The 72,089-nt window shown below is 36.5% G+C and overlaps 1 protein-coding gene across 1 annotated transcript; it reads left to right on the top strand.

Moving 5' to 3' along the window:
• Positions 1-19,250: 19,250 nt before the first annotated feature.
• On the top strand, positions 19,251-22,813 carry TRM5 (zinc finger CCCH domain protein). The gene is made up of 4 exons (XM_079050487.1): positions 19,251-19,736; positions 19,831-21,288; positions 21,375-21,591; positions 22,083-22,813. Exons 1-4 carry the CDS (start codon positions 19,584-19,586, stop codon positions 22,655-22,657), a joined length of 2,403 nt encoding a protein of 800 aa, XP_078906613.1. The 5' UTR covers positions 19,251-19,583; the 3' UTR covers positions 22,658-22,813.
• The last annotated feature ends 49,276 nt before the right edge of the window (positions 22,814-72,089 follow it).

The raw sequence follows: 72,089 nt of genomic DNA, 5'->3' as shown, positions 1-72,089 counted from the left end.
TTGCATGTCGCTTGGCTCTTCTACACTGACCCATACTCACCTTTATGCCAAATTTAATTTTCACTTATTCTATTAGCATCCTAACATTTAATTTGTCTTTCTCAAGAACTTCTCTAAAGAAATGACTACCAATCCATCTATATTTAACATGTGAACCAAGTTTGAAATTTCAAGCACAATTACGATCAATAATAAGAGACCTGATTTGGAATGATTTTTGCTTACTCATTCGTGAGGCCCATAACCTAAATGTGCAATCACTGGCATAACACTTAACCAAGAGTTTTTTACTGTCATTTTTTTTATAACACAATGATAGCCATTTGCTACAACATAATTGCATATAATGTGTTTTAATTGTTTAGGATTGGTAAATCTCATACCCAATACAGACACCATTTTCTTCCAGGGTACATCTTCATTGAACCTTGTTTTAACATTAACATCTAGGATATTATCATCTTCATCATCTTTTGGGACATTATCATGTGCATCAACATTTGTGTCAACCTCATATTGATTTTCCTAAGTTACTCATTCCATGTTGGTCTTCATTTTTTGATTTATGAAGTCAATTAGGTCAATACCATCATCCATTTCCATTGGCATATCCGATACACTAGAATGTTTGTCCTCCTTATCACTACTAATTTCATCAGACAATACATGTAGGCTAGTACCAAGATGGTTGATGTACATCGACAATTGGAGTCCATACTGATAAGCAATGTCAATGAACTCAACATATTTAAGCTCATTAGAAATCAATCTCAAACCATTAGAGAATTCAATATCTGGCATACAATAAATAATGTACCTATTGTTTTAATGGAAGGACGTGATAAGAAAGAGGAAAAAATAATGTACCTATTTCTTTAATGGAAGGAAGTGGAAAAATAAGAAATGAAGATCGTAACGTCCCATAAATTACAACAGAGATTTTTCATTTAAAAATATTAACCAAGTAAAACCCTTTACTTAAAATCATTGAGTGACATTCATTTATTTGAAACCATAAGATTAACAGAGTTAATTTGCAAAACAACGGAAACCAATATCTTTGATGCGAGTGTACAGTCAGGCCGAGCTCTTCACACGGATAACCTGCAAAACATTTCATACACAACTGTAAGCGTAAAGCTTAGTGAATTCCCCAATATACCACATATTCCACCATACATACAATGCATCCACACAAAGTCCTCAGATATAGCATCGATCCGCCAACTCTCCTATCCATAAGAAAACAACATACATACAAACATACGTATCATCTACCGGTATACTGATACTGGCTCTCAGCTGTTGGGTTTTAGTTCAAAAATAGTTTACTAAACTACAAAATATGGCAAACGGAAGACTTCAAATTTTTGAAATAACATAAACATTTTATATCCACCAAGCATCTTCTTGCAAGTTATAGAAAGATTAAAATACCAACCATAGAAAGGATGAAGAAATAACAACCTTTGTTGTTCTTTGGATCCTCTTGGGAGGCTTGGAAGTTCATGAAGAAGATGAAACATTTGAGACACTAACAATGACTCAACTTGATGTAGATGCTAGTCCATAAACTCTTAAACCCTTAAGCTCTAAGTTCATAACCAATATGAACTTAAAGAGGGCATGTAAAAGCAAGTAATCTTCAAAGCTCTTAACTAATTAAGAGAGAATGAGAGGGAGAAGACTATTTTCGGCCATTTTCATCAAGAGACAAAAGTAAGTGCAAGCCTCATCTTTTATATGCATAAAGTGATTTTATGGACCATAATGTTGGATTAATGTCTAAGTCCATAACTATATTTGGTATGTACTTGACCCGACCCGGCATGGTCCATTTGGGTTGCACTTCACCGGCACAATTTATATGGATAGTCTTTTGAGAATAGTATATTTATGATTTATATTAATATATTATAAGTTCTAATATATTAATATGGAATCAAATTATTTAATTAGTATTGATCAAGAATTAATTTAGAATTAATTAAGTGATCAAAAGGATCTAATTAAATATGGACTCTTAGATATATATGTGTAGTGGACCAAGTTCATTTAGGTTGGGCTAAGTCTTCATGGATAGTCCATGGAGCTTTAACCCATGGATCCTAGGAAATGAAAGGTCATGGGTATTAGGGTTTAACCCTAATCCTCCACACTATATAAAGGGTCTTATGGTTCATGAAATTAGGCTAGTGGCTAGTGTGGATACACTAAAGAGGGCAATAACCGATTTCATAGTGTGAGCCAAGTAGCCATATTCTCTAAAGGTTTTCCAAGGTGTTTTGGTGATTTGTGATTCCAATTGAGGCTTCCACACTATTGGGGCTAAGCTCTTAAAGCTTGAATACATCAAGCTACATCAAAAGGTATGTCATCTAACTAGAACTTTGTAGTATAGGTGCTTCATAATATGCTAGTTAGGATGAAACCTTGGAATATTTAATATTTGCATGTATAATAGAGAAAACATAGATCCAAGGTTTATAGGGTTACAGGTACACCATAGGAGTGTTAGAATGCTCAAAACCCAACAGTCGTATCAGAGCCATGGGTTGTTTTCTGTTATATTCATGCAAATGTTTGATTTTCAAAGTTGAAAAAAAAAAGAAAAAAAAACATGAAGTTTGTCAAATTTTAAGATAATTACTTGTTTTTGTGAAAAACTAATTATTTGTAAAATTTGAATCATTTGCTATATGAGTTGAATTAGGTCAAATTTAGTAAAAGATAAAATGATATGATTATTTTATTAGTTTTAAAAGTTTGATCTAAATGTTTTAAGGAGTTACAAATTTTGTCATAAAATTTTGGAGCTCAAAAGTTTTTTTTAAAGTTGTGATCTTAAGTGTTTTGAAACCTCCATAAGTTATGGATATGAAAGTTTTTTTAAAAAAAAATTGATTTAAAGTTTTTATGGAGTTACAAAATTTGGTGTTAATGTTTTAAAGAATTCCATAACTTGTTCTTAAGTTATGGAACATGAAAAGTTTCATCATAAAACAAGTATTTAACTCCATAAGTTATGGAATCCAAAGGTTTTCAAGAGTTACAAAACTTGCCCTCAAGTTTTGGAATTTGGAAAAAACTTTTTATGAAAAAAAAATTGAATTCTAAAACTCTTGGGTTCATAACTTAAACAATTAATTAAATGGTTTTAATTTTGAATTTAATAATTGGAATTATGATGTTTTATTGAATAATTCAAATTAACTCTTATGGACTTTATTAATAGTTAATTAAAACGTTTAATTAAAAGAGTATTATTAAATCCATAAATAAAGATATGGTTTGAGTTTAATTAAATTAAAAGTTTAGTTTAATTAATAGATTAAACCACCAAGTATTTTAAATGTCTAAAATACACCCTTATACTATTATAATATTAAAAGTTTAATATATTATATGTATAAGAGCAAGTCGTCTTACCATTAGTAGGCCTCATTCACGAAGTCGGTCTATAAGGGGGGTATAAGGTTGTTGCCTATAAAATGGCAGCTTAATGGGTGTCTACTCTCACCCACCGCTTCCTTGACTGGTGGAGGGTCGTTAGCCGAACAGGTAGGACAAGGACTATAATTCTCCCTTCATTAAAAGTATTAATGATAAATACTAAGTAACTAAACCTTTTATTAATTCCCAATCTTAGTTACTTAAGAAAATGTGAATAAGGTGCTAATCCATAAAATTACACTTTGCACTTTGTTTAAACCGTTAGTGGAGCGTGTGTGGTTAACCGGCACACTAACCTGGATTTAACAAAGTAGGTAAAGGGTAACTTAATATTTATCATAGTATCGGTGGAGCTCGTGTGGTTAACCGGCACATCGATTGAGGGGTAAATATTAAGGGTACCAAGTATATTTGCATGGTTACTTCACACCTTGTTTTGTGATCCTCGGCATCCCAGTCACAAAACCTGAAGGGCACACTCGAGATTGAAACATGCCATTGAAAAGTTCAATGAATCTCAAAAGAATCTAGGAGTTTCAAAACCAATTAAAACCTAATAATACATTTCGTTTATCTTGGTGGAAATTGGTGAATCGTCATTCACCTACCTTCAAATATTTTATAGCTTGGATTACGGCATCCCTCTTCCAAGTTATAAAATAGTTTGTTGGGTCCTAGCCTTAATATATCATATTGGGTGTTATATTAAGGACTTAAATCAACTTTACGTGAATTTCTCCCATTGTTGATGTCTGGTTTAGACAACAATGATCTTCCCAAACCAAGCTTTCCTAATGAATATGACTTCCCGAGTTTGGCTCATGGAAGTCATACTTCTCTTCCTCCACCTCCTCCAATTATTCTCCCTAACCCACAAGTTCAAGGTCACTCAAGCCCTAATGGCAATCCAGGTCTATGTGTGATCACATCTTAGAGATGAAGTCACATATTGACAAGCCGGGAGAGTTGGGTGTCAAAGTCTTGAGAAAGTTGGATGTTCAATCACTTTCTAAGTCACATAGTGAGTTCCTTTGGGACTACTATGAAACAGACTATGACATGAACCTTAATGATCATATCTATTTGCTTGGTGTTGCTGAATCAACAATGATTTGGAACGATAGTAAAGCAAATTTGATTAGAAGATCAACTTCCCAAAAACTTTATGGACAGTGACAATGGTGACACTGGAAATCCAGAAAAAGCATTCTCTTCCCAATGGAAAGGGATTGGCCATAGTCAACCCGGTTGACCAAATGGTAAAGAGAAAGACTAAGTCTGAGATAGTCCCATTACCAAAGGGTCCATATGTTTATTTTGCCAAAGGAAGGGGCGTTGATTGCAAAGCTGCCAAATTTACCTAAGGATGTTAAAGTCAATAAGTTTGACTCTACATCAGGTAGAGCCCATTATCTAACTCTGTTAAGTTCTATTCTGAGATCCTCATTACATGATGTGACTGGGTCACATGTTGATGTTTTAAGAATCAAAGAATAGAGAGAAATCTTAAAGGAAGTATATGTTGATTCTGATCGCGAAGGTGGATTTCGATCGCATTAGAATTTTGAGCAGTTGCTTAAGAAGTTATGATATATTGCTAAGGAATAGATAACAACAATTTTCCATGTGGATTGTAAGGATAAGTTTTTCCGCAAAGTTTTAAAATAAAAGAAAATTGTTTAATTTTATTTATTTGAAGTATCCTTACAATGACATTTATGGAAAATTGTTGCTTATATGATTCCACTGACAGCAATATTGGAAAATGGATTTGATTCTTTCATTTGTGGTAGTGTCTAAATTTACCAAATCAGGAAAGTTCCTCATCACCCAAGTTTCAATTGGACCGAAACTTGGAATCATGCAAGTTGAATAGTATGATGAATGAGAACTTTCAAGCATTGGAAAATCAAGACTAATTACTTGTTCACATGGATGTGTGAGTCAAGTGAAGGAGTAAAGGGATCGAGTACACATTCTTGTGCACTGGTCATGTCCACCACAAAGCTCGTTAAAACTATTTGATTTACTAAAGTTTAGTAAATATGGTTATACTTACAAGTTTAAGTATAATTCTGAAACATTGGAAAAGTCTCAATGTATGGCAGAACGAATGGGAAGAATCAAATTAGGCAGAAAGATAAAAGTTTCTCAAATATGAAAAGATGAGAGAGTACTTTAGTATCATGTTTGTGATCATCTTAATGATTTAGAAATCATATCACAATTAGTCCTCTAAAGGTCATCTTAGTGCATTCTTATGACTAAGAAGATGAGTCATGAATTGTTGAAATGGTTAGATCAGGAAGATGAGTCATACTTAGTGTATTATTATTTCCATGAAATAAATAATTTCCAATTTAATTATAAGAGTTTATTTAATATTTATTAAAATCAATTTCTAATAAATAATCAATTATATCAAGTTGTTGGTAGTGTGACCCATTAGTATCATATGTTAATTAGCAATATCACTTTAATATGACTCTTGAGCATACTAGACCTTTCATCATCCACCACTACTACGGCTCCCAGCCGCCACTACTATCAGCTCTCAGCCGCCCTACAATCATCGACCTCTCGTTGGAACCACATCCATACCGAGCCAATGCTAATACTAACAATCGCCTCATGAACACGTAGTCATATGTAGTTAGGAGTCATATAGACAGTCGAACAGATAATCATACTCTAAAGCCACAACCAGACAAGGAGCACACAAAAGATCCTATACCAAGAGTTCTCAAGCTATCCGACTTAAACTACATACAACCGCTACGGTATCCACTAAAAAATCAACCAATACTATCATTACCCTAGCCATATATGACACCTAACAATATCATACAATCAACGGACAAGACCCTACCAATCTAGCATACCATGACACCAAGTTTCCCATATTGCACATACATAACAAGAAGATATCTTAGTCAACTATCATACATATAATCTATTAATACCATTATCCTAACATCCAAAGGATATAAAATGTCATACGTGGCATAGTGAGAAGACTCACATAAATAGCAAAATCGAAGAAGCACAACGACACTCTCACTCCTTGCAATGATCAATACCGCAAACCGACTATCACCAAAGATCAATCCTCTATCAACAACCCAAATCCTTCAAGTTTAACCCAAGGTTAAACTAGTCAATAGTCAACAGCCAACGGAAGTCAACAGTCAACCAGGTCAACAACCACCATGTCGTGGCTAAGTGAAGACAAAACAGCCATGATGCAGAGCACCACCACGTCGTGGTCCTTCCTTAGTCACATCGTGGTTTCTGGCAAAATGCTCTTTTCTTTATTAAGAGCTTAAACCTTACAGATCAAAGCCCAAAAGTTCAGACCTGGTCCTTTTTCATTTACTTAATTGATAATGTTTCCAACTTTACCCATTAAGACATCACCACAAGGCAAGATCTACAATCCTAAGTCCATTAAGCCCTCATAATGACCAAAACTTATGCATGGTTCAAAGGGAACAATGACCTAACACCTTTTCCATCAGATTAAGCCTAGAAATGGGCACTAAGCAAGTCTAAGGTCCTGGAGTTACTCAAAACTCCAAGAACATCCCTTCAAAGGATTAAAAGGACCTCAAGGCATGAAAATGTGAAACAAGAATGATAAAGGTGGAAGCTTTATACCTTCCAAAGCTCCACAAGATGCATGAGAATCAAGATCTGGAGTTGATACCACCTGTCAATCAACAAGCACACCACTTTCTTCTCTCAAGATGAATTCCAAGGCTTAAAACTTTAAAAACATCACACAAACATTAAGAACACTCAAGTGGGGGCTAGGGTTTCAGTTTAGAAGGGTGAAGGTTGAAGTGGATGCCCTAAACCATGAGACAATGCTTTTAAATATGAAAGAAATCCTAAAAATCTTGGGCGTGGGCTGCAACAGTTGCCACACCGTGGTCCGTGGCCACGACCTTGCCACGTCGTGGCAACCTGCCATCCGTGCTATTCAATGACACTCTTCGTTTAAATGATCTAGCCACGAAGTGTCATCAATCCACCACGTCGTGACATAATGATTTTCCCCAAAACTTTATTTTTGACATCCTTAAGTCTTTAAATGATCGAAACGGGAAAACGAGTGTTACAAAAATTCTTTGATAATTTTCCTCCAAAAAGATTTAAAAAGAAAGTAATCCAATAATAATATATGGTTTTGTCATTTACTCACAAACTTTTTCAATCAAATATCAAAAAGATTACATAGTCTATAATCACAAGTTTAAACAACGTCTTTCATATATGTTGTGTTATGCACCATCAAATAACTCCAATTTCATCCCTTCGAACTCGATATCACGAAAATAGAATATCTTTTTTCATTCACATCCCTTTCTTTTTCTCGCCTTATTCTCTTCCCTTTTTTTCATTGCTTTATTAAACTCGGGAAAATAAAGTAAACAAAATTCTTTGAAATGAAGATGTAATAGAAATGTAAGATGTAATTTCTCAATGAAATTAAAACTTATTACATAGACAAATGTTTGGCGTTGCAAAATTATGGAATCTTGCTACTTATTCGTGAAGGCGTATGTTATCCTATTCTGTTTAATTTCTGTAAATTTGTTTAAGAAATTTTAAGAATTCTACTAATTAATCACTAAAATAATTTTCATTAGATAATGTCGATTTATGAAGCACTTTCATGAAATACTTGATTATATTGTTATAAGTTTAAAAAGGAAACCGTTATTTTATAACACATCTTGTCTCTTTGGGTCAAATTTTTAATACTCCTACTTAATAAAAAAATTTATAGTGTAAGTTATATATCATATTAAATAAATTTTAACTATATAAAGATAGACAAGTGATGGAAAATAGAATTTGATAGAGGGTTATTTGGGAAAGTCTTTGCTTTTGTTTCTATCAACTCCATCGTTATCCTTGTCGATTCCAACACTCTTTTTCTTTCTTTGGAACTCACATATCCTCTTCGTACCAATTTTATGTAAACTTTGTTTTCGTTGTTCACATAAAGGAACAAATTGAATTTATGAAAAAATAAAAAATGAAGGCAGGCCAAATAATTCAACTCTATTCCACTCTAAACTCCAACCATTCATTTTTTTTTGGGTCCTTGATTACTTATTGTAATTATTTATAAAAAGCGAATGATATTAAAGAAAAAAAATTATATATGTAATTATTTTTACTCACACTTTATAACAAGAACAAGCTTGTTAGTTGTTACATTCATCGCCTTAAATTTAACTGAACACATCATTTAACCTAGAGTTTAAATGTGTGGTGTATTTAATAATAACACTAACAAAACATATAAAATTATACAACGAAACAAAAGACTAATGTTAAAAATGCACTCTTATATAACATACTAGGCGAATCCCCGCGCGTTGCGCGAGAATATAATTATATAGTTAAAATAATAAAATTTACCAAATTATTATTTAATATTTCTACTTTGAAACAAAATGTTAGTAGTAAAGCAAACATATAGTTAACATATTAGTTTTATTAAACATTATACTTTAATTTTTAAGTCATTGTGATATATACAACTATTTGATAATTTTATAAACCATTTAAAATTTTTTAAATTATATATCAAATGAATGATAATATAACGGGTAACAAAACGTATGAACAAAAATATAAACTGCAACTTTTAGTAATATAAAAATAGAAAAACATCTATTATAACATTTGTATTAAAAAAGATATATATACAACGAATAATAAAAAATATGAAAAATAAACACTATAACTTTTAATAACATAAAAACACTAAAACATCTATTATAACATTTATATTAACTATTCATATTTAAATCACAAATCTCTTCAAATACATTAATGTTTTTAATGAGCAAAACTTTACAACCTTATAAAAGAAAAAAAATAAAAAGTTATTAGTGATTACTAATTAATAATCATAAGTTAAAAACTCTTGAGTTGTAACTAATAAATATACATAAATTAGAAAACTCTTGAGTTGTAGTGTGAGTTTCAAATGAATGCGGTACTTGGAAATGTGTATTTATTATTATTATTATTAATATTATTATTATTATTATTATTATTATTATTATTATATTCGTCTAAATAATTGGTTTTGATGCATCATTTTAATCCCTTCAATTATTAAACATAAAGATATTTAATTATAAATTTATAACATACATAGATGCATATACATGTTAAACAAATCACATATAATATATATATATATATATATATATATATATATATATATATATTCGTAAATGTCATATATAATTTTTGTCGTAGTAATATGGATAAATTACTTTCATATGAAGAACATATCATGATAAGTCTATCATAATTACATATCAAATGTTAAAAATTATGTTATCTTTTAAATATTGTCTTTTAAATATGTTGTGTAGGATAACCAACAAAAAAATAATAGAAAATAAACATAATCAAAATAGAAAAACTACAATCAAATAAATAAGAGCATTGGGTGGTTGAATATATAAATAAGGATGTTACATAAACATACATTTAAATCAAAAGAAAAAAACTAACATTCGTCAACTTTGCTGAAACAAAAAAAACATATATACGTTTTCTGAATCTTCTTTCTTCATTTAACATCATTCAACCATAGAAACTTGATGACAATTCTTCACTAACCTGCAATCAAAATATTTTTCTTGAAAAAGAAGAATCAGAAAGATATTCCAAGCAAAACATTGATGTTTGGAGAGTCACATTCAAGATTGAGTAATACACACAAATCACATATAACGATTAAATGAGAAATTGAATATAAAGAAAGAATAGAAAAACTTTATTTGTTTTAGTTGAAAGATATTCCAAGCAAAACATTGATGTTATGACATCCTTCTTACATGTAAGATTTTATATAACACAAAAGACACAAAAAATTGGCCTTTTTATAGTAAACTTTTCACTAAATGCTAATTAAACATAATATAAGTTATAAAACTTTTGAGTGTTAAATCATAATTAAGAAAACTTTTGAGTTGTATTAGTTAAAAAATGGGAGTTTCAAATGAATGTGGTTTGAGGAAGTTAAAAAATGGGGGTTTCGAATAAATGAGATTCAAGAAAAAATGTTAGCTTTATAAGTATGTATGATAAATTTGGATAGTGTATTTAATAATAACATTATGAGAACATATAAAATTATATGAAGAAACAAAAAGACTAATTTAAAAATGTATTCTCTCTCTCTCTCTCTCTCTCTCTCTCTCTCTCTATATATATATATATATATATATATATATATATATATATATATATATATATGGATTAAAAATAAAGTATTATATTTATATGACAAAATTGCAAAAATGGTCCCTGTGTTTTTTCTAGGTTTTTGTCAAGACCTCGACATTTTTGGTTTCATGGTCTTTTTGACCATGTTTCTATGTGGAAATGGTCCCTCCAAAAATTAAAATAACTATTATACCCTTTTATTTTTATTTTTACAGTTTTCAATATCTATTTTAATAATTAAAAGAATAGAAGGGGGGCACACACATCCCTCCTCCTCCTCATCCTCTCTCTCTCTCTCTCTCACTCCCTCTCTCTCTCTCTCTCTCATTTCATCTTCTCCGATTTAGTCCCACACCTCTAGTTGTTTACTGTCCCAAAAAATCAAGAACAAACCTAAAAAAACTATATATTGTTTCATATATAATTACAATACAGAAAATCAATATCAATAATGAGCTGATAGAAATCAACAAAGCCTACATTTACACACAAAAAATATATACATGTTCATCTTCAAATCACATTCATCCTCATACCAACATTCAAGCAAACCTTCATCCCCACCCTCATCCCCTTAACTGGACTCCATCACTACAATTCAGAATCAACATCTCCCCAAATTACTCATCACCATCTTTACCGGAAATTCGAGAAAAAACAAAGAGAAGCCCCTGCTTTACGCCTTGCACGTAGAATATGTTGTTCTTCATAATTTTGTTATACCCAGTAACACATGTGATCGAATCAGAGTGAGAAGAGGGGAAACTGACCTAATTCTTCGAACATAAAGATCTTCACACACACCTGGAGGATCGATTTGGTGAGTAACAGTTTTACTGAAGTGGAAACCGGATATCGTGATCGTTTCAAAACAAGGAGGAAGGTTACAATCTTCTGTTTATAAGCACAAAGACACACATGATTTCATAGTGAAGAGGATATCCGATTCCGTCAATTTTTGTAAACTAAAACACACCCCAATTGATTTTAGAAATGAAAACACACAAAGACACACACGGTTTCATATTCTATTTCAGGTAATCCACTTGATGAAACCCAAAGCCTGAATTCAGATTAGAAGATGAAAGATGGAGGGGTGGCGATCTGTAATTAGGGTTCATAAATTGAACAATAGTGTAGAGGTTCCTAATGGATAATGTGGTGACGATCCAATGGTTCCCGATAGTTGAAAAAACGACCAACAACACTCATCTCTTTCTTTTACGTCTGTGTGCTCTCACTCCCACCCCCTCACTTTTCCAGTGTGTATCAGAAAAACAAACAAAGAGCAGTGGCTTCCTTTTGACCTCGACTTTCTGCATGTTTAATGGGGGTGGATGTAACAACCGGTTATTTCGGGTCAATAAAAGTCAAAGGAAGTCAAATAAAAGTAATTTGTTATAACATAAATCAAATAGTTGAAATAAAATAAGGTAATATATCCCATTTTATGAGTTTTCGGTTTTGGGAATCAAATTCCATGGCAAGACCGAAATCCCATTTGGACGAAATCCCTCCCCACCGAAAACCCTTCTTGGCCGAAATCATGCGAGGCCGAGAACCTTTATCCGAGGACCCACCTATGGACCGAGGACCTTATTTAGACCGAAATCAAAGAGGTCTCGGTTAGAGCTTTTGAACGAAATCATGAAGATAAGCCGAAATCTCTCACTTTTAAACGGTGGCACACCTCCCAATGTGATAGAATACACCTCCTAATGCATATGTCAAATCAATTTATCCTCATATATATATATATATATATATATATGCATAGGCCTAAATCATCTTATCATTTCTCTCATTTTCACATGAAAAGTTACGTATTTTCTCTCTAAGTTCATAATAACTCATTATGATCTTCAAACCATCTTCATAAAAATCTTCAAATCTTCAACATATAAACCCAGAACACCTTCAAACAAATCCCAGGAAACCAAATACTTCAAGTGGATTCTTAGGAATATTGTAAGTATTTCTTACATAAGTTAGTGTTATTTAACACTTTAAATATTAGTTTATCTAATTTACACACAATATCGTATGTTAATATTATTAGGATACGACTATATTTACATGTTCTAACGTGAAGAACATCGCCACTCACACCGTTATCCAGCCAAGAATAGGAGTGTTCAAAAATAACCGTATCCAAAAACCCGATCCGAAAAATCCGATCCGGAAATATCCGAAAATTCGGATATCCGAAATTCGGATATCCGGTTATTCGGATTCGGATACGGATAACGATTTCATAAAAGTTCGGATAGTTTGAAGGGTCCACTTTAAAAAGCCCAAACCCAAAAGGAACGATGTTGGTACTTGGTAGGATTAGGTCACAAAACTAGAAATCTCAGTTCTTTCCAAACCAAAGCGATCAATTCTCCTCTCGATTCTACTCGACCTCAATGCCTTCACTCATCGAATAGACAAATCTTCAATTTTTTCGAGAGTTGTTGATACTAGACACAGAGCTTCACAATTAGTAAGTTCTCCTCTTCCTCAAGAGCAAGGATCGAATAGAAGAATCTTCCCCTTTTCTGAGTTCGACTCATCCCCTTTTTAACCGGTTAGCTACTAGTATAGGACATTCCATGTTATGTAATGCTTTTCTTTTGTTCTGTTACTAGTCTACTACTATACTCCATCATGTTTTTGTAACTGTATGTTTTTGTAGCTATATGTAGCTGTATTTTTTGTAGCTATATCATATATGTGTAAATAAGTATGATTCTTTCTTTATGATGTTTTTGTAGCTGTATGTGTAAATAAATATGACAGACTCTTAAATGATACTTAAATGTGTTATGGATGAAAGATTTAAATGATACTTAAATGTGGTATGAATGAAAGATTTAAATGATACTTAAATGTGTTGTGAATGAAAGATTGGTATAACGAATGTGGTAGACTCTCCAAAATGTTAGATGATCACACTAAGAAACCACGATACTTTGGAGTTTGGAGCATTTAAAGAGTTCATTAACTATAAACATAAATAAGATGAACAAAAATCGTGAAGTCCATAACATTTGTTTCAAGATCATTTATTGGAAAGTTAATCTTAAATGTGCCATCTGTGTGTGTAGTTTATTGACCTTATTCTCATGACAGTAATGTAGTTTCTTTTCCCTCATTTATTGGACAAATTAATCTGAAATATACCTGATTTTTCTCACGATAGTAATGTAGTTTATTCTTTTAGGTAATGTATTTTTTTTTTGCACTAATATCAATGTACAATTTCCTTTTCAGATTTTCACAATGGACATAACCAACGATGGTACAGTTACATCCGAATGCGAGTTTGTGTCTGAAAATGAGGTAGCGACAAACACAAAAAGGAAAAAAAGAAAAAATCAACAGGGCTCAAACAAAAAAGATGATGCAAAACCACCCCGTCCAGCTCCGCCATCTACAAGTGAAGCTCCTGATCACATGAAGAGAAAAAGATCTATTTGGTGGAAACATTTTGAAAAAACTGAAGTTGTTGATGTTGCTGAATGTATACATTATCATAGAAGGATTGGTTGTGCAAGCGTAAATGGGACTACACCTTTGAAAAACCACGTTATTGGTTGCAAACAGAATCCAGAAAACATAGATAAAAAACAAAAACTCATTGACCTTGAGTCCAAAACATGTATTAGTGACGATGGTTCTACTGAAACTACTACAGTTCCTAGGTTGTGGGAGTTCAACCCAGAAGTTATCAGGAGAGCACTTGCTAGAATGTTGATAGTTGACGAGCTGCCGTTTTCTTTTGTTGAGCGTGAAGGTTTTCGTTATTTTTGTAAGGTGATGAATGCCCATTTTAATGTCCCTTCACGTTCTACCGCTACACGAGATTGCTATAGTACTTTCATCAAGGAAAGGAAAAGGTTGTCAAATATTTTTGCAAATTTGTCTTCCAGAGTACGTCTTACCACAGATACTTGGACATCGGGACAAAATTTAAGTTATATGTGTTTGACTGCATACTTTATAGACGACAATTGGCAGTTACATAAAAAAATTATTAATTTTTGTCCAATAGTTGGTCATGTTGGGGTCATAATTGGTAGATCGGTCGAAAAATGCTTGATAGAATGGAACCTAAAAAACATTTTGACCGTAACGGTTGATAATGCTAGTTCAAATGATTTAGCTATTAATCATTTCAAAAAGGTTTTTAATCATTGGGAAAGTGGTGTTTTGAAGGGATCTTTTTTGCATATGAGATGTACGGCTCATATCCTAAATTTGGTTGTTAAAGATGGCCTAGATGATGTGAATTTATCAATAAAGAAAATTTGTACAATTATGAAATATGTCAGGTCATCTCCGGCGAGGCTCCAAAAATTTAAAGCATGCATTGAAGAGGAGAAAATCGAAAGCATGAGTCTTGTGTCCATGGATGTCGATACACGCTGGAATTCAACTTTTTTGATGCTTGAGAGTGCTTTGAAATTTAAGAAAGCATTCTCAAACTTGCTTCTGAAAGATTCAAATTGTGAGAAAGAGTTAAAAAAGTGTGAAGGTGGTTTGATAAGTGAAGCTGATTGGACCAATGTAAGTAGCTTGCTACCATTCTTGAAAATATTTTTTGATGCAACAAATAGATTTTTTGGTTCCAGGTATGTGACTTCCAATTCTTATGTACAAGAAGTTTTTGGAATTGGTCATGTGATAGATGGTTTTACTAAGCATACAGACATGTCCGTTAAGACCATGGCACAAAAAATGCAAAAGAAATATAAGAAGTATTGGGGGGGATGCTGATAAGTTAAATCAATTTTTGTTCATTGCTGGAGTCCTTGATCCAAGGCGAAAATGGAAATATATTGAATGGGTTGTTGCAGAAAATTTTAACAAAGATAGTGCTGCTATTTTTCTTATCAAACTAGAGCACAACATGCGCTCTCTGTTTGACATGTATCATTCTGCCATGCCTCAAAAGGAGCACGATGAGGTCTCATCCATATCTTCTACTTCTGTTTCTAATGCTATGTGGGGGAATGATGTAATGGACATTGATGCAATGATGACAAAGAGGTTTGAAATGGCTATGGGAAGTTCAGAAACTACTACAAGGAAAACAGAATTAGACAAATATTTAGGGGAAGATCGTGAGCCTATGGACCTACATTTTGATATATTAACATGGTGGAAGGTTCAAAGATGTAGGTATCCCATTCTTTCTAAGATGGCTCGAGATATTCTTGCTATTCCAGTTTCTACAGTTGCCTCCGAGTCGGCTTTTAGTACAGGGGGACGAGTACTTGATTGTTTCCGGACTGCTTTGACTCCAAGAATGGTGGAAGCATTGGTGTGTACACAAGATTGGACACGTACTTCTTATAATCCTGTTATGGTTGATGATCTACTACTTGAAATAGAGAAAATCGAGGAAGGTTAGGTTTAGCTAATTGTACTTGTGTTTATTGAGTTTCTTTCAATATATAATTTTACCGTTTTCTTTTTATTTTGACCTATAGGTTTGAATGACTTAACTTTGGAACAACCGACTATCATTATTGATGAAACGGTTGATGAAACATCTGGAATCACTGATCTGACTTGAGGTATATAAATATTTAGATGTTCCATTTCAGCTATTTAAATTATGCCAAACTATTTTTTTAATTTGAATATGTAATCTATTATTCTATACATATTTATGTTTCTAATTTTGATTTCTATTTCTTCTAAATTGCAGCTTTAAATAGTAGCTGTGTAACTAGTCTGGACCTCTGGCGTTTTTTGTGGTGGTAAATATGGACTAGACTTATGGACTTAAACTATCTTTGGTGGTAAATATGGACAAGACTTATGGACTAAAGTTTTTTTGGTGGTAAATATAGATAAGACTTATTGACTTTAAGTGCTTGGTTTGGAATTTGGAATGTTCTTTGCTACTGTGAAGCGAATGCCACATTCTCTTTTGCACTTTTTCTTTTGTTGATTATTAATATCGTGGCTATATAGTAAATACCAAGCACATAGGATTTTTATATAACTTCAATATTATCTAATGGTTGTACCCTTTGTTTGGAAAATATAATGTAAGTATTATACTATTATCTAATGGTTTGTATATGGCTTTAGTGATTGTGTTTGGTTTTGAGTTGATTCATGTACATAGTAATTTACTTTAACCTTTATTGTTTGGTTTTGAGTTGATTCATGTGGTTACTTTAATATTTATTGTTTAATGGTTGAATATTTAAAAAAAAAATCAAGTGGTTAGAATTTTGGATATCCGATTCTGGTATCCGTATCCATATCTGAAAATTCGGATATCTGAAAATTCGGATACGGATACGGATACCAGAATTCACTATCCGAAATTTTCGGATATCCGAAGTTCGGATATCCGAATTTCCGGATATCCGGTTTTGGACACCTCTAGCCAAGAACACATCTGAGGTGAGTTCATACCCTTATATTTTACCATGATTTTGTTATGTTTTAGGGGGGGGGGGGGGATACAAGTAAAACACAAGAAAACTTGTGTTATTATACAAACCGTTGCATTTATATTTTTACAAAATATATTTATTATACGGGTACAAATTTGATTACAATAAACTGTAACCCTATTGTAACAGGTTGAACAATAAGGATATAATTAAATAAACGTATATGTAATTATTATTATTATTTCATTTCACATTATTATCAGGGTAAATTGATAATAGTATACAAAGTATTCATTATTTCAACGAGACATTTTATAAACTATAATAGGTATAGTTTATGGAACATACACTCTATTTTACCTAGTCGGGATGCAATACGAAAAATAATTATTTAAAAGCAAAATTATTTTGAAACATGTAAACGAGTAATACATACATTTACAAGAAAAAGGAACTTTCATTATACTACACGTAAACAATCAATATGGCTTTGTGAGACATGTCTTCAACTACTTACCTAAGTACCAACAAAAGTCTTGTATTATAACCAGAGTCTCCTGGAGGGAGAGCGTGACAATTGTGTATAGATTTATACGGGACTGACAATCTCGCACCTAAACTGTTAGCTACAGTTAGACCGGCAGGTCTGGGGTGACAAATGTCGTAACATTCCGACACCTGAAGAACTTCGTAACAGGCCAACAGTCGCTAAGTATGGTTATAATAACTCACAAATTGGTATTAACAATACGTTTGGTTTACGAATACATACACGTCTTCAAATGGTTTTATTTATTTAGAACTATATTACATTATTTCCTAGTTAATACGGTTACATCTCAGGAAACATACAAAGGGTTTTACACAGATACGATTAAATTACATTATTTTCCAGTACAATACAGTTTGCATTTCTGGAAACATGCATTCAAATAGTTTTATAAAGATATAAAACTACACTATACTACTACAAAGTACAACAATACTTATACATTTTAGTCTTGGAACATTTAAGACTACATTACACATAAAAGAAAATATTGGATTTTCTGGAAGAACATACTATCATTTTCAAGGAACAAAGACACTTATTTCTCATACAAAATACTTATGAACTCACCAACTTAATTGTCGACACTCTTTTTTCAAAATCACTTGTATTCTTAGGAAAGCAGTAGACAGATACCCACACATGTTTTGGGGAAGACGGAGTTTAGTATTGTTACGTCTTATATTTTTGTTGTATGCTTTTGAAGTCAGACAATGATTCAAATACAATGTAAATATTAAATTATCAATACAATATTTGTAATGCTTTGATCTCTATTATGCAATTGTTGTGATACTGTATACGACGTCATTCGCCCCCGGACGTTTCCGCCGTTTACCCGGGTCGGGTGTGTGACAGTGGAGAAGGCAATATGTAGGACTCGATAGTTGGTGTGTGTTCAACAATAGGGTTGATGGAAGAGTGGTGATGGTGTAAGGTGTTAATTTATGGTGGCGGGTTTCTCCAGTTAAGGATTCAGATGGGAAGTTCTTGAGAGAGAGAGAGAGAGAGAGAGAGAGAGAGAGAGAGAGAGAGAGAGAGAGAGATTTATTATTTTTAATTATTTAAATAGATAAAGAATGAAAGAAAAATAAAAAAATAAATACATAAGGGTATTACAGTAATTCAGTTTTCACAGTGACTAAACCACATAATGACATAACCAAAAGAACCACCAAACCAAAAAAGTCGGGGTTTAAACGGAAACTCAGAAAAAATGCATACCATATTGACCATTTTTGCATTTTTGTCTATTTATATTATAAGATTTTAATAAATAAATTGTTTCAAAATTATTATTATTATTATACAATAAAACACAACTCTCAGTTAGGTTAAAATACATTTGTAAGACATATAACAGACACCATAAATTTGAAAGTATCGTACAGTAATTACAAAAAAACGTATTGAACTTAAAAAGAATGAAAATAAATTTAACATTAAAAAATTGCTTTTACAAGAAATTATTTTATGTTTATACTTTATAATCAAAGAATATATTATAGTACTTGGGAGTTTTTAAGCAATTATGAAATTGGTATTATAAGTGGGAGAAAGAGAAACTAAAACGGATCATGGAGACTTGTGATTAACAAATCCAACGGAGTAGCAGGCTACCCCACATCGATGTCTCCCGTCACTGACCTCACTTCCTTTGTTCTCCCTTTAAATGAGCAGAAAGCGGGAGTTACAGATAAAGCATAAAGTCCAGAAACACTAGGTGAGAGAGAGAGAGAGAGAGAGAGAGAGAGAGAGAGTAGTGAGAAAAAAGTAATGAGGTGATGAAGTTTTATAAGCCAATGTAAACTGTAAAGTAGCAAAGCTAAGATTAGACTGGAGAGATCTTGCCATTGTGTGTGTGTGTCGGAGGTAGTGAAATATAGTACCTGACCGGGGTTGGAACTCGTCGGAAAATGATGACGGGGCTAATACAAGATCAGAATCTTGAAAAACAGATAGAGAAGCAGATTGGATGCATGTCTGGTTTCCTTCACATCTTCGATCGCCAACAGATTTTGGCCGGTAAACGTATCTACTCCACCACCAAACGCCTCCCTCCCTCCACCGTAAGCTCTTCCTCTTCTTCTTCCCCTCGCTGTATGCATAGATTTCCTACAGTAAAATAAGAAATGACATTAAAATAACTGAAATGTTTTGCAGGGAGTCATGGCGTCACCGGAGCCGGTTAAGTCCGTTCAGTCAACGGCGATAAGAGAAATGAAGAAGCCAGAGCCAGCGCAGGCGGAGGCGGTGGTGGGTGTACCTGAAAGCCCAGACCGCTTCAAACCATCTCCGAAGGCGAATTCCAATGTCTACGAAACAGCAACGCCGCCGAGATCACCATTACCCCTTCCCATGTTTGACCTGAAGGAGGGATCGATAAAAACTTCATGGAAATTCTGCAAAGAAATGCCGAGGCTGTCGCTTGATAGCAGAGCAATGGTAGACTCGAAAGGGAGTCTTTGTCCAATGGAGATACGCATGGACAATGGTAACAACGCCATTGATGAAGCTTACGACAAGCAACGCCGGTCGCCCAGCGTCATCGCGAGACTCATGGGACTCGACCAGTTGCCATCTTCCGATCCACCATCGAGTCCGGAAACCGTCAAGAAACCGGAGCTCCGGCGATCGGCATCTGAATCCAGGGTTCCCAGAGATCTGTTTCATTCCAGATTTATTGACTGCAACAATTCCCAAACCAACCAGTCAAATCTAGCAAACAAACAAGCAGCGGATACAAATCTGACGCACAATACCAGTGTTGGAGATAATGTGTGCAACGTGAGCAGCAGAAACGCTCAGAATGGCAGAGTTATGGAGTCAATGAAATATTCATCAAGAAATCAAAAAACTGAATCTCCAAGAACATCTCAATGGAGATCCCCTCAACAGCGGAGAAGCTTCTTTGATTCGGCGGATTTTTTCCCGGAGCCAAAACAGACGACGGCGCCAATGTATAGTATTTCCGACAAGAACTTGAGGTTAAGAGGACTAGATGAGCAGTCCAATGATCTGGAGTCCCTGAAGCATATTCTCGAAGCGTTGCAACTCAAAGGCCTTTTGCATTCTAAAAGACCTCCAAACAGAGACAGCCAGAAGAACTTCGTATACGATCCGAGTTTTTCTTCCGACGATTCACAAATAGTGCTCATGAAACCGTGGCGCTCCCCTGCATCAGGTCGGAGATTCAGAAACGACTCAGGAGGTATGAATCGATACGCCGGAGAGAGTTTACCGTCAGTCAGTCCAAGAAAGGAACGTGGAGTACTCGATCGGAGCGGAAGAAGTCCGGTCAGAGCTAGAAATTCTAGCGCTCTTAGTAACTCGAAGAATAGTAATACAATTGTCAAGAGAAAGCCATTGAGCGTAGAAACGCAAAGGAGTTTCCATGAATCCTCTGAATCACGAAGAAGTTCGCCGATTAATTCTCCTAAGCTTACACCTAAAAGAAACGGATCCGATTATCAGTCCGTCACAAATCGATCTCCGAGAAGCAGGAAAGCAGCCGGCATCGGTTATTCTAAGGAGAAGATTGGCAGAAGCTTTGTTATGGAGGATGAATCCTCATCGATTTCTGAAAGCACCGGTAGTACAACTTCTCAATCCGATCCAGAGGTATACAGATATGAGATATTTCATTCGGTTAATTATTTCCTATTTGCATTATTATTAACGATTTAGTCTGTTTACCGATTTTACAGAGATCAAAAATGGAGGAATACAGGGAAGGAAAGAGTCTGTTAGAGAGATGTGACAGGTTGCTGCACAGCATTGCAGAGATGAACATCGTCTCCTCCGAGTCACAACCGAGTTCCGGTTCAGTTTTACCAAGTCCAGTCTCTGTTCTTGATCCTGCATTCGATAAGGATGAGTCGTCATCTCCTTCACCAGTTATGAAACGCAGCATTGATTTCAAAGGTACGCAAACAAATGCTCAGAATTCAGAAAACAAATCTTCATTGCGTTCACATGACGTTTCCATGTGGACTCGTGTCCCAACAACTCTCAACCTGTAAACGTGGCGCACTCTGATTAGTTGTCCGCTTCTTTTATTCGTTTCTTTTTGTAAACAATGACGACATCATATAGGCCTATCTTAGCATGCTAACATATAGAAAAGTTAACATGTGCCGTTGGACGTTGGTTGCTGTCACGTGACCAGAGCTGCCTCACCACAGGTGGCTCTCGTCGGCATTCTGACGACGACGGCGTCGTCAAGTCAAATGTCCATTGAATGAGCGTCCGTCATATTAACTGTTATAAAGTCAGTGTTTAAATTTTTGATAGAGACTGCTATCGGTTTTATTTAATTCAGTAATGGTACTTTTCTTCTTCAACATCGATAACACCGATTTCGATTTCGCTTTCGTTTTCCTTGTTTTTCTCAATTAACTGATTTTACTCAACAGATCTTACCGTTGTTGATCTGGAAGACGATATCTGGAGCTCTATAATCTCTCCGGCGACATCAACCAAAGACGAAGACTTCATCTCCGACGATTCTGATTTCGCTTACATCTCGGAAATACTCCGAGCATCAAAATACCTCCCGGATGACTCCAGCGTCTTCTTCTTTTTAGAGAAGCAACAATACTTCAACGGAAACGACACATCAAAAGCTTCCAAACTCCAACGGGAGCTCGTCTTCGACGTCGTTGCCGAAATCCACGACCGGAACAGCCAATTGCCGCCGTGGAAAGCCGTTTCTGAATCCATCAACTCTCTACACCAGATTTGCTCCGAATTTCAAAAAATCCGTGAGCGATTTACTAACGACAACTTGTTGGATCCGATTTGTGGTGTACTGAAAAGAGATCTCGCTGGAAACAATGGCTGGGAAGATCATCCGGTGGAGATGTCGGAAACCGTTCTGTACATCGAACGATTGGTATTCAAGGATTTGGTGAGCGAAACAATCCGAGATCTCGCTGACTTTGCCGCGAAAAGTTCCGTCTTGGCGCCTCGAAGGAAATTGGTTTTTTAAAATAAGTGGGTTTAGTTTAATGTTCCCGCTCTTTTTTTTATAATTTATAAAATCAGCATGTTCACAATATTTTTCTTTTTTTATTGGTAGTTTAATTAGTGTTGGATTTTAAATTAATAACATTAATGAATTATTGTATAACGGTCGTTATTGGGATCTCTCTCTCTCTCTCTCTCTGTGTGTATAAAAAGAGGAGCTGAAAATGATATATGAAGGAAGCATAAATGGATGGAAGTGGCCCCATCTTTCTCAAAGGACATTTGTTAAAATTTACTGACTAATCAGAATTTCAAGTATATTTTGTTTTTAGCTCATTAAATTAATAAAATACCAAAATCAGATTAAAATCAAAAGAGTTATAACCGTTGAAAAATACGTAATTTATGTGTAAAAAGTATTGCAGGTTGTAATAGAGTTCGGATTGTGTTATCCAAATTTTGGTTGATCACATATAAAACGGTTGCCCACTTACCTCGTTTAGAAATTAGAGGTTCCATTTCGTATCAATAGCAATATATCATTTTTTATTTTTTATAAATCATAAAACGGTGTAACTATATATAAAACATTTAAAAGCTTTTAAATAAGTCTAGGGCCGGCCCTAGGGAAGTTCAAGGTGTGCAACCGCACAGGCCCCGAAAAAAATAGGGCCCAAAATCTTGCCAAATTATTATTTAATATTTGTATATATAATATTTGGTTCATATCTAGTTACATATTTCATGTATTTCGTCTGACAAGACGCCTGTCGTTATTTTTCTTTAGACATCACAACCAAGGTTCGAGTCTTTTTCTGGTCTCTTTTCGAAGGCATATATCTTTTTTAATATTTGGCATTACTTCGTGTGCTTCCATTAAATTTTAATTTTTTTTTAGAACGCTAAATCTACACTACTCCTATATTACATGTAATACCACCTATGTCTCCAATAAGACTTGAACCCTCAACCTCTAGGAGGGAGGACAACACCCGGTACCGCTAGGCTAGAAGCCATTTGTATGCTTTAATTACTTTGTATGCTTTCATTAAATGCTCGTTTTTTTCTTTTGAAAAGTTCATTGCATACGCTGCAAAATAATATTGCAAGATTCCCTCTCTCATTTATATATTACTTTATTAAATCATTGAAATTATTTGAAAAAAAAAACTATTTACTCATTTCATTCACTGCTGAGCATTTATTACGCGACCTTATGGAGTATCTGGAAAGCAAGAAACGAACGAATATTTGCTAATAAACGGTTATGTGCTACGAAAGTAGCGGACATTGTCAAATCAACGACATTTCTTTGGGTTAAACATAGAGGTGGTAAAAGAGGCCTAAACTGGACGGATTGGAATATCCTCCCGTTCAAATCATTGTAACTTTCATTTAGTTTTTGTGCTCTTATTTTGTACTTTTACTCCTAGCTCCTTGCTAGGTGTGCTTCGCTTTTTCCTTATATATATATATATATATATATATATATATATATATATATATATATATATATATATATATTTCTCGTTTGCCGGTTCAAAAAAAAAAAAACAAATGTTTCATTAAATTATAATCCATGTCCAATAGCTTTGTAAATTTTTATTACATGTTCCTTTGATTATTTTTTTAATAGATTTTACTAAAGCATATCGTTTGGTCTGTTTAAGTGATTACCATATAATTTCTTAAATACAAACTGGGATTTGATTTAATATCATAAAATAAAGTGAAGAATCAAAAGAATTGGAACAAACAATTATAGAATTTGCGAAATTTGATCGAATATGATTTATTTATTTAAAAAAACGACGTTGTTTTATATCGCTATCTGTATTTAATAAGAAATTTTAGGGTCCTTTTTTATTTTTCGTACAGGGCTTTCAAAATCAATGAACCGGCCCTGAATAAGTCTCACATATTTATTTATATTTTTATGGACATTTTCAACCATATTATATGCATATTAATTAGGAAAAATAGTCAGTGAGAGAAAATGATTATTCATTTCTTATTATTATTTCCGGTCCCAAAATAACTAAATCTATATTAAGATTCAAAATAAACAATTATTTGGAAATAACGATTTTCATATAGATTTTTACATTTATAATTTTTCTCTAAAAAAATAGATTTAATAGTTTTCATATTTCATAATTTTAAAATTAAATTATCAGTATTTTATAAGTTGTAATTTTGGTCTTTTTTTTTCAATTTTATATGTCATTTTATTGATCATAATACAACGAGTGAGAAGACAAACAGGCAACAAGGTGCGCCGCTAAACCTTTTTGTATTGTAAAGACAATTTTTTTGAAGACGATATCCATAAATCGAGGAGATATAACATTGTTATGCATTATCCACTGTACTCTATTAATAAACTCCACTCTGTATTTAAAGTTACGTTTTTAATCGCTTACATAATTTTTTTATTACTTTTGTTTTTATTACTACATAAATTTTCCGTCGCAATACACATAATAACTTAAATACTAGTTTACATTTAAAAATAGTATTAATCGTGATTAATTTACAATCCACTTTTATTTTTCAACTCTATAACCAAAATAATACTCCAAATATATTACTTTTCCATTTTTCTTCAATTTTTTTCAATTTGAAATATTACCCGCTAAATCTATGTAAAACTTTCTTCTTCATTAAAAATATAAATTACTATTTTTTTATAATTTTGTCTAAAATATTTATGTTTTATCAACTATAAAGATTATTTTTCTAAAATAAATAAAACCAAATAAATAATTCTTATAAAACTAGTTCAAATCTAGTGTGTGTATGTCAATTTAAAGTTATATAAAAATATGATGTCATGTTATGATTTATTAGAAAATATAAAGTTACGATTCACTTTTATTTTATAACTCTATCATTTAAACCAAAATAATATTCCAAATGTATTATTTCTCTATTTTTCTAAAATTTTCACAAAAACCCCTTTAAATTACTATTTTTTTTTTAATTTTGTCCAAAATATTTATGTTTTATTAACTATAAAGATTATATTATAAAAAAAATATAACCAAACACATAATTCTTATAAAACTAATTCAAATTAAGTTGGTGTATGTCAATTTAAAGTTATATAAAAATATGATGTCATGATTTATTAGAAAATATAATGTTATTAATAAATTTAAACAATTATCTTATTTAATTATAAAAACATAATCAAACAATCTCTAAATATATAAATTCAAATAACAAAGAGCTTCTAACACAACGGTATCCGATGTTGTCATCCTTATTGAGGTTGAGTGTTCAAATCTCGTCGTGAACATATGTGTTATTAAGAAGTAGATTAGATTTGACGTTCAAAAAAACAAATAAAATAAAATACATATAAACTCAAATCCAAAGGACCAAATATGACAAATAAAATATAAACTTTCTTTATTATGTAGCGAATAGTATTATTTCAAATTTTGAGTAATAATATTTATATTTTATATGTAAAAAAGTATGTTAAATTGTAACTCTAACTTTTTACATAAAAAATAAAGTTATTTTATAAATAAAGTCGAGGTTGACTGGTTGAGATGATCTAACATCTAACTTTTATATTAAACGTAATACAAAAACAAGTACTTTTATTTTTTTGTTATATGCTGTTAATATTCATTGTTAATTGGTTTTATAAAGCAGAATACAAAATTTATAATATCTTTTTTGTCAAATCGTATTCGATATTTGTCTCATTCTAAACGTAACAATGAACTCTTTTTCAATGATGTAATTTTTTAAAATTAATTTTGCTCAAGAAACTGAAAACTGATGGGGATTAAAATAAAATATACAAATAAAACAAAGGGGTGTTACAGAAAATTGCATGATAGCTTAAATGGAAATTGAAATCAAATCTCATAGTGGAGGCACTAAGTAGATTGAATCATATGATTTGTTTGAAAGAGGTGTAATGACATCAAGTGATATTATCCGAAAACATGATAGCTTAAATGGAAAGTCGACCTATTATAAATTATCGAATAAGACATCCAATCAAATTAATATAAACATAACACCTTATGCATGTTACCTACAAAGACATAAGTCATTTAATCAATTCGATTAGGAACATGCATTAGTTTTGTATCAATCCCATCGAATATGACAAGTACCAATTATTCTTATAGTCAAATGAGAGATGAATGTGTTGAAAATGAAACACATACTTTTTTGAGATGATGCAAACTTGCAAAGGCAACAAAACATTCATTTCACGTGGTTGGTCTTTGATCATGAAGAACAATAGGAAAATATCACAAACGCTCCATTATATGCCATATTATTCTTGAAATCATGATTTTTTTTTCCTAAGGTGTGATGATCACATCTCTCTACTCATAGTGAAATTTACAGTATCACTCATAATAAATGAAAGTGAAAATGGTAAGTGTGGTACAAGATAGGAAAAAACTTGCTAAAAGAGAATGATATTGAACAAATTAAACCGAAAATATTAGATATTGCATTTTCAACAAACAAAACTTCACATATCATTATACACAAAAAAAAATTTGATCATTAATGTAATAGCATGATTTTTGTAATTTTACTTTAATGTATTACGGTGGTTAAAAAACATTTTGAGGTTACAACTATCAACTTTCACTTTCCACCTTGAAACTACTTCCAACTAGTTTTGTATAACACACAGTTTTCTAAAAGGAAAGCCAACTTTGAGTTCCTGTATAATAAGTTCAAGGTGAAATTTCGTACCAAAAAAAAAATTACAGATGTGATAATTTCCATTACTTTACTTATAAACTAGATTATAATCCGCGTTAAACGCGGGGGAACACATATCACTTGTAGTAAGGAGCACCCAAGATTTATATTGGTTTTATTCGGTGTTGTTTTAATACAAGTTTTTTACTCTTTCATTTGTTTAACCCCCCATCCATCTATCGAACCTCCTTTGCATCCTCACTCAAGATGCAAAAGCACTAAATATTAGTGTTGATTTGCGACACCAGAAAAATAACATAAACAGTTAAGAAGGTATACAATTGACAAAGTAAAATAACCTAAACAGTTAAGAATGTACATCAATAATTTTGAAAATGGAAAAAACGAAGTTAGTGTCCATCTCAAAAATCACTACACGAATGGTCAAGTTACTAATTATAACCTTCCTAAATTCAAAAAGAAAGAAAGAAAGTAAGTTGCTATTAACATGCATATTAATTCAAAAGTAGCAATAAGATCACCCCAACCCCCCTCCTCCCCCCCCCCAAAAAAAAAAAACCCTCAACCACAGTAACATACACATTAAAACATTATCATAAGCACACCATGTTTAATAAAAGGGATGAAAATGACATTATTTAAAAGAAAAAATAGATATCGACAATCATGTTTTAACTTTTTATCATATTTGGAATACGGTTAAAATAATCATTTTCAACATTTTCAACAACTTAGAGTTAAATTGCTAAACAAATTCCATTTTCCTTCTAATAGCATCATACTTTTAAAGTACAATGTTAGAATTGGGTAAAACAATGTAATTTATTCAAAGTACAATTGTTATTTTAAGATTATATTCCAAAATTAAAAAAAAATAAAAATAAAAATAAAAATAAACTTATTTTGTTTTATAGCAAGAAACAGTAAAAGTCAATGTATTTTTTTGCAAAACAATAGCAACATGAACCATTCACATCAATAATAAGTTTATTACAATGAATTTTCAAAGTATTTCGGGTCATGCTAAGTGGGATTCATCACAGAGATATAACTAAAGAAGAAAGTGGTATAATAACATATGATGCCATAATAAGGAAAAAATGAAAGTACAATTAGTATAAAAGAAAATGGTAAAATTGTCATTAACCGTAATTAAGACTATTCAAGGAAAGAACATTTGTTCATTTGATACAATATATCATCGGATGACTGTGTCATGAAATCTAGTACCTCATGATTCCTAAAAGTAAAAAAAGAAAGAAGCAAATCTCACTGCCACAAACTCTACAAATATATCAACACCATCTTTAATAGTCATCACTTTCTTCCATTTGCGATCTTTTACATCCTCTACACAACACAAGAAAATACACATTCACCATCTTTAATCATTACATTTGACTTACTACTCTTGAAATGTAAAACATTTTTATATTGAAATATATGTATAATGAGGGTATTTTAGTCGACATGAAATTAAATGAAATTGAATTGAAATGTAGGCTTAAATTGAATTACATCTATTTGGCAACCAAAAACGCCTGAAATTCCACCTACCCTTAGAAATGTTGAAATACATCCTGTATGAAAATCGTAGTGGTGACAGAACTGAATTCCATCGATTTGGCAACCAAAACCAACCATGGAATGGAATCCATCATTCCAATTCCATTGGATTCTGTCGGAAATCAACGAACCAAACATGTGCATACCTGATCCAAAACAAAAAGTAACATCTTAAAACAAATTATAACATCTTTTCAAATACCACAGAACAATTAGTAATATCGACCCATATACCTAATATGTACAACAATTTAGTCATAGTACAACGGTGTAAATGCGTAATCCTTAAATAATCATATTGCTTGCACATCTGGTAAAAAGAGTGGAAATGAAAGCATATTGCTTAAGTAATTACTTGCAAAGTCACCAAGTATAACATGAGTTCATACAGATTTGTATTACCATTTGAATCCCTATTGAGAACTATAAATAAGATTTCATCTCAAAGTTGGAACCACCAACTATAAGGCTCATTTCCTCTTATATTTGTATGAATTTTGACCCATTTGCAAGTGTTCCCTAGTGTGATTATAAAAACAGAGTAAAAGAAGAGACTTTTACTACCTGAGATAAAATAAATGGAAAAGTCTTTGGGATTACAACAATTGCTTTGAAGTTGTCTGGAGCAACGTTTGGACTTTTGTCATGCTTCTTTTTTAATGATGTTGCCTGCTAGTCCTACTTGTAGAATACAACGACCTACAATTAAACCGAAATCATGATGAGATAAAATAATAAAAATATTGATTTTAAGAAATTTACAAAGGATAATTCTACACTGTTTTTTGAGTTTCCAAGAAGCTCATTATAAACAAAAATAGTCAAAGAAGTCATGGATTAAAAATTCGAATATATATTGCCTTTTATAAAATTATCTTTCTTATTTTCAACTTTAAGTTAATTTACATGTCAAAGTGAGACAATAGTAATATAGCAAATATAAAAGAAACATATATCATTCCAATTTAAGTTAATTAACCTATATATCACGTATAATTAAGGTATGGAAATCAATAATTCTATCATGGAATACAAACGTTCTTACATGCAGGTTTTCCGATTTTCCTTGGAATCAAATCGAAAACCGAAGGACCGAAATTCATTATATTGAAGAACCATCATCAGACCTACTAACGGTATGCGGTTCGGTTCGTCCCCGGTCCAGGATCAATTCTGAGTGCTTAATGCTTCATATTGTAAACAGTTTTATTACCTTCTTGCTTTTCCATCACCAACCCAACAATGGACCACATGTTGGCCAATATAAACCCCCAGAATATGATTGAATCCAAAATCATCTGACCAAAAAGAACATTAAATTATTTTCATTTAATATAAAATATGATACTACATGGAATTAATATCATTTACCCAACCCAACATACTTTGATTAAAAAATGACCATTTTGCCCCTTGGTCATACAGAAATAGCCACACACACACAGAGAGAGATGGTGTCAATGATGTAAGAACATAGGAAAACTCTACTGAAAATTGAAGGAATGGTTCCAATTTACATTAGGTATGAATGTTAAGTGCAATTTTTTTCACATGGAAATCCAAATATGAATACCACAAGGATTTAATTGCATTATAATTAGTATAAATACATATTGTAATTAATCAACTATTCTTTCATTTACTGTTAGTCAATTGAAAAAAAAATTATAAAGAAAGAACAACAGATTGACTTTTAGAAAGAAATGGATTCTTTTGAACAACAGCTTGACTTTTAGAAAGAAGTGTCTAATGAAAGAAAACTTGAGATTCTGTAATTAATTGTTGAGAAAAATGGAGAAATAATAATAATGTTGAAAATGTGAAATGTTAAAATGTATGAAATGAAATCAATACATGGAGAATTTGGTTTTGGTGTTTTCAAATACTTGTTCAGCAATAACTGCTCCATTTCCATCTGCCTTTTTAATCTCCATATGAGCCTTTTGATAAAATCCAGTGCCTCTTAATGCATCTACAATGAAATCATCAAACCCAATTGCAATTGCTGCTTATGCTTTTGCCCCATAAACCAACCTCTGCATTCACATAAATAAACTAAATAACGGATATGTTTTTGGATTTTAGGGGTAAAATGGTCATTTACACTCTTTGTTAAAGCAGAACGTAAAAGGTTGTAGTGTTGTAACTTTACTCTCATTTTTAGACAAAAGGGTAAAGATGTCATTTGGATTAGAGAGGAAAATGCACCTTGATTCTTGAAAGATGAATGGCACCAAAGCACATAGGACAGGGCTCACAAGAGGCATAAATCTCACAATAAGAGAGCTCAGTTTGGTTGAGTTTTTTACATGCCTGGAATACATGGTGTAAAAATAATAATTAGTAAAAAACTATCTAGCAATGATAAAAAAAATACTAAATTCACAAACTGTGAAAGTTTGACCTTTGAAAGTAATATTTATCAACCACACATTAACAAAAGAGGGTTATTCAAGAAATGGCTTAAAGGGTATATTCATCATTTTATAAAAATTGAAATTTCAGCGGAATAACCAGAAGACACCAGACTAATCACAAGTATTTTGATATGAGTGATATTGATTTAAAGAAGATAAGGAATGCTGGAGCCTGTCATTTTAATTATGCGTATTTGTCCAAGGGGTATTTTGGTCACATTGTGGATGGTATTCTTTTCATTGAGCTTATCCGCTTCATGTCGCTGTTCCGGACGCTCATACAGGGGCATTTTCATCAAAATTTTAATAGAATTCTTTTATATTCTATTGCATTTTCTTGTTATATTCCTGGTTTTTGGAAATTAAAGATCGCTGCTTATTCCCTTTGGTTTGCTTCTCTATTAATTTCGGAATCAAGCTTCTAGTCCAAAGCATGAAACCCATGACAATGAGCCAGAGACCTTGGAAGAGTACGCTAATGGACCTTATGAAGCTAACTATGAAGCTTTTTTGGTAGACAATGCCCATAAGGGTAGTGATAAAAGATATAAGAATTACTCTTTCTTCTTTGGAAATCTACCATTTTTCCATGTGCAGCTACAATTGCAGCTTCTCGGGCCTGCATCCAAATTTAACGATCAAAAAAGCAATAATGGAATAAAAAGGGTTACCCAAATAATCCTTCTTGAACTGGAAGTGAAACACATTAAGATTACAACATGATGTATGTCGCTTTGCAAGTGACGACGTCGTTCCAGAAGCTTTCCGATTGTGTGTTGCCATCGACATCAATCAATACATCAAGAAACACAGAAAAGAAAAGAAAGAAGAAAGGAACCCTAGAAACAAAACCCTAAAATTCAACGGCGCTTTGTGAATGCCCCGAGCTTCATCATCAACAGGAGGATCATGACTGGAGAAATCAATCCATTGAGGAGCGTTAATGTCTTCATAAAGTATGTCCTTTTCGAACTTCAAATCCTTCCAATCGATCACAGCTACATCCATTGATGGATTAGAGAGAGAAAGAGAAAAAGAAGAAGAAAATGAAAAAGAAGAAGAAAATGACTTCATGTCGATATACGCTCTTGATTAGAATGAAATTAGGATTAGGAATGAAAAGTAAGAAGGAAGTTACCGTGCGTATTTTGGTCTATATGTCAGCAAAACGTATTTTGGTCTAGGATGATGTCATCAAAATAATCCAAAGGTGGAGATCTAAAGAGTGAAATATAATCAAGGGTCCTTGTTTCTTCATTTTAGAATTTAAAGTTCTCTTTTAATAATATTTAGAGATGGATTATATTTCATCATTATTTGTTCAAAAGGAAAGTTTCCAAAAATTTAGATTGAATACTGTATTATTATAAAAATAATATGATTTTTGTCATCATATCGAATAAATTATTGTTTATAAACTAATATTAAAATGGCAATTTTAACTCGTTAATCGTTATGCGGTTCATTCTACCAACAAAAGTGAAAGTGAAATTTTAGATTGGGAGACACAAGTACAAGGTATGCCTGAGAAATAATGTGTGCATGAAAAAAGCCCATTGACTGAGCCCATCTCTTAAGACGAGTTGTTTTAAAATCTTGTGTGGTAGGCCATGCGATTCATATCATGTTTTAGGTAACAAGGACAAAATGAGTAACATGTAATGTTGGGAAAAGCAATGCAATGTGACTTTTCATCATATACTTACACATGATTAAAAACAACACCACATCCAAATGGTGGATATCATTGATGTCATTTGCCTTAATATTGTTAGGTTTTAATAATATATTTAAGCAAAGTACAAGTAAAAAAGAATGTACTTTCGGCAATACTAGTTTTATAAAACATAATTTCAAAATCATCAGAGCATTCCTTTGGTGAAGATTAACTTTTTGTTAACCATGTCTCAAGCATTTTAAATATGTTTTATTATTATTATTATTATTATTATTATTATTATTATTATTATTATTATTATCAATTGAAACTATGTTTTCCTTAACAACATGTAAGCTCAAGGTTGAAAATTGTAGATTCGAATTTGTGTTAGTGATCGTCGCCAGGCCAACTTAACGGTGATAAAGATTAAAAGTATGTTGATTTCATGTTTATGTTTTCAAGATACTTTTGTATTATTTAATGAATTCTAAACAATGCTTTCATTAATCACATATGGTCTTATTTATACAAGGAGGATATTTGTCTATATGAAAAGTAAAGGGTAAATACGATTACATGATAAACATAATAAATACAAATAATATATTGATAAGATATATCACTAATAGTCTCTGGTGGTTGAAACCGGATATTGTCACAAAACTCGTCAAACAAAACTCTAGATAGACTATTTGTAAAGATGTCAACAAGTTGATACTGGGAGGGAACATGTAGAACCCATAGCTCTCCATTGACAACTTTTTCACATATAAAATGAATTTTCATTTCTATATGCTTGGTGTGTTACCACACAAGAGAATGGATGCCTTTGTGAGAGTACAATGCAATTCAAAACAAAAGATTCAATATTCAACATGCTTTGGTGACAATGTTGGGAACCCTCGATTAAAACGTCCTAAATTTCAAATCATTTTTTTTATTTAATATTAAAAACACTTGTTCCCATTACAACTTCACAGATCTAAATAAAACCATTTGATTCAAAATATTGATCAGACTATAGGCACAAGAGTTATTAAGTACGGAAATCTCCAATGGATAAGATGCAATCAAGCCGCGTCATTCCTTTGTTACCAGAAAACCTGTAACAATTTAAATTTAAAACTATAATCATAAAGCTCAGTGAGTTTCCCAAGATACCATATATCAATACGGGCCTCGCCCAACATACATAATGGGCCTCGTCCAATAACATATAAACGAGCATTGCCCAGGATCTCACCCAATAAACATATAAACAGGCGTCACCCAATAAACATATAAACAGGTCTCGCCCAACATGCATAACAGGGCTCGACCAACGAGTCTCCCTTAACATATGTAACATATATGCAAGTGTCACAAAGACAACCTATCATCCTACATAGTATAGTGAGAAGACTCACCTAAGCTAATCAAAAGAAGCCCAACAACAACTTCGGAAAAAATAACTACCCAAGCTACCTAATGTCATTTGAGACTACTTCTTAGCCAAATACTCAATTCTACTCAAGTTTGACCAAGAGTAAAAATGGTCAAAAAGTCAACAATCAACAGTCAAAGTCAACAGTCAACCAACATTGGTCACCGAGCCGCGGCCGAACCTCTTGACCACGTTGTGGTCACAAAAAGACAAAACAGTCGGGCTGCTTGGCTGAAAAAAGACGCATATCAGACTTCCAAAAACAACCGCGTCGCGGCCAAGAAGGCGCGTTGCGCCGTGGCCAAACTTATATCCTTAAAAACGACTTAACACATTAAGTTCATGCCTCTAACTCTCATATCTAGACCACACAAGTGTCTTAATGGATAAAGTTTCCAACTTTATGCATTCTAAGGCTCCAAACAACCAATATCTAAAACCCCAAATCAAGAAATGTCAAAGAATGCATCTTTCTTCATGCATGGAGAAAAAGAGAGCATGCAAGCACTCAAAGCTCACCCCAAAAGATCATATCTGAAGTAAACATGACTCTAAGCTTATGGAGCTATCCAAAATCCATAGATCAAGCCATAAAGGGACCACAACTACATACTCGAAAGCGTGCCCCATTTCGAAGTGGTATTGTTCACTCCCAGCTTTGAACAAATCGAAATCATTCGCATCACTTTGCTTCTGTGAAGAAAGTCTCATGAAAATCACATTAAACTTGATGCACCAATGAATGATTGGAGTCCACTTGCTACACAACATATCCATATTGCAATATTGCTATTTCTTCAAAATCGCATGAAATTTTCCGAGCACGGCTTCCCAAAAACCAATTCTCCTCATATCATTTCCTACAACTGGATTTTTGGAAGTCTCGCACCACGCCACTGCCAACGCATACTCCTCCTCTGGTTTCCACCATAGTGCAACTCCTTCTTCACTTTCCACGATCGCTTTCCCTTTCTTTTTCCCTTTCCCTTTAGCTTTCTGACTACGCTTGTGTTTCGGGAACCGTATCTTGCGTTGGTTGTGTAGGTGGTGACTCTGTGGTTGTTTGTGGCATGGAAGCAAACATATTGAAAAGATTTTGTTGAAGGCTTGGGTTTTGTTGCATGTAGGACGATTTTGGAAATTGTATTGGGGGTCAGGTGAGATTGAAATAGTTTCTTGAAAATGGTATTTGTGGACAGTTTTGAGAGTTGAGGAAGTTTATATAGCTTTCGTATTATGCGAACTTCATCAGAGCGGATGTGTTTGTGTTTGGAGGAAGGGTGTTCGAGTTTTGCTCCATAGTTTGGTTGAAAGAAAATGTGATTGATTTTTATAAATAAAATGAGAAAAAGATTAAGAATGGTGTAGTTAAAAAAAAGTGGGTATATATGTGTATTTATATGTAAAGTGAATAGATAAAATATAATTTTTTTTAATTACTTTTTGATCGTTCCCAACGTTCATTTCCTTCGAAAATCGGCATTACGAATCGTTACCATGGCAATGGGAGGCAACCCAACGGACCTTAATGGCGTAGAGCCTATGGGGCGGTGTTCGCGCGTTATAACACCATTATGGGCGTTCCACGTAGACAAAAACGAGCTTTAACCGCCCCACACCCAATAGTCTTATGGGGAAATATGTAAATTTGTGAAGTTAATTAGACCAAAATTGTTTGCTTTAGATGTATGGTAATAATGATCAGTTAAGGAGGCCAAGAAGAGCCTATGAGATGCAATGGATCAAGTTAACATTTTTTGATAAATTGTTACACTAATCTTATTAGAAGCACTATGATTATTAAAAGCACTATGGTTAAAATAAATTGGAATGGTTAGTTACCAAAATGAACCATGATTATTTCTCAATGATAAATTTTGTTTTTTAGTTCATTACTAATTTTTAATATAATTTAGCCTCTTCAAAATTTGAAGTTGAACTCTTGATAGCTCGGATGCAACATAGGCATGCGAGATGTAAGTCATGTTGTTGTATTATCTGATACTGGTGGTGGCTAGATGGTGTGAATCGGTTCAGATGAAGGAAACTTGGAGTGGTGTCCAAGTAATTCTACTCTCCTTGAGGAATAAGGAAAGTCTAGGTGTTTTCATATCAAAATCCTAGTTTAATACTAATATGTAATGTTTAGTATAAAAGACCGAGAGATAGGATCTTGTATAGATTTATCAGATTGAAGTTTTTTCGAGTTATGTTTCTTCAGTAAAGTCAGAAGTGAGTTTTGGCTTTCTTGTTCTCTGTTTGCTTTTCTTTTTAATTTGGTGAGTCACCAAGGTAGAAAACATGTCATGTTGTACTTCTTCCATCATCAACATCCACATTGTGACTGCTATCACTATAACCTATCAAGCATCTATATATACAGTAGCTTTGTCTTCATGTGAAGTTGAGTTCATGGCAGCTACTGCAGCTGTGTGTCAGGCAGTTTGGTTAAGGGAGTTGTTAGTTGAGCTGACAGGAATGAAGAAACAGAAGGTGCTGATTCGCATAGACAACAAATCAGCAATTGCACTGTCAAGTAATCCTGTCTTTCATGGAAGAAGCAAACACATTCACATTCGATTCCACTTCATTTGAGAGCGTGTGGAAAACGAGCAAGTGATTGTTGAGCATGTTTCGGGAGATAAGCAACGAGCATATCCACTTACGAAGGCCTTAGCTCGAATAAGGTTCTCAGAGATGCGAGCGTTGCTTGGCGTGCAAAAATTACCCTCGACTCAGAAATTCAGGGGGTGATTGTTGTTGAATTATCTGATACCGGTGGTGGCTAGATGGTGTGAATCGGTTCAGATGAAGGAAACTTGGAGTGGTGTCCAAGTAATTCTACTCTCCTTGAGGAATAAGGAAAGTCTAGGTGTTTTCATATCAGAATCCTAGTTTAATACTAATGTGTAATGTTTAGTATTAAAAAACCGAGAGATAGGATCCTGTATAGATTTATCAGATTGAAGTTTTTTCGAGTTATGTTTCTTCAATAAAGTCAGAAGTGAGTTTTGGCTTTCCTGTTCTCTGTTTGTTTTTCTTTTTAAGTCACACACTTAAGTTGCATATGTTCATGCATCTTGTTTAATGTTTAGTATAAAAAACCGAGATATAGGATCCTGTATAGATTTATCAGATTGAAGTTTTTTCGAGTTATGTTTCTTCAATAAAATCAGAAGTGAGTTTTGGCTTTCCTGTTCTCTGTTTGCTTTTCTTTTTAAGTCACACACTTAAGTTGCATATGTTCATGCATCTTATGTAGGCCACTTCAAATAGATTTTGGAAAGTCGCTTATTAAAATTGTTTTCAAATAACTAAAATCGGATGGCTTATGCGACTTGTACGGGTCGTATAGCAACTCATGTCTATACATCCCCCCCCCCCCCCTAACCGGATAATCAGAGCATTATGATTTGCTGAATGTGCATTTGTCACTAGTTAAAAAGATAAATGAAACATAAAAATTAGTTCAAATCGTATGAAGGGGAGTTTGTGCTCGACAAGAGTTACCCAAAAAAATAAAGGCCTATGGACGATCGTACAAGGTGTTGTGAAGAAGGTACTATAAAAGTTAGGTCAAATTTTAATGAAATATGTCATCTTTTCAATCAGTTAGAATTTGAAAACTTTGGTGGGGCATTGCTTTATAAATAAATAAATAAATTTCTAAATATTGATGGGATGTAAAATTAATATATTTTTAATTTATTTTCGTATTGAGGAAGAGACAATTAAAAAAAACATATGTCTAGTAGGTTTAGAAATAAATTACGGCTCTCACTTTGTTAGCATAAAGTTATTTTTTTGGATAATAAACTTTTGATTTTATTATAAGTTTATATCTTTAATAAGCTGTTAAATATTGATTTGTAAAAAACTAGGTTTCTTAAAATACAACTATATTTTCTGAATAATATAAGTATTGTTTAAGAATGGAATTTAGGATATTATATTATCACACTTAGGCATTTCGGTATGGAGATGATTCTACACGTAAAATCCGACGTGGAAGGGCTAATTCACACGTTAACACCATCATATTCGTCCGTAGTTGTCTTGTTGATTGGGTGACTTCATGGGTCTTCCCGGACATTTCTCCCTTCGTCTTCTTCTTCTCTCTTCTTCTTCGTATCTCATCTCTCTACACGTGAACACCGTCCCCTTAAGTTGTAATGGTGTTGGTTGAGGGGTGTTCTGATGAGTGGCTATGTCTTCACGCATATCCATACTAGATAGCCTTATAAATTATAATCGTTTAATAACAATGAGTCAGTGACGACCCTTAGTTGGTGATATTTGAAAAGACGTGCACATGGAAGGAAAAGAATAAATATGCTACTTCCATAATCTCATTTGGCTAATGCATTTCACATTAATTTAGATATGAAAATTAACAAATAAGGTCCATAAAATCCTAAATATTTATTTAGTGATAAAAAAAACAAAATTTAAAAGTCAAAATCCACTAATAATTTTGCCAAAAGTTGGGTTTGTTTGTATAGATGGGCCGGGAAATAGGTCGGGGATGGGTCGGGATAAACCCAATTTCCAAAAGGGATAATGACTTGATAGGGTAAGATACTTTTTGAAATGTACACATTTAGTCCTTATTCTTTTTTTTTTTTTGTAAAATAAACTCTTATACTTTATTTTTTGTAACAATGCAATCCTTGTGACCGGCTATACCCGGTATACCGGTCATATACGAATTTTCTTTTAGGGAAAATGACTTGATAGGGTAAGATACTTTTTGAAATGTACACATTTAGTCCTTATTCTTTTTTTTTGTAAAATAAACCCTTATACTTTATTTTTTGTAACAATGCAATCCTTGTGACCGGCTATACCCGGTATACCGGTCATATACGAATTTTCTTTTAGGGAAAATGACTTGATAGGGTAAGATACTTTTTGAATTGTACACATTTATTCCTTATTTTTTTTTTGTAAAATAAACCCTTATACTTTATTAATATGTACACATTAGGTCATTTTCACCGGATTCTACAGGTTTTGCTGATGTGGAAGCACAAGTGGCACTAAATAGCAATTAATTAGCTTAGTCACCGGAGGTGGGTGATCCTCCAGCAACAAGAAAAGGGCGGCGACCCTTCTCTTTTTCGTCTCTCTTCCTTCCGGTCGAACAGCAACAGCCAAACACCCTTTACCTGTTGTGTTTCTCCGACCTGTCTCTCTTTGCCTCCATCTTTGAGATATGTTGCCAGAAAAAAGAAGAAAGAATCGACGAGGGGGCTACCAGAGCAGCTCCTCGCCGCCAACTACCGTCTCTACTTCCTCCTGCCTCCCCCTTTGACCTTGTTGTTTTTGCCATTATTCCTCCTTGCTACCAGTGATGTGTAGGAACACACAAAGGAGTCGCCGGAGATCGGGGTTCTCCCTCTTTTTCATGATGAATAAAAGTTGGAAAAATCTCGTTGTGGATATGTGGATGCCACCTGGGTATTTCATTTCAACAAAATAAAAGAAAGGGAAAATGACTTGATAAGGTAAGATACTTTTTGAAATGTACACATTTAGTCCTTATTCTTTTTTTTTTGTAAAATAAACTCTTTCACGTCAGCAAAACCTGTAGAATCCGGTGAAAATGACCTAATGTGTACATATTAATAAAGTATAAGGGTTTATTTTACAAAAAAAAATAAGGACTAAATGTGTACATTTCAAAAAGTATCTTACCCTATCAAGTCATTATCCATTTCCAGAAGCATGGGATTTGATTCCTTATACTCGTAGCGGATGGGAATTACCAAAGTCTGTCTATTCACGACCTATTTTCATCCCTACCATGAACATATGGGATAAGATAAATCATAATAATAATGTAGTTGCAATAATAACAAAAAAAAACTATTTAGACTCTAATGTGATATTTTATCTATAAATTATCAGATTTTCACTATTATGATTTATGAAAACATGCAAGGAGAGTCAAATAAATGATTAATTGAGTAATATGTCGACCAAGACTCTAAGAGCAGATTAAACCATTAGTCAATTTCATGTCTGATCAAATTACTTACACTTATGGTGCCAAGTCAATAATGGGCTTGGGTCCTATGTCAATTGTATCATCTTGGAAAAGAAAATGAGAAACTAAGGATACCCCACTATTCAAAAATAAATGTCATAAAAACAAATTTTGAAAATTAAAAGACAAAGCTATACGTTTACAAAACAAGGACAAGCATGGGGCCCTTGCCTTCTCAACAGGATACATAGTCACATGCCTAGCTTATACATTAACACTTGTACCTTTCTAGTATTTCATTCAGCCTTTCTATACTACAATTCTAGTAAAAATGTATTTTGTTCGATTCCGTTCCATGTGAACTGTAAATAAAGTGGTGTCGTCTTCGCTCTTCACTATGTGTATTGGGTTGGAACCTGAACCAGCACAACTAAACTGATAAATAAACATAAAGTAGAAAGTTCAAAGTTCAAAACCACATAATAATATAATAAAAAATTTCATTACTCTGAATCCTCATTCAAAGACTCTTTTGGTCGACAATATGTAGTTGAGGTTTGTAAACATGTTCTGTCAAATCAACATGAAGGTCCTGATGTGTATCTTGGTTATGTATATTCCATTATGTTTGATACGTATTGTATAACAACTTCTACTCGTTTATAGGTGTTAGTCAATGGTCGACAAAGTAATGAGGAAAGTAAAAGGCATGTGGAAGACTTGAACGTTGGAAAAGGGGACGTTGCTAATTTTTCTCATTTTTTCTATTTTAGTTCATCTATTTAATAACTTAGGTTTAGCTTCATAATAATCAGTCGAAAAAACACTTTGTACAACACTGAACTCATTCAGTTGTTAGTTTCATCATTCAATTAAAATTAAGCATCCGAATGTCATTTCTTTGTTTGTTATTTCCTGTTTGATTGGCTTGATCACTAACATTTGGTATCAGAGCTTGAGGTTCTGATCAGTTTGTATGCCCAAAATCCTTCGATTCAACACCATGACAGTTGCATCCTCATCCAATCCGCCCAAAGACAGCCCATTCCATCTCCAATGCCCGATGTTGACCTTACTACAATACATGGTCGAGTAAGATGGAAGCCATCGTGGATGCCCATGGGTTATGGGATGCCATCGAGTGACCAACTGGTGTGGTTGTGGACGAGAAAAAGAGCAAGCAATCTCGAGCTGCCAAGAAGAAGACAACCAAAGAAGTGTGGGACTCCCTAAATTCATGGTATGTGGGTGCAGAATGAGTCCAGAAAGCAAGGTTACGGATATTGGAAAGTGAATTTCAAGCACTTCAAATGAAAGATACAGAGACCGTAGATGATTATGCATGGAAGATATCAGCCATGATCTTAAAGTTTGGAAGTTCAGGGACGACATTGGATGATGAGGAACTTGTACGAAAATTGTTCGATATCGTCCTCGAAAGATTCATAAACCCGGTGGCATCGATTGAACAAAGTTCAGATATGGAATCCAAGTCATTCGAAGAAGCAATTCGGCATCTAAAGGCATATGAAGATCGGCTTCGACTCTAGAAGGCAAGCACACTAATTGATAATGCTTTGTTACTTGCCAAGGCAGAAAGCTTATCTGCTCATCGAAGTCCAAGCAAGTCAAACACAACGGGGGGTCGAGGAAGAGGTGGAAGTAACAACAGAGGTGGAAGAGGCAACTCACGAGGACGAGGGTCGACTCGTGGTAGAGGTGGGCGTTGGGGTGGCGACTCACGACAAGAAACAAGCAATTACAACAAAAATCCTCGTGACAAGAGTCACATAAAATGTTTCGAGTGCCAAGAATTTGGTCACTTTGCTTCTGAATGCAAAGCAGAGAAGCAACAGGACCAGGAGGTGAATTTGGCTGCAGATGATGATGAAACAACATTGTTGTTGACTGTATGTGGGAAAGGAATACATATATGGTCCTCTTGAATGAAGAAAAGGTGTACCCAAGCCAACTAAAGGAAAATGATGATGACAACATGTGATACTTAGACAACGGGGCTAGTAACCATATGACTAGATCCAAGGTTCTATTTGCAGAGCTTGATGAAAAGGTGATTGGGCACGTACAATTCAGAGATGGCTCTAAGGTTCAGATCCAAGGAAAGGGTACACTACTGTTCTATTGTAAAAATGGCGACCAATTTGTCATTCCAGATGTATACTACATCCCAGCCCTACATAGCAACATAATCAGTCTGGGGCAAATGACTGAGGAAGGGTATGATATAAGAATGAAGAAAGAATTCCTAAGAACGTATGATGAGACAGGTTGATTAGTCATGAAGGTAAAAAGATAGAAGAATAGGCTCTATTAAATAAAAATCACACCTGGGAAACCTGTATGCTTGGCCATGAGCATAGATGATGACTCGTGATTATGGCATGCACGTATGGGTCACACAAACTTCAAGATGCTTGAGGAGATGACACGAAAGGGAATGGTGACAGGTATGCCCCAGTTAACTCATCCATCACAGGTGTTTGAAGGTTGTATGATAGCCAAGAAAGCAAGACAAAGCTTCCCAAAAGCGACCCAGTGGAGAGCTAAAGAACCACTCCAGTTGTAACACTCAGACATGTGTGGCCATATCACACCTACAACAAAAGGGAGGAAATCAATACTTTTTATTGATAGTGGATGACTATTCACGATACATGTGGGTGTATCTACTTAAAACCAAAGATGAGGCCTTCAATATGTTCCAGAAATTCAAGCTACAAGTCGAGAAGGAGAGCAGTCATAAAGTCAAAATGTTAAGAACTGAATGTGGGTGCGAATTCAACTCTAATCAATTCTTGGAATTCTGTGAGCAGGCTGGAGTAAAAAGGAAATTGACGACACCACACACGCCACAGCAGAATGACGTTGTGGAACGTCGCAATAGAAAAATCTTAGAGATGACAAGATCCTTGCTCAAGGGCATGGCGGTACCAGACCAGTTTTGGGGTGAGGCGATGCGACACTCTGTTTATTTGTTGAACAGAACTGATACAAAGGCACTTAAGGAGGTGATACCGTATGAGGCTTGGAAGGGCTCTAAGCCTTCGATTGCACACCTGAGGGTTTTTGGGTGTGTGGGATTTGTCAAGAAGCTACGTGGACTAACTGAGTTAAGCGATCAGATTGAAACAATGGTGTATTTGGGAATGGAAGAAGGAACAAAGGGATATCGATTATACAATCCCAGCAATCGACGAATCGTAGTGGCAAGGGACGTCGTCTTCGACGAGGCAAAACGTTGGGCCTGTAATGATGAAACAATGGGGGAGCCCCTTATAGCACCCTATTGGACCAATGTTGTGGTCAATGTGACAGCCCAATCGTAACCGGCCCAAGAACTCGAACAAACAGACAACGTGAATGAAGACCCATTAACGCCGTTAAACGAAGACTCTCAACTTGACCATGTACCACGTAATTCGTCAATTGAGGGCACGTTGTTGTCAAATTCGCCCGAAATCGATTCACGATCAACTCCTACATGTCAAGCATCAAGAACTTATGAAGTAAGTGGATCGGTAGCTTCATACGATGATTCTCCAACAAAGGGGTTTCAATCAATCAATGAAATTTATGAGAACACAACAAGATTGGATGATGCATAGATACAGGAGTTGTATGAAAGAAACCAAGAACTTTTATTGGTTGATGATGAACCCACGACATTTGAAGAAGCATCGGTTGAAAATGATTGGAAGCAGGCCATGGAATTAGAATTGATGTCAACTTAAATAAATAACATCTAGACTTTAACCAAATTGCCACTAAATCGTAAGGTAATAGGGCTAAAGTGGGTATTCAAGTTGAAAAGGGATACAACTGGAAACATGATCAAACATAAGGCCCGATTAGTATCCAAAGGGTATGTCCAAGAAAGAGGTATCGACTTTAAAGAAGCTTTCGCACCAGTCACCAGATTGGAAACAATGAAACTAATTCTTGCATTGACAACAAAGGAAAACTGGCTTGTACATCACTCAGATGTCAAGTCAACGTTTCTACATGGAGATCTCAAGGAGGAATTTTATGAATTTCAAATTCCGAAATTTAATAAGAAAAATTTCGGATTGTGACTTCCTTCCAGATCTTGCTCCGACTTTTCGATTTGAATCTCTGACACGCGATTCCGATCTCTAAATATGATTCCACTTCCGGACTGCAATGCGATTTGGATTCCAGTCACCGATTCCGATTCGACTATCGAACTCTGGCACGCTTTTGATTGCGATCTTTGATTTCCATTCTGAACTATGATATGGAATACGATCACTATGACCTGGTTGTTTTAAGGGTAAGTTATTCACTCGAACTTAAGATTTTTGTTCATAATAAAATATTCTTGAATGAAGTGCCAATGTTCCAGAACAAAACATCACATTCCGGAATTCGAAGAACTCCTCTGGAATGAACCAAAAACGTTCCATATGTGCAATTAAAGATGCCTTTTGTAACATCCCAAAATATGGTCCCAAAAATTTCATTTTTAAAATAGATAAAATAGTATTTCCAAATATCATCCATACATCTCAAAATATCCAATGTATCAAATGTCATAAAAATCAGAGTAAAATATCATATGCGGAATCCCAATGGTGTGTGCGATGCAGTTAACCCGAGCTCTTCCCTTTGCAACCGGAAGAACCTGAAACATAAACTGAAAACAGTAAGCACAAAGCTTAGTGAGTTCCCCAAACTACCCCATACCATACATAATAAACCACATATTGGGCCCCCGCCCGACATCGGGCCTCGCCCGCCATCGGGCCCCACTCGGTTTACAGATTTGTTATTCTCAGGTCTCGCCTATCATTGGGTCTCGCCCACTATACACATACAAAATATCACAGAAACATGCTAACACATATAATGATCATAAACACTAGCATATGTTCCAGTCATCGAGCCTCGTCCAGCATCGAGCCCCACCCGGTATACATATCAACACATAACACATGCAAGGGTCACGCAGACTCCTATCATCCTAGCATAATCAAAAAGAGTCGGCATTGGTGTCTTAGACCCACTAAACCCAGTGAGGAAACTCACCTCAAATGTTGAATCTCACAAAAAGAAATCCCTAGTTGTTGCCCTGACGACTCCTCGAGCTATTAGTACAAAATAACACCCAATCAATATTCAATACTCCATACTTGGGGTAAAATGACCATTTTACCCTGGCCTAATTTGATCAATGACTAAGGCCCAAATCCACAATATAAAAGGCCCAACACTAAATAATCTTCCAAAGCCCACTAGTAGCCCACTTATGGCCCAATTTTCCAAATTAGGCCCAAACCCCTCTAATGGACCTTCCCCTAAATCCCAATCAATTTCCTAGTCCAAAAACTTGATTTCATATGGCCCACTAAGGCCCAAAGAAACAAGGTCCAAGAAATGGCCCAAACCGAGGCCCAAATATGCGAAGCCCACTTCTGACTGAGTACGTAGGGCGTACTCAGCTATACGCAGTGCGTACTCGCTTTCTGGCTTGTACGTTGTGCGTACAGGCTTGTACGCCCAACGTACTCCTCTATTAAGCCACTTTTTGTCATTAAGCACTTAATGCTTATACCAAATGTCCAAACCACAGATCTGAGCCCTAAACAATGTCTAGACCCATAAAGTCACTGACTTGGTGACTTTACATGCCTCCAATGAACCCAAACTCAAAATATAATATTCTGCTTCCATGAAAATGGCCCTAACTCATGCATGGATGGGTTTCAACCTCAAAAATGACAACTTTATGACTCAAGGACCCAAATAACACCAAGAGTGGCAACTCTAAGCTTCAAAAACGATGTGGACTCATAAGATCTCATTAATAGGACCAAAAGGGTCCATAAATCCAAACCAAAAGAGATCTAAGCTAATAAGCATCAAGTTCAAGACTTAATACCTCAAATGAATGCCAAAAGATGATAAGGTTCTGGATCTATAAGCCTTCACTCCTTCAATGAAGCTTCAAAGATGGACACCTTCCTTCAAAGCACCAAAATACTCTTCCAAATGGCCTTCTAAGCTCCAAAATCACACAAGATGGGATTAGGGTTCAAATATAGGGTAAAGGGGACAAGGAGGCTGGAGAATGAGGGTTTCAAGTCCATAAAGATGCTTATATAGTAGTCAACCCCTAAAATTAGGGTTTTCACTAAACATAGCGTACGCCCCATGTACGAAGTTGTACGCCTCGCGTACGCATCCGGGACCCCGATCACACCCTCGCATGAGTACGCTAAGCGTACCACTAGGTACGCATCGCGTACTCGCTTCAACACGTATACGCTAAGCGTACCTTGTTGTACGCCCCGCGTACAACTCAAGGATCAAAATGGGACAATTTAAATATGCAAGGTTAAAAGGGGAGCTTACTAAGATTCAAGTGTTACACCTTTGCATTAGGACCGACCCAAAAATAGTTCATTTGTTTATCTAATGTTAGTATATATCAAAATTCATTGTTCCGGAACATAAAACTGTCTTCCGGAACACTCTGGAATGCGAAGAATTGGTCCGGAACACGATGAACAGGTCCAGAACTTGAAGAACTATTCCAAAATGTTGGTCATTTTCCCTTCTAGTGTAGGTTTATAACATCTTTTTTATTTGCAGCACGACAGGGTTTTCGATGCATCCATTACATTGTCTTGTAAACCCAAAATCGGCGGGAAAATTCTTGTGGCATTCAGAGACAGACAGAAATGTGAGACTATGTTCTGGAAGTCATGTTTTGGGAGGTGGTTAGACATTCCTGATGTAGATGGGGATCCTTTGCTTTTACATTACGTCTTTTGCCACAAAGTTATCACGGACCCCCGAAGCCAAGTACAGGAAATGGTTTTTGAGATTGGGGGTTATGAGTTGTCTTTCAGGAAGAAAGAATTTTGTCTCATCACCGACTTCCAGTTTGATGACTTTTTTTCCTACTTCTGCATCCGGCACCGCCTTCCACGCCCGTGCGTTTCCTATGGTCCCGAGGAATGTCTCGGTCAAATTAGACAATGTTATGACAATGTTTAAACATTCACTTAATGAGTTATCGGACGAGGATGCAATCCGTATATGTCTTCTATACTTGTTAAAGAAGGCTTTCAATGAGCGATTGCCTAAACGACATGTTGCAGATGAGTATTTCGCTTTGCTATCCAACATTGATGAATTCAACAGGTACAATGTCGTCTATTTTATAATTATTGATTACAATTACTTATCGTTACTAATATTTTTTAGAAATTTAATTGTTAATTAATTTTTTATGTGGCAGATATCCATGGGGGGTGATAAATTGGGATCAATTGTACTCACAACTAGTTACTATATTCACTAAGGTTGACAAGCATATACATCAAGTCGAACCGAAACAGAAACAACCTCCGAAAATGACGTACACCCTAAACGGGTTTTTTTACGCTTTTAAGGTAAGTATATGATGATTTTTTTTTTCTAACATTCTAATAATTTATTATTTGTTTGCTAACATTCAGGTATGGATACTTGAGACTTTTTATGTGAACAGTTTTTTTGGTATCTGGCAAGAGAATGCGATCCCTTGGGCTGTTGCATGGTCAAAACTGAGGTCTTTACAAAAGACTCAATGCAACCAACTTTTACAAATCGACTACGTATGGTTACTGAATTATTTAAATATTTTTTTATAATTTATGTTTATTTTTGAAACATCCCAAAAATACAGTCCAAAATTTTCATTTTTAATTTATATATAAAACCATAGTAACTCAAATCATCTCAGAAAACATAATATCTTAAAACATCATATCAAAACACTGTATCAAAATCACATGTCCAAATATCATAGAAAATCATCCCAGACTAAACGTTGAGGTGTGTACAATGCAGTCATCCCGAGCTCTTCCCCTTACTAGCGGAAGTACCTGAAACCAAAACTGAAAACTGTAAGCAAGAAGCTTAGTGAGTCTCCCAAAACTACCACATACCATATACATAACATGCAAGTAGGAGATACGGGCCCCACCCACACTCAATGAGATACGGGCCCCGCCCACACTCAGCTACTATGAGATACGGGCCCCGCCCACACTCAGCTACTATGAGACACGGGTCCTGCCCACACTCAGCTACTATGAGATACGGGCCACACCCACACTCAACTACTTAGGGATGAGCAAAACCGGGTACCCGCCTTTTTTCGCCGGAACCGGAACCGCTCCCGGAACCGACGGTTCTTTAGTTTTTTGAATTGGAACCGAAACCGCCTACACCGGTTCCTAGAAAATTGGAACCGCTCTTGGAACCGCCGGAACCGGTTCCGGTTCCGGGTACCTGGGTTCTTGAGTATTAAAACTTGTTACTATATGCATGCCATGTAAACTATGTAGATTCATTTATACAAATAATACAAGGACAAGATATAAAACCAAAACATTTACAAAAAATTGATCTTTTAAAGAACAAGCTATTAAAAACAATTCATAAAAACAAAAACAGCAACAATAAAAACAGCAAAAACATCAATCGTAACAGCAAAAAACAGCAATAGTAACAGCAAAAAACAGCAATAGTAACAACAAAAACATCAACAATAAACAGCAACAACACAAATCAGCAACAGAAACAGCAACAGCAACACCTTCACGCATCTCTCTGAAGTGGTGGGACATCCTACCTTGTAATTACATCTACAAAAGAAATAATCCATGAAGATTTTGTCAACAAAAACTAAGATGTGAGGTTCCAATACCATAGACGAAGACCAGGAAGATGAGATTCCATTAGAACCTGTTCAAATAAACATGTCAAATATCAAGAAACTATCAAGAAACGTCATAAATTGGACAAATATTGAGCAAACTTATGGAAATAATAAGACCCTTAAATTGGTGTTACCTGATCTTAGCCAAATCTAAAAGAACAATTTGAAGTATTTTTTATTCTTGCATCGAAACTGTCCCATTCTCATCCAGTAGCAGATCTAAAAAAAGAAAACCCAAAATTGTGGGTACTGGCAGAGAACTTTCAGAAGATAAACACACACATACACATGATTAGACCAAGAATAAGTTTTTTACAGAATCATAAATGAGAAACAATGAGAGAATTACTCACCTTAGCTACTTTAGACTGAAGATCTAGAGTAAGGTCGTCTTTTAGGGTAATTACAAGTTGTGAAGGCATGATTCTTGATAGATTTGAAACACTTAATCAGTGCAACCGAATCGGTCAATGTCCTATAGAACATAACCAAGGATGAAGGATCAATGAATATATTTACATATTACATAACTACAATCGATATATTAAAACAATAACGAATTCAATACTCGAAATTTCAAGTAACAGAGTAAAACTTCACATATTTACATATTATATAGCAGAATTTAAAGAATCTACAAAATTAACTTCACATTTACATAACAATAAGAATCAGACCTGATAAAGACTTGTTGTCGCATATTGAACCTTCGATTGAGCGGGAATGGTCTACAATTGAAAAGAAGCGACTCACTGAACAAAGATGAGTGGCGATTGAACAGCCTGGGTTACGATTTGACAAGATGAATGGCGATTGAACTCGAATGGAGCTTCACATACTTGTAATCGTTGTGGTATGATACTCTGATATGCGAGAATGACGAGTGACATGAGCAGAACATACAAGTTTTAAAAATGGGATGAAATAAATAGCTAGCTTCTCTACCACCTACTTCTGTCGCCTGCTGCTACTGCTTTCCCTCTCCCTCTCGTTCTTCATTCCAATCGACACTCCTCTTGCTGCCATCATGTCTGGTGGCAAGAACACTCCACCCACAGCCGACGAAGACGACAGGTATGATACTCTGATATGCGAGACAGCGAGAGTGACGAGTAGAAGACGAGAGTGAAGTTGTGAAGGGAAGAATTGGTGTCGGCGTTTTTCTGGAAGAATGAATCACAAAACCCTAAAAACGACTTAAGTAGTCCCGTTATTAGAAAAAGACTTAATAGTTATTTTCATTTTTAAACAAAAAATCATCAATATATAAATAATTAAATATAAATTTTTTTAGAAAAATGCGGGTACCCGTCGGTACCTGTTCCGGTTAACCGCCGGTTCCGGGTACCCGGTATTGGAACCGGAACCGGCAGTTCCGAGGCGGTTCCGGTTCCGAAAGCAGGTACCCGCTTCCGATGCTCATCCCTACAACTACTAGGAGATATGGGCCCTGCCCACACTCAGCTAGTCATGAAAATACATACAGGTATCACACAGACAACAAGTATAACGAAGCATATAAATCGGTACCATATCAGCTACTATGAGATACGGGCCCCGCCCACACTCAGCTACTAATCATATCACATATACGGGTCGGCCTTGGTGCCGTAGACTCGTTCCTACTGAAGGAAACTCACCTCAATGTCGTGAATAGTTGAAAGTCCCTGCTCCGCAACTGGCTCTACTCACACCATATACAGAACAACCTCTTAGATAACATTCCATACTCAAAACCCCTTCACGGGTCAACCTTGGTCAAAGTCAAAGTCAAAGTCAAAGTCAACATCCTGGGTTGACTCAACTCGCCGAGTTGGTCCATCAACTCGTCGAGTTCCATGAATCATGAACCCTGAAATCACGATCCCACTCGATGATTTCTTTCACAACTCGCCGAGTTCCTCCTATCTACAGAATCGGGACTTCTCCAATCAACTCGTTGAGTCATCCTTGAGCTCGTCGAGTTTTTCCTTTAATAGAATCGGGACACTTCGTCCCAACTCGTCGCATTCCTCTATGGACTCGAAGAGTTCTTCAGTCTGTTAAGCCATCTTAATAGATTAAGCCCCTAATCTTCAGATCCAAGCCCTATACTCCACCTATACACTGAAATAGTCCTTTTAAGGGTAAAGTTTCCAACTTTACCTGTTAATACCCTTACTTGAAGATCTAGCTAAAACCCTAGTTCTTTAGAACCTAGATATTGGTCCACAACCCATCATTACTCCAAACTAAGGCATATACACTGAGATCTGGACCCTAAATACTACATGAACACACAAAGCTTCCACCTTTCTCTCCATGCATGTCCTTTTGGGGCTTATAAGGCCAAAATGACATCCTATAGCTTCCATGGGGCTTCAATGGCCATAAAGTTTGCACATTTATGCCATGAAAGCCCTCCATGCTTCCAGATCTGATGGTATACTCACTTGGGACGTCCATTTCCCAAAGGTCATGTTTCTTGAACCAAAAAACCAATAATATGATAATAACAAGATCTAAGAAGTTACTAAGCAAGTTTGAGACTTGCTTACCAAAAAAATGATGAGGATGAAATGGAGTCTCTGGATCTACTAGCTTCCTCTTGAATCCTCAAGCTTCTTCTTCTTCCACAAGATTCACACACACAAAACTCTCTCAAGAATGGCTCAAAAACTCACACAAAGTATTAGGGTTTCTGAATCTAGGGTTTGGGACTTGGAGGCTGTAAATGAGGTTGGCATAAGGGGATTAAGATGCTTAAATAGGGTGCAAAACCCCGAAATTAGGGTTTCACTCTGGCAACCCTACTCGTCGAGTTGAGGCTTCCAACTCGTCGAGTAGACTTCAAAACCCGCATCCAAATCTATTCCCTACTCGAAGAGTTTGGGCCTCCAACTCGTCGAGTTTCTGCATAAAGATGAATAAAATTATAATTTAAATACATACCAGGAACCCAGTGTTACAATTCTCCCCTACTTGTCTTAGACTTCGTCCTCGAAGTCTGCTGCCTCGAATAACTCTGGGTAGTGCTCCCTCATCTCCCCCTATGGCTCCCAAGTCCACACTGAGCCCTTGCGGTGTTGCCACTGCACCTTCACTAACTGAACAACCTTGTTCCTCAAGGTTTTCGTCTTGCGATCCAGAATCGTCACAGGCCTCTCAATGTAGTTCAGGTTGTCGTCAACCTAGATATCCTATAAAGGTACAATCGCTGAATCATCCACTAAGCACTTCCGCAGCTGGGAAACATGAAAAGTACTATGGATTAGGCTGAGCTCTGCTGGAAGATCCAATCGATACACCACCTTGCCCACCCGGGCTATAACCCTGAAAGGACCGATGTACCTGGGGCCCAACTTGCCCCGCTTCCTGAACCGGATGACACCGTTCCAAGGTGACACCTTCAGGAGAACCATGTCGACCACCTGAAACTCCAAGTCTGAATGGCGCTTGTGGGCATAGCTTTTCTGCCGACTCTGAGCAGTCTGAAGCCTGCTCCGGACCTGCTGGATCCTCTCGGTAGTCTTGAGTATAACCTCAGTACTCCACATGACTCTCTGACCGACCTCGCCCCAACAGATTGGGTTCCTGTATTTCCTCCAATAGATCATCTCGAAGGGAGGTATTTCTATGTTGGCGTGGTAGTTGTTGTTATATGAAAATTCCGCTAACGGAAGATACGTATCCCAACTGCCACCAAAATCCAAAACGCATGCACGCAGCATGTCCTCGAGAGTCTGAATCGTCCTCTCGCTCTGCCCATCCGTCTGAGGGTGGAAAGTGGTGCTGAAGTGGAGACGAGTACCCATCTCGACGTGAAACCACATCCAAAATCTGGAAGTAAAACGGACGTCTCGGTCCGACACAATCGAAACTGACACTCCATGACGTGTCATCACCTCTTGAACATAGATCCCGACTAGCTTCTCAGTCGATATACTCTCCTGGATCAGGATGAAATGAGCACTCTTGGTCAACCGATCCACGATGACCCATATCGAATCCACTCCACGTGCGGTCCTGGGAAGCTTCGTGATGAAATCCATGGTGATATATTCCCATTTCCACACGGGAATCTCCAACGGCTGCATCTTTCCGTGAGGTCGCTGGTGTTCGGCCTTGACTTTCCTGCAAGTCAAGCACCGCTCCACATACCATGAAATGTCCCGCTTCATGCAGGGCCACCAAAAATCTGGGCGAAGATCCCGATACAACTTCGTCGCCCCGGGATGGATGGAGAACCTCGACTTGTGAGCCTCATCCATCAGAACCTGGCGTACCCCGCCATAGTAAGGAACCCAGAACCTCCGATGCAGGGTCAACAACCCATGGCTATCATAATCAAATGAGGCTACCTGGTCTACGATCCGCTCACACTTCTGGCGCTCTTCCTTCATACCCTCGACCTGCGCCTCCCGGATCTGCTCCAGCAACGGGGTAACCACTGTCATCCTCATACATATGTCTTGTATTGGTGCAGCCATTGCCTTGCGGCTAAGAGCATCGGCCACCACGTTGGCCTTCCTTGGGTGATAAAGGATCTCACAATCGTAATCCTTCACCACATCTAACCACCGACGCTTCCTCATGTTCAGATTCAACTGATCCATGAGGTACCTCAAACTCTTGTGGTCAGTGTAAATGGTACAATGAACCCCATAGAGGTAATGTCGCCAAATCTTGAGGGCGAAAACCACAACCCCCGACTCCAAATCGTATGTCGGGTAGTTAGCCTCGTGAGGCTTCAACTGCCTTGAAGCGTAAGCTATCACATGACCCCGCTGCATCAACACCGCACCCATGCCCGTGATCGATGTGCCACAGTAAACCACGAAGTCATCGATGCCCTCTGGGAGGGTCAGAAGCGATGCCTCGCATAACCACTGTCTGAGTGTCTCGACCGCTGCCTGTTGCTCAGGCCCCCAGCAGAATGTCACCGACTTCTTGGTCAGTTGGTTCAAGGGAACAACAATCTTGGAGAAATACTAGATGAATCTCCGATAGTAACCCGCCAGACCAAGAAAACTCCGAATCTCAGATAGAGACCTCGAAACCTACCACCGTATCAAGGCCTTTATCTTGTCCGGATCGACAAGAATACCCTTCTGGTTGACAAGGTGCCCCATAAACTGCACCTCGCGCAACCAGAACTCGCACTTGGAGAACTTTGCAAAAAGTATATCCCTTTTCAATGTCTCCAGCACCTCCCTCAGGTGCTCCTCGTGCTGCTCCTGAGTCTTGAAGTAAACCAAGATATCATCTATGAAGACTATCACAGACCGGTCCAACATCGGTCTGCACACACGGTTCATGAGGTCCATGAACGCGGCAGGAGCATTGGTGAGCCCAAACGGCATCACCACGAACTCATAGTGACCATAGCGAGTCTGAAAACTTGTCTTCGGCGCGTCGTCGTCCCTGACTCGCATCTGGTGCTAACCTGATCGTAGGTCAATCTTGGAGAACCAAGATGCACCCTGTAGCTGGTCAAATAAATCATCAATCCTCGGGAGGGGATAATGGTTCTTCACCGTTACCTTATTCAGCTCACGGTAATCTATGCACTTTCGATGTGACTCGTCTTTCTTCTTCACAAACAAGATCGACCTCCCCATGGCGAACTGCCCCGCCTGATAAATCCCTTGTCTAACAGCTCCTACAGTTGTGTAGACAAATCCTGCATCTCGGGAGGAGCCAACCGATACGGTGCTTTGGCTTTCGGAGTCGCACCAGGAACTAGGTTAATCCTGAACTCTACCTGCCTCTCTGGAGGTATCCCAGGAAAATCCTCCGGGAACACGTCCGGGTACTCCCGCACGATCGGTACATCATCCACGGTCGCCTTACCCTTATCCCAGGTATCCATAACATAGGTGACATAACCTGCACAACCCTGCTGAAGGTAGCGCCTCGCTCTCGATGTCGAACATAGGGTCGGTCCACCCTGCGGCTTCTCGCCCTGAATCACTAACCCTCCCCCACTAGGAGTCTAAACTCTCACTAGCTGCTACTCGCAGTCGATCACTGCTCCATTGGGACTCAACCAGTCCATACGCACAATAACCTTATTCCCTCGCAGGGGAATGGGGACCAAATCTACTGAAAACTGCTCATCGAACAACTGTAGTGTACACCCCCGATGAACTCTGGAAACTCGAACGGTCCTATCATCTGCTATCTCTACATCCAGTGGAAAGTCTAGCTCCACTGGAGCTCCAAGAAATCGCTTGCTAAGCGCGAGCGATACAAAAGATCATGTAGCCCCCGAATCGAACAATACCAGAGCAGATATACTGTTCACTAAGAGCGATCCTATAATGAAACACATAAACATAAGTGACAATGAATATAAATAAAGAGATAAGGAGAAGATACATACCCGTAACGACATCAGGAGTTGCACGTGCCTCCTCTGCTGTCAACTAGAAGGCTCTGCTCTTCTTCATTGGCGCCTTTGTACGGCCCTGTCGGCCATCTGTAATCCTCAACGTAGAAGGGGCGAGTGTCGCCACCTTCCCTGCTACTGCTAAACTCGGACACTGGGACCTCTTGTGGCCCTTCTGATTGTACTCGAAGAAAATCGGATCAGATACAGTGGTGGTGGTGGTAACAATGCAATCCCTGCTGACATGTCCAGTTCGGACGCACTTGAAGCAGCCCGAACTACCTGCCCTGCACGTGCCCTCGTGCATCCTACCACACTTGCCGCAACGGCCTCGGCCCTGCTGGCCCTTCCCTCAGGAATCTGCCTTGGACTTTTTGCCCGAGCCCTCCACACCAGACACCATCTCTGGCTTCCTGTTCCTCTCCATCTCTAAGTCAACCTCTCTCTCACGAGCTCTCGCTATCATGTCCTCCAGCGTCTTGCAGCTGGATAGGCTCACAAACAGTCTGATGTCGCTCCTCAACATCTCATGATATCAGGACTTCTTCATTTCCTTGTTCGCCACGTACTGCGAAACGAGAAGGGCCCTCTCCCTAAACATGGTGGTGATCTCCATCACCGTCTCAGTCGTCTGCTGGAGATCCTGGAACTCCCTAGCAAGCTGTTGCACCTCGATCACAGGTGAAAACTCGGCCCTGAACCTGGCCGAAAAGTCACTCCAAGTAATAGCATCAAGAAATGCATCATCACCAATGGCATCTCCGAACTCCTCCCCCCAGTCATGTGCTCTGTGCTTCAGAAGACAGGAAGCTAGTCGGACCTTGTCCCCCTCGGGACATCTGCTCGTACGGAAGGCGTTGGCGACATCAGCCAACCAGCTGCTGCTAGCAATGGGATCCCGAGCCCCATGGTAGTCTGGAGCTCCGCATGCTCAGAACTCCCGGAAAGTCATCGTGCGCGCCCCTAGCATGGCCGCCATCTCGGTGCGGAATGCACCCAACCTCTCATCGAGTATCTCCTAGATGCCCTCCTTGACCGTACCGAAGATCACAGGAGTCTGGTCTAAAATACTACGCGTGACCTCAGATGAGATGAACTCTCTCATCTGCTCATCAAGCTGCCCGGCTCCAAAGCCCGAGCCTAATTCCTCACCGGCTCCCGAAGTGTCGACTGGTCTAGTGCGTAGCGTCACCATTCTGAAAATACACCATAACGCCCGTGTTTCTAGGCTAGGCATTAATGATGATGTAATAGTCTAGGCCAACCTTTGTAATTTGTTTTGAAATAATAAGATGTATTATTTAAGTATTATGTGTTTTATACTTAACTATTATGATTTAATAAGTTAAGGATAAAAATAAGCGTCGAAAATAAATGTTATATGAAGCCGATATCTAAGAAGAAAGTTGTAGGGGTTGAAACAAGGATTTCGGATATGTAAAGAATACCAAAATCCGAGTTATAACGAAGAAGTTATGACCTGTCGAAGTTTCGCGACAGAACCGACACGACGTTGTATGACGTAAAAATTGAATTTTCGATAAATTTCTTCTTAGCCTTAGCGCTCTAAACGAAAGTCGTAGTATACGTTAAACCGAGAGTGTGCATAAAAAGATCGCCCAAATCTAACTTCGTATGAGGAAGTTATGATTTTTCTAAGCATCGGCTTAGCAGTATGCAGCCCGAAACTCGAATTTTAGACCGAATGATTTTTAGCCGAAACAACCTAAACGAAAATCGAAGATCTTGTTGATAGTAGTTCAACGGTAAAAAGACAGACGAAAACGGACGTCGGATAAAGAAGTTATGAATTTTTAACGGACTTTTCATGTCCCGGTCTGTTAAAAATATAACTTTAAAATTGAAGTCAAAATTAGCAGACGAAGTCTAAATGAAAGTTGTAGAGCATAATTTCACCTACACGTGAATATAAAGAACGTCAAAAACGGAGTTCGTATGCAAAAGTTACAAATTTTTGAAGTTTTAGGCCAAACTTTGAGGCTGGTCCGAAGGAGTACGCCCAACATACCGAAGTACGCCCAGCGTACTCGTGTAAGTGTTCCGGAGTCCGTCACCCTCCCTACTCCTTCGCATGAGAGACATGTGTCGTAGCCTTGACGCGTCCAAGACAATCCCTTAGTACGCCCAGCGTACTCGATGTACGCCCAGCGTACTAGTTGAAGTGGCAGTACTCCCCGCGTACTGTATAGTTACGCCTAACGTAACTCGAGTATCCGGCCACTATAAATAGCGGACGATGCCAGCCGAATTGATGTTACCATTTTACTCCTCTCACCCTTAGACTTTCTTGAATGTTGCACTAAATACCCCTAAACCTTAAATACTATCCTAGCATCGTAAGCAAGTCCCGAAGAGCTCGAAGATCCCGAGAAAATAGTTTTTCGAGACGAAACTCTGCCCGCATGAAGCCCGATTTTTTAGAAAACATCCCGGTTTTATCAGAAACGGTTGTTTAAAGAGAGGAAGTGTTGTCCAACCGTGGTCTTATCAGGTGAGTGTGTAGTCACTTTCATCTTACACATAGATATGAAGTATTTTCTATAAAATACGTGCTATGTGTAATTATATTGTTTGTTTATTTGAGATGGGTGTTGAATAGATGTTTTATACAAGTTTTAAGCTGTATATGTATTTTTATCTACAAATATGTTGGGTAAAACATGGGTAGATGAAATAGTTGATGTGTGTTAAAATCATGAGAGGCATCGATGTTGTTGTTGTTGTTGTTGTTGTTGTAGTCATCTAGCGGAGTACAGATGACGACCACAGACGTTCTAGACAGTCCAGTGGAACGCTAGCAGACTCGCAACCTATAGGTGTTGGTGAACTATATTTTCGTTGGTATACTCCATCCCCCTCATGGTTGCCTTATTTGACATAAATTGTTGAGGAATCCCTAAAGCAATGTTGTCACCCCGATGAAAATCCTTAGACTAGGTCCCTTATGATAGGTGTTTAGGGACGTAAAGTGAGGATAACGGGAATGGGTAATCAGGGTTATTGTTGGTTGATGAAACTAATAAATTTATTTTTGGTTGATGAATTTAATAAATTTATTATTATTTATGGGTTGAAAACCCTATATGCTCACCAGGCTCCCAAGCCTGACCCACTCAGCTTTTTATATTACAGGTAGTGGACCCAGAGCATAGCTGAATGATGACGAGGGATTTTTGGATTATAGGCCAATAGATGTAAATATTTGTTGTAAGGCTCATAATGTACTGTTTATGCTTTTGGTCTGTATCGGAACATGACATCCCGAGGTTTTGATATATAATGAAAATATATATTTCTTTAAGAAATGTTTTGATAATTTTTTATCATGTTTTGTTTTGGGGACAAATTCCGCAACATCTTTTAAAAAGATTACTCTGATTTTATTTTAAAAGCATAAACTAAATCGGTATTTTCTGGCCGAGAAATTTGGGGATGTCACAGTTGGTATCAGAGCATTAGTTTAAGCGAACTAGGAATTTGTGGGATTTCTAGACTTACACTTAGAATGCTAAGTGATGATCGTGAGATGAGTGTCTACCATATTTTAGACACGAGCACTAGTATAATTTAGGAAAGATGCCTAAAATGTTTTTATGTGCTAAATGTTATATGTTTGCCATATATGATGTTGTTTGTTCGGATCAATGGTCTGTTGCCGACCAGATCTGGAAATCTTATGTGTTTATAATTTAGGAAAGGATGTTGTTTGTTAGGAAAGATGCCTAAGTGTACTACTACGATATTAGAACTATCATGTAACGTTCGGAGTGATAATAAAGATTTAAACGTCTATCGTGAATAAAGATCTAAATTCGCCTAATTTGGTGTATAGATCAAAATGGCAAGAACCCGAAGTGGAGCTGGAAATGCAAATAGAAATCAACAACCTCAACCTCAAGTGATGGAACAGGTGCCAATAGTAGAAGCTGCACCAGAACCGATCACAATGGTTGGAGTACAAGCCATGATTCAGACAATGATGGCTGAACAAAGGGAGGAAATGAGACAACTATTGTTGAACAACAGGAATGAACCTTCAATACCTGTTGAACAACCTGAATTAAATGACAGTCAGTATGAGGAAGGGAATTACAGTAGATCTGTTGGTCAAACCGGACCGCTTGTGGTTAGGAGGAATAACCACGAGGACGGAGTGGACAGAAATGGATGCAAGTACAAAGACTTTATGACTTGCAAGCCGTCAACTTTCACTGGAAAAGAAGATCCTGTCGGAGTAATGGATTGGATCTCGGAAATGGAATTGGCTTTCATGACATGTGGTTGCCAAGGCAAGTTACAAACCATATTTGCAGTGCGTCAGTTCAGAGGTGGCGTTGTTCGCTGGTGGAACACTCTGGGGAAGACCCTAAGCCCTAATGAGCCACTGCAACTGACTTGGGCAGAGTTCTTGGTGCAATTCAAGCGCAAGTACTGCTCGGGCCAAAATGTGCTTGAGCTAGAAAACCAATTTCTAACATTGAAGAAGGGAATTATGTACATCGATGAATACACCAATAACTTTACAGACAAAATGGAGTTTGCTTTCCGTATTGTCCCAGATGAGCTGACAAAAATTGACAGGTACGCAAAGGGACTTCCATGGGAGTATGTGGTGCCAGTGCATCAGACACTTACTTTGGAGGCAGCTATCTGGGCTGCCAAGTCTGTTGAAGATATGATTAAAGGAAGAGCCGCTAGCAAGGTTGAAGTTGGCGAAAAGAGAGTTTGAAGGAACTTCAGGTTCCAACAAAAAGAGTAAATTCTCGAAGTCTGGTTCGAGAGGAAGAGGAGGCGACGCGAAGTGGTGTGACAATTGTAAGAAGAAACATGTTGGGAAATGTAGCGAGGAAGTCACTTGTTACAAATGTGGAAAGCCTAGGCATTATGCCAATGAATGCACCTTCAATAAGAAAGTCTGTTATGGGTGCAATGAAGAGGGGCACATTTTGAAGGACTGCCCGAAGAAGAAGGAGGCAGCAAGGCCCAATCTCCCACCAAAGCCAAAAGCCAAACTTTCCAGATGACATTGGAAGCCGCAAAGGATGCAGCGGATGTCGCTTCAGGTACCTTTCTTGTAAATGGATTGCCTGCCAATTTATTGTTTGATTCCGGAGCGAATTACTCCTTTATATCACATAAATTTGGTGAAAGACTAGCATTGCCTATAGAAAAACTTGATGATGCCCTAATTGTAGAAGTTGCTAGTGGCAAATTCATACCTATTAGCGATTGTATTAGGAATATCGTCATCGACTTGAACGGAAACGAATTCCACGAGGAGCTGTTACCCATTGAGTTGAATGGTTTCGACATCGTTCTAGGAATGGATTGGCTTAGCGCCAATGATGCCGAGATACTGTGCAAGAAAAAGACAGTGAGGGTAAACCCGCCTGGAAAAGATTCATTTATGGTATACGGAGACAAGCGCAGAGTAAGTTCTGGAATCATTTCCCTAATGAAAGCCAGAAAATGTTTGTCTAAAGGATGCACCTCATACTTGGCATTCGTGATCGATGCTAAGAAGGAGAAAAAGGATGTGCAAAGTATACCGGTGGTGTGTGAATATCCGGAAGTTTTTCCCGAAAATCTACCTGGATTGCCCCCTGATAGACAAGTGGAGTTTAGAATAGACTTGTTACCAGGAACAACACCAATAGCAAAAGCCCCATATCGATTAGCACCGACGGAGATGAAGGAGCTTATGACGCAACTTCAGGAGTTGTTGGACAACGGTTTCATTAGACCTAGTTCATTACCCTGGGGAGCTCCGGTGTTATTCGTATAGAAGAAAGATGGGAGCATGAGAATGTGCATAGATTACAGAAGGCTGAACAAGGTAACAATAAAGAACAAGTACCCGTTGCCAATGATTGATGACCTGTTCGATCAGTTGCAAGGTTCGAGCTATTTCTCGAAGATCGATCTTAGGTCAGGATATCATCAGCTAAAGGTGAGAGAGCAGGATATTGAGAAGACTGCATTCAGAACAAGATATGGACACTACGAGTTTTTGGTTATGTCGTTTAGACTAACCAATGCTCCAGCAGCATTCATGGATTTGATGAACAAGTTTTGTAAACCATTCCTCGATAAATCTGTGATAGTGTTCATAGATGATATTTTGATTTATTCAAAAAGCAAGCAGGAGCATGACAAGCATCTGCGTGAAGTGCTAGAAGTTATGAAAATAGGAGAGGTTGTATGCAAAGTTCTCCAAATGTGATTTTTGGATTCAAAAAGTTCAATTTTTGGGCCATGTGGTTAACCAAGAAGGGATAATGGTTGACCCAGATAAGATTGAAGCTATAACAAAGTGGGAACAACCAAAGAGTCCTACGGAGATCCGAAGCTTTCTAGGATTAGCTGGATATTACCGAAGGTTTATCCAAGGCTTTTCTTGATAGCTACTCCATTGACAACTTTGACCCACAAAGGAGCTACTTATACTTGGAGTGAGAAGCATTCGAGAAGCTAAAGAAGAAATTATGTGAAGCACCAATTCTTTCTCTACTCGATGGAGTTGAAGACTTCGCAGTGTATAACGATGCGTCGGGAGTAGGGTTGGGATGTGTTCTAACTCAAAGAGAAAAGGTGATAGCATATGCATCTCGACAATTGAAAGAGCATGAAAAGAACTACCCCACTCATGATCTGGAGTTGGCAGCGGTAGTATTTGCCCTAAAGATATGGAGGCATTATCTTTACGGCACAAAGTGCAAACTTTTCACTGATCATAAGAGTCTTCAATATCTCTTTAATCAGAAGGAATTGAACATGAGGCAACAACATTGGCTAGCGTTACTCAAGGACGACGACTGTGAGATGCTTTACAACCCTGTTAAAGCAAATGTTGTCGCCGATTCTCTCAGTCGGAAGGTAAACCTTGAAAAGAAAAGGCCAAGAGCATTGAGAATTGAAGTTTTCTCGACAATTGTGGAAAGCATAAAGAAATCTCAGGAGGAAGCTTTAGAGAAAAATGACCGAAAGGAAGAACGTTAGGGCAAAACGTTAGTGTTCGATACAAACGGTCAAGGACTAAAGGTATTCCAAGATAGGATTTGGGTACCTAAGATGGGAGGAATAAGAGATCTTCTGATGGAAGAAGCTCACAAGACCATGTACTCGATTCATCCCGGCAGCACGAAAATGTATAGGGATCTGAAACCCTACTACTGGTGGCCGACGATGAAGCTCGATGTTGCTAAGTATGTGGCCGAGTGTGTGACATGTGCGAGGGTTAAGGCACAACATCAGAAACCGTATGGGAGTTTAGAACCTTTACCTGTACCCATGGGTAAATGGGAAGACATCATTATGGATTTTGTGACTAAACTACCCAGAACGAAGAGCGGTCACGACATGATTTGGGTGGTCGTTGATCGATTTACTAAGAGTGCTCATTTCATAGCAGCCAATGAAAAATGGTATATGGATAAACTTGCAAATGCCTACGTGAAGGAGATAGTGAGACTTCACGGTGTTCCTTTAACAATTGTATCAGATCGTGATAGTCGTTTCACGTCGAGGTTTTGGAGAAGTCTACAAGAGGAATTAGGTACGAAATTGTATCTAAGTACAACCTACCATCCGCAAACCGATGCTCAGAACGAACGATTCAAACATTGGAGGATATGCTGAGAGCATGTACCCTGGAATTTCAAAGTAACTGGGATGAACATTTACCTCTGGTAGAATTTTCCTACAATAATAGTTTCCACTCGAGCATCAAGATAGAACCTTATCTAGCTTTGTATGGACAAAAGTGTCGAACGTCGTCATGTTGGCTTGAAGCAGGAGAAAAGCAGTTTATGGGAACAGAGATAGTTCATCAGACTGCTGAAAAGTTGAAAGTGATTAGGGAAAGGATGTTAGCAGCTCAGGATCGTCAAAAGAGCTATGCTGACAAGAAAAGACAACCGATAACATTCGACGTTGGAGATTCGGTTTTACTTAAAGTATCGCTGTGGAAGGGACTTATAATATTTGGTAAAAGGGGAAAGTTTAGTCCAAGGTTTATTGGACCGTTTAAAGTTCTTCAGAGGATTGGGAACCAAGCTTACAAGCTTGAACTACTAGAAGAACTTGATGGTATTCATAACACTTTCCATGTGTGTTATTTGAGGAAGTTCACGGGAGAAGTTCCCGACATAATTCCAATTTCTGAATTAAGGTTGGATGAAAACAAGAGGTTAATCGAAGAACCAGAGGCAATCGTTGACCGTAAGACTAAGAAGTTGCGACGCAAGAAGGTCGATTTAGTGCTTGTGCGATGGAAACATACGAAGGGCCAAATCTCACCTGGGAAACGGAGAGTGACATGATGAGTCGCTATCCGCATTTGTTTGCTGATGTATGATTCTGGGGACGGAATTATCCTAAGGGGGAGAGAATTGTAACGCCCGTGTTTCTAGGCTAGGAATTAATGATGATGTAATAGTCTAGGCCAACCTTTGTAATTTGTTTTAAAATAATAAGATGTATTATTTAAGTATTATGTGTTTTATACTTAATTATTTTGATTTAATAAGTTAAGGATAAAAATAAGCGTCGAAAACCTTTGTAATTTGTTTTAAAACCTTTGTAACGCCCGAAGGAGTACGCCCAACATACCGAAGTACGCCCAGCGTACTCGTGTAAGTGTTCCGGAGTCCGTCACCCTCCCTACTCCTTCGCATGAGAGACATGTGTCGTAGCCTTGACGCGTCCAAGACAAGCCCTTAGTACGCCCAGTGTACTAGTTGAAGTGGCAGTACGCCCCGCGTACTGTATAGTTATGCCCAACGTAACTCGAGTATCCGGCCACTATAAATAGCGGACGATGCCAGTCGAATTGATGTTACCATTTTACTCCTCTCACCCTTAGACTTTCTTGAATGTTGCACTAAATACCCCTAAACCTTAAATTCTATCCTAGCATCGTAAGCAAGTCCCGAAGAGCCCGAAGATCCCGAGAAAAGAGTTTTTCAAGACGAAACTCTGCCTGCGTGAAGCCCGATTTTTTAGAAAAGATCCCGGTTTTATCAGAAATGATTGTTTAAAGAGACGAAGTGTTGTCCAACCGCCGTCTTATCAGGTGAGTGTGTAGTCACTTTCATCTTACACATATATATATGAAGTATTTTCTATAAAATATGTGCTATGTGTAATTATATTGTTTGTTTATTTGAGATGGGTGTTGAATAGATGTTTTATACAAGTTTTAAACTGTATATGTATTTTTATCTACAAATATGTTGGGTAAAACATAGGTAGATGAAATAGTTGATGTGTGTTAAAATGATGAGAGGCATCAATGTTGTTGTTGTTGTTGTTGTTGTTGTTGTTGTCATCTAGCGGAGTATAGATGACGACCACGGACCTTTCTAGACAGTCCAGTGGAACGCTAGCAGGCTCGCGACCTGTAGGTGTTGGTGAACTATATGTTCGTTGGTGTACTCCATCCCCCTCATGGTTGCATTATTTGACATAAATTGTTGTCTTATTTGACATATGTTGGTGAACTATAGTTCACCAACACCTACAGGTTGTAACGGACCTAGTCTAAGGATTTTCATCGGGGTGACAACATTGCTTTAGGGATTCCTCAACAATTTATGTCAAATAAGGCAACGAACATATAGTTCACCAGAATACTATTACATATCACTAAGACTAGATAATTCTTCAAATGAGAGGTCCTACCCTACAACGGTTAGACTCAAACGAGAGCTGCGAAATAGAGCTAAACCTAACCTTCTGAAATTATTTAGTCCTCGAAATATGTAACTTAACATATTCGTTTACTAGTTAGTTAAAGATAACTAGAACTCCTAAAAGCACAAAGCAAGCAGCATTTGAGCATTGAGTAAGCATAATCAAGCATATCCTAATCAGGCCATCCTATCACTGGCTAATCAGTACTAGCATGCAGCTAATAAAGCTCATTCACATATAACAGGCACATAAGGCATCCTTCCTAGATCCTTAGCCCTAATCTAGCATGCAGTTCTCATAATCATATCATAACATAAATTTCTATGGGTAATTTGGGAGTACTTACTTGAGCTCGGCTGATTGCATGCACCACACCCTTTTCTTTTTTCAAAGTTCTTTTCTCTTTTCAAAAAAAAAATATAAAAAAGATTTTCTTTTGAAAATTTTCATACCAAGTCCTTAGTTTGAGTTCAGACACACCCGAGAGTGTGCCCGAATCTCTCAAACCAAGGCTCTAATACCAACTTGAAACATCCCAAAAATACGGTCCAAAAATTTCATTTTTTAATTTATATATAAAACCATAGTAACTCAAATCATCTCAGAAAACATTAGTGATAATATCTCAAAACATCATATCAAAACACTGTATCAATATCACATGTCCAAATATCAGAGTAAATCATCCCAGGCTAAACGTTGTGGTGTGTGCAAATGCAGTCATCCCGAGCTCTTCCCTTTACTAGCGGAAGTACCTGAAACCAAAACTGAAAACTGTAAGCACGAAGCTTAGTGTGTCTCCGCAAACTACCGCATACCATACACATAACATGCAACTAGGAGATACGGGCCCCGCCCACACTTAATAAGATACGGGCCCCGCCCACACTTAGCTACTATGAGATACGGGCCCTGCCCATACTCAGCTACTATGAGATACGGGCCCCGCCCATACTCAACTACTAGGAGATACGAGCCCCGCCCACACTCAGCTAGTCATGAAAATACATACAGGTATCACACAGACAACAAGTATAACTAAGCATATAAATTTGTACCATATCAGCTACTATCATATACGGGACCCGCCCATACTCAGCTACTAATCATATCACATATACGGGCCGGCCTTGGTGCTGTAGACCCATACCTACTAAAGGAAACTCACCTCAATGTCGTGAATAGCTGAAAGTCCCTGCTCCACAACTAGCTCTACTCACACCCTATACAGAACAACCTCTTGGATAACATTCCATACTCAAAACCACTTCACGGGGCAACCTTGGTCAAAGTCAAAGTCAAAGTCAAAGTCAACATCCTCGGTTGACTCAACTCGCCGAGTTGGTCCATCAACTCGTCGAGTTTCATGAATCATAAACCCTGAAATCGCAATCCCACTCGACAAGTTCTTTCACAACTCGTCGAGTTCCTCCAATCTACAGAATCGAGACTTCTCCAATCAACTCGCCGAGTCATCCTTGAGCTCGTCGAGTTTTGCCTTTAACAGAATCGGGACACTTCGTCCCAACTCGTCGAGGTCTTCAGTCTTTTAAGCCATCTTAATAGATTAAGCCCCTAATCTTCAGATCCAAGCCCTATACTCCACCTATACACTGAAATAGTCCTTTAAAGGGTAAAGTTTCCAACTTTACCCGTTAATACCCTTACTTGAAGAATCTATCTAAAACCCTAGTTCTTTAGAACCTAGATCTTGGTCCACAACCCATCATTACTCCAAACTAAGGCATATAGACTGAGATCTGGACCCTAAATACTACATGAACACACAAAGCTTCCACCTTTCTCTCCATGCATGGTCTTTAGGGGCTTAAAAGGCCAAAATGACATCCTATAGCTTGCACGAGGTCCGTCGGTTGAAAATTGAGCTTAGTGAATGTCGCGAGCAGTTGAGATCACAGGATGGGCGTTTAGTAGAGCATGATGCTACTTTAGCCAAACTTCTAAAACTTATCAATAACACTCCCAAAGATGATTTTGGTACCTCGAAGGGAGTGGAGGTAGATTGTTAATTATTTCACTCCCATACAACTTTTTTTCATAATTTTATGGTCCTTATGTTTTTGCATCGTCTATAATTAAACATTATTGAACCGTACATGCACTCAACGTGCCAGATTTTGGTACCACAGAGTATAAAAATGATGACTTATGGGACCATGATTACAGGTCAGGCATACCCGAAAATTCGATGTATGACGACCCTGAGAAACCTTCTGTATTTATTCATTCGTCAAATTTAAAAGATATTTTGCATGATGAATACAAAACGCCCCCGGCAGCACTTCGACGTTCTATGCGCCAAAAAGTTATGTCCATATGGTATAAGTCCCCATAGATACAAATGAAGAGGAAAGGTGTTGCATGACAACAACCAGTACTGTTAGAAAATCTCTTAGACAATGTCATACACACTCTTTATAAAGAACAAGATGGTTCGATGTTGTTCACTCACCGTTTTTTATCGTTATTCCGACAATTGAATTTTGGACGCGCTTATATGCGGATAGTCACGCATGGTGGTTGCAATGTAATGTAAGTTACAATATTAGCCTGCTCATTTACGTACTACGCTTCTAATAACAATACTTACTTTATTGCAAATATTTTTAATTGGTAGCACATCATGTTGTGGATATCACTGTTGATAGAGCGTAGACAGGATGACGTTCGGTGGACGGTTGTACCGTCAGCTTTCAACACTGATACATTTGACTGGAGTGACATGGTTGGCAGATCAGTTTACCCAGCTTGGGAAGATTGTGATACGATATAATTGTGTTTGGATTACATTCCCTAACTATGTATGTACTATAATGTTATTTGATGTTTAATTATTTCTAACCTTTTTTTGTAGCTTTACATCCCAATCAATATACAAAATGCTCACTGGTTTTTGGGTGCTTTGAATTTTAAGACATTCAAAATGACAATATACGATAATCATTAGAAGTGGCTACTTTTCAGAAACCGGATATTGGTTTATCGGTATGTGAGCCCGTATCCACAGACTGCTAGTGGGTATCAACTACTGGGTTACCGAACCAAGTGATTCAATCCCACTTGAGAGTTTCAACATGATCATTGAAAAGACGTCATAAGTACCACAACAGATTGACAGTAAAGGGGATTGTGTGGTGTTTTTGTGTTTGTTCCTGGAAGTGTTGATCGCTGGGAAGTCGTATTGTATATAGGGTAAAAACGGTTCATGGGTTATGTCATATCGTAAACGACAGACATAAATTGTTTGGGGTACAAAGATAAAGATGATTTGAACATTGTAATATTAGTTAAAATAAATCCCTTTAGTTTATATATTTATTTGATTTTTGTTGATTTTAAGATTACCAGTTGCATTTTAGATATTATATGAACGAAACTTCTACAAAAAAATACATTTACCCAAAAAACAATAAAAATAAACAAACAAAAAAGAAAAAAATTGTTCCGGAACTATAGTCTGGAATCCTACTCCAGTGTTCTGGAGGTTTGTTCGGAATAAGGTATTCTGGAGAAAATTGTTATTTTACCAAAAAAAAAGTAGGTAATTTTTTTTTTCAAAAATGTCATTTATATGGGTTAGTTTATTCAATTTCCCTTAATTCAAAGTTAAAATCAATGAGTAATTTAGAATTTAGAATGTAACTTGTGGATGACTAATATTTTTTTAGCAGCTAGTTAGTGGTTAGAAGTTATCGTCAACACTCACATTGGAACACATGACATCCAATCTAAGACCACAATGTGCATTCACCTTTCATCCCTCATTGAGCTTTCGAGTCACTTACCTTTCACTCTATAAAACTTAAGAAATTGTCACATTTTACTTACTTTCATTTTTACTTTTTTTATTTTTAAAAAAAATCATTTTATACTATATATGTAATTTAATAAAAATTGTAAATAAAATTAAAAAAATTAAAAAAAAAAAACAAAAAAAAACGACAATTACATTTAAATGGCTTCAGCTAATCAAGAGATGAGAGAATGTGCGTTAAGGAGTTCCCGCATGGGGCTAAACCGCACCCAGGGTGTGATGTCACAACTCACCTTCCACACGGTATACCTTCGGCCTAAGAGACAAAATCTCTACCAAATAGATTTGTTTTTCCTTGACCGCCGACTAATAAATTAAAATATAACAACGATATAGTTGTCTTCGATAACATATACTATTGATATTTTAATTTAGTTATTATATATATATATATATATATATATATATATATATATATATATATATATATATATATATATATATATATATATATATATATATATATATATATATATGCACTCCATAGATACTAGTCTGGTTGTTTTTGTAGTGTAATACCTTAGGATAATTAATTACTTTTTGAATCGGTGAATAGTTTGAACTTTGAAGTTGGTAGGTAAATAAATAAATTGTTTTTAAGTCGGACGTGATATGTGAAAGCCCATCATAAAGAGTTATCTTTCGGATTTCACAACGATGAAAACATTGTCATGGAATCTTTCCTTATTTTTCGACTAAAAAGCTTTGTACATATTTATGGCTTAAAAGCTTTGTACATATTTAAAGCTTAGTACCAACAAATGCTTTAAACCTTGTAAATTTTCATTTCGGGTAACATGGACTAAATTATTTAACATTTTTTCTTCTAATTAAATACAACACATAGTCATCTAACAATTCAGTAGATAATTAAGCAAACATATTTGACTAATAAGAAAATGTTTAGAGTGTCTTTTGAATTAATTTAGAAAACTGATAGACCAATATTAAAGTTACCGATATACCAAAGAAGTTTTCTTCTTTTTAGAAACACTCAATAAATTGTTGCACTTTTAGATTTTGTAAACATGAACAGCGGACCCAGTTAATGTAAAAAAGCCCAAAATTCTTGGTAAATACTAAAGAAGTAGTAATGTAAATAAATGCCCATTTTTACGTAGACAGATTTTTCGGCAAAAGACAAATCTAAAAGCCCAAATCCAAATCCAGATCCAACTAGTATACGCATTCATTTGTCTTTCCGTTTTTATTATACGATTTTCAATTTTGATTACTAGAAATGGCCGAAGGAGAAAAAAAATCCACTAAGATGCATGTTTTACACCATATTCTCTAAAAGCGAAAAAAAAAAAGTGAAAACGAAAATATATAGATTAGGTTATAATCCGCGGATAATACCGTTTGTATATTTAAAATCATTATATAGAAAAAAAATTGTAAATAAAAACAATATAACTTATTATGAGTTAAAAGCAAAGGTTTGACATATATTTGATTAAATTGAGGATCATGTAAAAGAAGGTAATTAAGATAATGTATTTATGATTTCTTGGGGTACATTAAATCTGAAAGATTTAATATGGTTTTTAAAAGATAGATACTATATATTTCAAAATTTTTATTAGGATAATATTTTTTATTTTGATTTTTGAATTGAAATTGATTTGTTGCCAAAAAAACGGAAAATGATAGAAACATAGAAAACTAACACATGTCAAAGAGGATGCTGGAAAAAAGACGTGATATTTTTAAGTTTTGTTTATTAGATAGGTAGATGAAATGAAAATGTATGTTCCGTTTGTATGAAAGGAAAGCTACTTTTATATATATATATATATATATATATATATATATATATATATATATATATATATATATATATATATATATATATATATTGTAATGACCCCAAAACACGATAAATTTTTTCATTTTTAAAACAAGTACTACCGGTATAAAATTGTTCCAAAACCATCATAATGTATAAAAAATCACATCATCAGAGTACTATATCAAAATGCGGAAATAACGGGAAAGAATGTTGTGCCATCACGCCGGACCCTTCCCCTTAGTATCGGAAGTACCTGAAATCATAAACACAATCTGTAAGCAAACGCTTAGTAAGTTTTCCACAAAGTACCACATACCAACATATAAATTACTGTTATGGGCCAAACCATAGTCTTACGTATAATTCCTGCCGAGGGCCAAATCTCGGTCTTCCATAAAATTGTCAGGGGTCAGATCCTGGTCTTTCATGCAACTGTCAGGGGCCAGATCCTGGTCTTCTATACAAGTGTCAGGGGTCAACCCCCGGTATTTCATACACATAACACACAAGTAATCTGTATCCTATAAAACAATTAATGGGTCGGCATTGGTGCCTTCGACTCATTGATACAATGAGAAAACTCACCTTAGTCTGCTGGAAGCAACAAGATGTTCGACTGCTAAACAGAAGATCCCACGCTACACAAACAATTAGTCCTAATCATAATTAGGTCACAATCCCAAATCATGGGCCTAAGCCCTAAGTCCAAACTCCTAAAATAAGGGCTCAAATGCTTTTTCTCCTTAATGGGCCTAACCATTCCTATCCCAAATGCAATAACGGACTCCAAGACCCAAAAGGCCAAACTACGCCACTTAAGGCCCATTATCAAATTCAAAGGCCCACCTACTCTAAACACATCAATGCCCAAAACTAAATGAGGCCCAATGACCCAAAAGCCCAATACAAGTCCAAAAGCTCACTCGGAGCGTACGCGTGGCGTAATCCCAATACGCTCAGCATACTTGACCGCCATGCAGTACGCGTTGCGTACACCTTAGTACGCTCAGCGTACTGCGCTGCTCAGCACTTTCAGCCATTTGGTGCTTAACCCATGTAGTCGCTTAATCTCACTTCCAGATATCGGTCATTAAGAGGGTCCTAGGGCATAAAGTTGGCAACTTTATGCCTTAGCATCTCTTATGGGAGTCCAACATCCTTTTTAGTTCATCAAAGCTCACTTAAAGGACCTAGATTCATGCATGGCTTCATATCCATCACCAAGA

The sequence above is a fragment of the Lactuca virosa genome, chromosome 5 (assembly GCF_052849685.1).
Source record: "Lactuca virosa cultivar CGN04683 chromosome 5, Lactuca_virosa_CGN04683_v6, whole genome shotgun sequence".
Taxonomy (NCBI): domain Eukaryota; kingdom Viridiplantae; phylum Streptophyta; class Magnoliopsida; order Asterales; family Asteraceae; genus Lactuca; species Lactuca virosa.
The sequence above is the reverse complement of the archived record's forward strand: the minus strand, read 5'-3'. Positions and strand labels throughout refer to the sequence as shown.

Bases quoted from the DNA above. Each gene is read 5' to 3' on its own strand.
- TRM5 (XM_079050487.1), top strand. From the start codon at position 19,584: ATGATGACGGGGCTAATACAAGATCAGAATCTTGAAAAACAGATAGAG. The intron at 19,737-19,830 runs GTAAGCTCTTCC...AATGTTTTGCAG, and splicing joins AACGCCTCCCTCCCTCCACC to GGAGTCATGGCGTCACCGGA. The intron at 21,289-21,374 runs GTATACAGATAT...CCGATTTTACAG, and splicing joins CTTCTCAATCCGATCCAGAG to AGATCAAAAATGGAGGAATA.